This window comes from Vipera ursinii (assembly GCF_947247035.1).
Source record: "Vipera ursinii genome assembly, chromosome: 2".
NCBI lineage: Eukaryota > Metazoa > Chordata > Lepidosauria > Squamata > Viperidae > Vipera > Vipera ursinii.
In genome coordinates, this window is record NC_139513.1 from 93687200 (window position 1) to 93759288 (window position 72089).

Genomic DNA, 72089 nt, shown 5'->3' on the forward strand with positions numbered 1-72089 from the left:
GCACACATGTACACGCATGTGCACACATTTTTTGCGGCTCCCAGTTTTTCCTTTTGTGAGGGAACCGGTTCCGAGTGGCTCTTTCACTGTTTCAGGTTGCTGACCCCTGTTCTAGACCAACCCCCTTGCCCAAGCAGGAGACCCTACCATTTTGAACAAATTGCTGTCCGATCTCTTCTTAAAAACCTCCAGTGATGGAGGCTGACAATGATTTGATAGCTACTGTGATGTAATGATTATGTGCTGGACTGCATTATGTCAGTTTCTCTCATCACAGCAGTGCTTCTTTAACTGAATTCATTGAAGTATTTCGCCTGTGGTTCTTTAGATACAGATCTGTTATTTCCCATACTAAAACAAAATTGCAAGATTTGCACATTACGGAAAGCACTAATTTCTTGCAGGAGAAGACATTTGAGAAGGAAAAGCCCAATTTCACTTTTTAGGAGCAACTTCTTTCACTATCTCACAGGTGTGTATGTATGCATGTACTGCATGTGTGTGTGAATGATTTGGTGTGGTGCTTCACTTTCTATATGGAATTTCTGTAACACAATTTTAAAAAAATCTAAACGTTTAGCAGTAAATATGCCTATAATTTGTCTTCAGCCTTAAGCTCATTGATAATAGAATATTGTCATAATATTGTCATAATCAGATGTTTAAGATGCCCTGGGGGCAAGAGGATGGAACAAGAGGCATTCTTTCCTAAAAACACATAATTTCCTCAAAAAGACCACACTTCCATACCTCCACTAAGAATTAGTTCAACTTTTATATCATGTTTGGATTGATCCTACAGACCTTAAACTCCTCCTGGGTTAACTTTCATTAAACATTATTAATAGTCTTCAACTTCAGCTGGTGAGTTAACATAACCAGGTCTCCCCTAAGGCAGGGGTATCAAACTTGCCATGTCACATGATGTGTCATGACATATTGTGACTTTTTTCCCATTGCCGGAGCTGGGTGGGCGCAGTTTTGGCATGACACATCTGGCCCATGAGCCGGCAGTTTGATACCCCTCTCAATGAGAAGTCTTAGGACTAATCCATGTTTTGTTTATTTCTATTTGGGAGTTTGCTAAAAGTTTTATTTTACCACTTTGTTCTCTGTCCTATATACCTTCATGTTGAGCTCAGCAACCATTATACAATTACAACACTGTTTGAATCCCAACTGCTGAGCAAGCATTTGTTCTACGGTACCTGCTGCTCTTTACATTTCTAAAATAATAATAATAATGTCCTGACAAGGACTTGTTACTATAGCTTCGTAAACAAAACCTCTATACTGCAAGTTAAAGTTAAATCTCTAAGTGTGCATATATTCATAATTTATAATAGGTTAAGGTAGTCCCATGATAGGTATTATTTAATACATATATTAGACTCTTTTGCATTTGTACTCTTCAATCTGTTATGGAATTTTGTCTATGAATTCGAGGATTTATATATTTATATCCCACATTATGAAAGGTAAATTCTAGCTCTCTGTTAGACAGGCCTATAGCTGTCAGACAGCTATAGATTAACCTTCATTCATATCTGACGCTAAATTTGTTTTAATCATGGTTTGTTTAGAAAGATTATTAGAATTTAAAAAGTAATCATAAGATTTGGTAAATCTTAATATGTTTTCTTTCCTGCTTTCTTCTGCATCTCTGAGGATTGGCTTTTGGATTTGACCAGACATGTCAAACACAAGGCCCGGTGGTCAGATCCGGCCCGCGAAGTGGTTTCATGCGGCCCGTGAAGCCATCCTGGAAACAATGAGGGAACGGCCCCCACTGCCTTGGCCCTGGCCCAGAGAACCTCCTTCTGCCAGAGACCCTCAGATCTGTCCCACTCCTGCCCAGGCCCCCATAGGCACCCTTGATGCGAACGATGTAGAGCTGGCCACGCCCACCCAGTAGGCCATATGCACTCTAGCCACACCCACCCAGTAGGCCAAGCCCACCCTGGCCATACCCATCTGGCCCCCTGAGGGCAACCGCAATGCTGATGTGGTCCTCAATGAAATTGAGTTTGACACCCCTGCTCTAGACACTTAGAGAAATACAACAGGAATTAATTTCTGCTTGTGGTGGCACAGAATGTGCAAGATCAATTTGACATGATTGACTTTAAACAAGCTTGGGATAAGCACATGTCCATCACCCAACAAAAAATTAAAAAGTATATATAAATAAAATATAAAAAGAATAATTAAAGATAACAAATAAATTATAAAGAAAACAAAAAAACAAACTCAAAGGGCAGACTCCCTGGGCCACTGGGCCTTTTTTTCAGCCATCATGTTTCTATGACCAAATCATGAGTCAGTTGTATTATCCATCATGACTGTGAAGGAAGAATAGGGGACGATTGGAAAATAGTTATGTGGGTTCTTCTTAACTGCATTTTATTTAACTGAAATGAAATGGCTTTAATATTTCACACTGGATTTTGTTGGGGACAAGGCTAATTTTTGAATAAGCACAAAATTTCAATTTAATACTCCTGCACACTTCTTAGATCTGCACCTTTATAGTTGCAAAATGATCTCAATATGCCATTAACACACAATACTTCAGTTCATACCCATTGTTCCAAGAAAGCATGTGGCTCTCCAGAGCCTTGGGTTCACCACCCAGAACTTCCAAGAATACAGTGGCGTAGCGTGGGGGGTGCAGGAGGGGCCGGCCGCACCGGGCGCAACATCTGGGGGGGGCGCGCTCGACGGCGCCGGGATCCGGCAGGGCGGAGGCACCGGAGCCCCAGCCGGGAAGGGCCTGATGCCCCACAGCGCGCCACACACACACACACACACACAAACACACAACCACACAGCGTGACTCCTCCTTCGGGCCGCTCCGCCTTCGCTCCGGCGCTGGACGGAAGCCTTCTCTCCCTCCTCCCCCCCCCGCAAAGGAGAAGGCGGCTCCTGAGCGTGCACAGAGCGCGGCCCTCCTGCAAGCCCGGGGCTAAGTCAGCACCCAGCCTGGTCCGCTGACTTTGAATGACTGAAACTTTTGCTGGCAGGATGCTAAACCAACAGGTAAAGCTCAATTCCCTTACGTCAGACTGACTGGCTTTCAGGTAACAACTGCAGCCGCCGCACCTGCGGCGGCTTGCTGCTGCTGCTCCTCCTCCTCCTCCTGCTGTATTGACTCTCTGCGGCCACTCGGTTCCCCCTGCAGGAGGCGATCGGGACCGCCGCCCCCCCGACACACGTCGCCAGCAGCGAGTTTCCAGCCAGGCCAGCGAATCTTTGGGGTGAGGTGCCAAAGAGAAGGAGGCGGCTTGGCTTGGATAAGCAGCGTCTGGGCAGAAAATAGGTCGGGCACCGCAGCAAGTATGAATTCCTGGGGTTCAGCCTAAGCAGGCAAAGCTGCAGGGTGGGTTGGTTGGCTTTTCTGGCTTTGGAATAACCTTGGGAAGCTGAGGCATTGTAAGTTGGAAGTCATTGTTTGTCGCCTAACATGTTGGGTCAACCCCACGCCACATGCTAAGCCATAAACCGTGGTTGGTATCCAGGGTTTAGGACAAGATGGAGAAAACTAGCCAATTGTGGGATCATAAATCTTGATGAAGCCCATCATCGCTCCATGTGATGTATGCACTCAATCTACAAACGTAGTCCAAGCCTATTCACATCTGTTGTAAGGTCATTCTCTCGTGGGGTTTATCCTGACGTCCACTAAGAGTGGAACAAACATGCCCCATTAACCATTTTCAACGCCATGTCCTCTCTTTGTCTCACCCTAAATCACAGCTGAGGCACCTTAAAGTTGCCTTGTTTCAGTTTTAAACTAGCATTTTCCCTCTTCTCCAGAGACCCTTTTTTGCCTTGAACCTAACTCAGGGGTAGGCAACCTTGGCTCTTTTATGACTCATGGACTTCAACTCCCAGAATTCCTGAGCTAGTGGAAGAGACTCGAGTGCTAAAATCCACAGGTTAGGGGGTGCAAATTACTTGCCTTGCCCCGGGTGCTGACAACCCACGCTACGCCACTGCAAGAATAATCAGTTTGTAATATTTAATCTGACAGGACAGAAAATATTAACTAATGAACTGGAGAGTCCTCATATTAACTATTTAATCTTATCCCATTTAAATGTAAATTAAATTATAGTTTTCAGCTTTGCTCACCCACTACTGTTTCAAGGATTCCTCCTTATAGCTGTAAAAAGTTGTTCATTCTTGCATTACATCAACATAAGTGTAGAGCTTTGCTGTAACAGCCCTCAACACTAATATATATTTAGGATCCACAAGCCCAGGGAGATTTAGTTGAGATGACATACGAAATAAATGAGGAAAATGATTGTACTGCAGGAGCATAATTGTCATATAATGAGTTATTTTGGGTTTCCCCACCTCTAATTTTTCTGACATACCATGGTTTACTGTCATTAGAAATAGCACTGAGCAAACACACTCCCTTCTATGTTTCTAAGAATGCAGATGTCATCTATCTACATATTTGTAGTAACAACCCAGTAGTTGCTCTTGAAGTTTTGACGTGATCACCACAGAATGGTTGGGAATATGTTCCATTTCTATGCTAACTCTTTGTAGATTCCCATCTGTGACTCTATGAATATTTGATGCCAGGGGCCATTCTACAAACCCACATTACTGATAACTTTTGCCCAGGAGCCAAAGCATGATGATCAGCCATCACAGCAAGTTAAAAAGAACTCATTCATTAGTAACATCAAAGGATATTTTTGTGTAAGAACACACACAAAATAATTTTCATTAATTTTGTAGCTAGACAATTAACCAAAGTTCTCTGGTTAGGTTACTCACTTCCTTAAAAATGCTGCAAAATATAACTTAAAGTAGCTAAATGTTTCTGTCCTATAAATATATCGCTTTATTATCACAATCTTTCTTGCTTTCTTTTATACTCCCCTTATTTAGCTGTTCTGATAAATAAAATAATTAAATAAATGAAAATAAATAAAATAGCTTTTGCACAGAAGTCAAGTGGGCAACTTACCTACAGTAGATTAAACAAAAGAAATGGTAATTTAGAAAAACACAATATTTTAAACTGTTGTACAATGAATAACATCATCTATGGTGCTGACTTTCATAGACTTTTGTTGGTGTGCTTATACTAACCACTTCCAGTTATTCACACATTGGCAAGCATACAGATATACAGATACATATGCAGAGATATTTCCCAGTTCCTAACATTCTGTCTTACCACGCTATGACCAAGAAACAGAATAGAGCCAATAAAGGGAAATATTAAGCCAGAGAGAGATGAATTTCAGTTCTAAATGGCTATCAGTGAATGGTGAATGACAGAATAAATGGACTATAATCAGAAATAAACACTTTTACAAGAAAAATGTATTACATCACACAGTGCACACAGCAGGACAAAACAAGCTTTTATTTGTTCCATTCCCATGGCATTTTGAAATACATGGGGGTTTTTTCTCTCTTGAATAGAGCAATGAAATTGTGATAAATTTTAAAAAGCTGCCAACTCCAACATTGGGTCAATTGATTGTTATTGCTAATGAAGTCAGTATACAGAACATCAGTCTTTAAATTAAGTAGTAAGAATGTCATGCCCACCATCATTATGCTATTGCTGAACAGTCTCTCCTCCTAGTCTTGTGAAGCATTCAGTCCAATAATAAGAATGGTAAAGTTATGAACATATACAGATGTCCTACTAGGTATATTCAACAGGCTTGATTTTCAATTAACACAAACATAGGATTGGTGTGTGCAGTATACATTATACGTGTCTTGCCAACTGCAAGTGGAGAACATTTAGAGAACATGAATATTTTGGGGGAAACCAGTGCTGAAAGAGATTTCTAAGCTAAAAACCACTGGAGACAATGCAGTTCATAATGCAATTTCCTTCCTGTTTTAATCAATTGATTGGCACACCAGCTTCCTGTTTTAATCAATTGATTGGCACACCATCTGGAAGAAAATAAAAATTTAGAACTAAATTGCTCAGTTCAGAATTTTTTTAGAAATATCTGTTGTAATTGCCTACAAAAAACCAAAGAGTTATGAGTCCACTTAATAAAAACTTTTTAGCTTGGTTAAGCAGTGGCAGCCATTTGCTGTTGTGACATTCAGCCAGAGGAGGAGGAGAGAGAGAGAGAGAGAGAGAGAGAGAGAGAGAGAGAGAGAGAGAGAGAGAGAGAGAGAGAGAGAGAGAGAGAGAGAATATCATAGGTCCTTGTGATTAGCAAGTTCAGTTTCCTTAGTACTAATTATCTGCTTAATGGAAAATGAGAGAGAGGTTATTATATGTTATTCGGGTACTAGTCCAGACACAACTGTTATTCTTCCCAAGGACCAGATAAGTCCCCAAAAAACTAGACTGACTGAAATTTGGTCTTATTATGCCATTAATTTGTAATAAAATACGGTAGTTCAAAGCCCAGATCTAGAATTGAAGAGCAAGTTTAACTACTGGGTTGCATTGTTACACTGATGAAGTATGTGCCTTCATAGGAAAAAAAGCTAAAGCTGATGAAGGGGATCTCCTAGTGGCCAAAATGAAGAATGAAAATAAATGAAAACAAAACCAGTAAATAAAAAAATTATAAGTTGTAATTTTTATTCATATTGGCTCTGGGATTCAATTCTTTTAAAATTAACTTGACTACCTCCGATGGTGAGTTATTTACTAGAATTTGCTGTACATACATTTTAAGATTTACTCATTATTGGAAGATTGTTGATGATGATAACCTTTATTGTCATTTTTTTACTGTGGGCACAACAGCATCAAAAATGAAATTTAGTTGCCCGCTCTCAGAGTTAACACATACATGACACACACCTAAAACATACTATATACAACATATGTATAGACCCATGCCACTACATATACATAACAAATAAATATTAAACACTGTCCATCGTGAATATATAACAGAAGGAGGAAGCCTGAGAGTTCACAAGGTTAATGCTGTATGGAATGAAACTATGGCTGAATCTGGATGTTCTGCTATGGATACCACGAAGCCTCCTCCCAGAAGGTAACAAGGAAAACAGGTTGTGAAGAGGATGTTTAATGTCCCAGGTAATCTTACGGACCCTGCTCAAGCAACGCTTCTGTGCTATGTCCTGGATGGGAGGGAGGGAACTGTCAATGAACTTTTTGGCCATCCTCATCTCTCTGCACTGCCTTCCTGTCTGAAGCAGTGATGCTTCCAAACCAGACTGTGATGCTGTATGACAATACATTCTTTACCTACCAGCTGTTACAGAAGAACTCCAACATGATAATGCTCTACAGAGGTGTAGCTAGGCTTATAATCTTGGTCACCACTGCCCCGACTTCTTGACCCAAAGAGCAATTTATTCCAGAAAATGTAGCAGAGCCAAGGAAGTGCTAGGAATTAAAGGGATGGTTTCAGAGGGTGTGAGTTTGTGTTTATGTAGTAAAATTATAGTGTTTACTTCAGTCATAGAGAAATGTATTCCTTGGAATTGTTGCTTATTGGAACAATAAATTAAAAAAAAACAGCTGGGAAAAAGTAAGTATAACTGGCATATGACAGAAAGAGGACTGGATTTGGGATAATTTTGGGGGGATGGAACAAACATGCTGAAAACAAGGAAAACATTTAAGTAGGACTAGACAAATGCCTAAATTAGATGTATGCTTGTTCTGTTTGTGTTAAGACCATCATTATTAATGATTCTGTGCTATCAATTTGGTATGACTCCTAGTGGCCAGATAAGTACATTTACTTCAGGATGATCTGTCCCCTACCCGTTCTTCAGATCTTCCAAGAATGCACCCACAATCTCTGTAATTAAGTCCATCCACCTTGCTGATATCATCCTCTTTTCTTTCCTTCCATCTTTCAGCATCATGGACTTCTATATCATTTCATAATGTGCTCAAAGTATTATAATTTGAGCCTGGTCATGTGTACCTTAAGTAATAACCCAGAATTAATTTGTTTAATGAACCTGATTGAAGAGTTCCAAATTTTCCAAATGCAATAATAGGGGGAAAAATTAACTGGCAAGAGAAAATATACAGAAAAAGTTATTCTGGCCAAAGAAAGTTTCAAAATACTGATTAAAAATTGTCAAATATCTGCAGTTTGCCATATTCAGTTTTATTTTGAACCTGAAATCAGCTACATGTAATCACAAAGTATGCATTCAAATCTGCGAAGATATTTTGTTTAAAATTTTATTTTAACAGGACTGACCTTGAATAACAGATGGGAATTCATTTTTATGCCTTTATTATAATAAATAATGAACTTGTTTATATTGTTATGTGAGTCAGTTTAGTGTAGTGGTTAAGGCATCCGACTAGAAACCAAGGGACCTTGAGTTCTAATTCTAACTTTCACCCAAAGCCAGTTGGCTGACCTTGGGCTAGTCACTTTATTTCACCCCTAGGAAAGAAGCAATGGCAAACCACTTCAGAAGAACCTCGCTAAGAAAACATCAGGGGCAAATCCAGGCAGTTTCCAAAAATTAGACACAAATGAATGGGGAAAAAAATTACATGATTTGCTTGAAGAATCATGACAGACACAAGTTTTTTAGAAATGATCCTGGTTAGCAATGAAACAATCAAGAAAGAGGAAGAAAATTTTCTACAGGATATTCTAACAAAAGTGGGTGGGGGTCCCCCCTCCCCATTCTAACATGAAAAGGCAGCTTTTCTTGACTTCTGGAAACTAGATGGATGAACCCAGTATAGTTTCCTTAACTTTTTCTTTTTTTTTAATTGAAAAGTTTTACAGTACATTTTTAAATACAAAACCCCTCCCCTCCCCTCTCCCCAACTCTCCCCTCCCCTCCCCCCTCCCTGACTTCCCCCCCTCCCCGACTTCCCAGAGCTAAATACAGGGTATAAAAATACAAACATAATCTAAAATATGCAAACAATAAAATATTAAATTCTATCGCACTTTAACTCTTAATAAAATAACTACAAGCTAGTTATACATCATATAAATCCACTACTTATTCAAATGCTAAGTGAAACTTTTTAGTCCCATATTTATTCTGGATATAATCCATCCAATCCATTTTTCATTTGTTAGGTTTCCTCTTTTTTAAGATTAAGGATTGTTTTGTTATAAAAAAAATAATTTTGCCAATTTTCCACTTTGTTTCCTGGCATGGGTAGAAGTGCTACGAACAGCTTAAGGCGACAGTGCGGAAAACCCCCATATATAGTTTTTGAAAGTTAAATAACCCGCACTATATTTGCCTTCAACAAAGCTGCAGAAACAGCGATTCCTGCTATTTCCAAATCACTTCCCCAAAGGCTCTCTTGCACTATAAAGAGCAGCGGCTTGAAACAATATACTGAATCCGTCCGACATAAACACGCGCTTAAATCAAAAATTCCCTCTCAATTCTGCCACCGCCTCTTCTGCAAAAGTGATTCCGCTAGTGCTGATTGGATCCCGCAGCTCAAACGTCTCTTCCCACGTGCCTATTCAATTGGAAGATGATTTGGTATTATGCCGATACAGCAGCTGCCCTTTAAAAATGTGTAAAACTCGCCTTTTATCAGAAGCTTAAGATTTGTGGGACACAAAGGCTACTTAAGTCGCTTTTTTTCCCTTTCTCCGAAGGCATAACGGAAATCCATGGCAAAACCCAAGGTTATCCAGCTATTAAGTCACTGGGTTGGTCAAGACAGCAGGCTCTTCATATCTCTAAACGAGCTCATTAATGAGACATAGTTTTAAATAATTTGAAATGAATAAAAGTCCACTAGAAACAGCTGAAATTGCAGTTTAAACACGTGCAGAAATCTAACCTTTTTTTTTAAAAAAACGACGTTAATACGAAGCCTGACAAAGACGGATGCCTTCTTTAGATTTTTCTGTCCCCGAATTTTCTCTTTAAACGCCGCAAATTGGCAGCCGTCACTCAGAACTTGTAGAGTGAATCTGACAGGCTGCCTCGAAATAGGAATTAGCAATACGGTAGCACATTTAAAAATAAATCATAATTGATTCACATAAAGCAAGACCTCAAAAGGTACTAGATTGGCCTACACTATAATCTCGGACGTACGATTTTACAATATATTTCTTCATTTTCTATCTCTGCGATTTCCGTATAGCAGCACTACATTTACTTTCAAGGCCCGTTCCGGGTTACAGATCACGTGACCCAACCCGACCGGTCCAGAAGAGGGCGCCCACTACGGCGCTACCTGACGGTCTAGGCACAAAAATGGCCAGTCATCGCGCGCTTTCCGCCTCTCATTCAAAATCGGCGGCGACCACCTCCAATCGGAGGTTAAGCTGAGCCCTTTCGTTCTATGATTGACGTTTCCAGCAGCCACTAGCATACAGATGGGGCCTGGCAGCCATGGGCGTGGACAAAGCCAGAGTCTGCTGGTGATGGCGGAACGAGGCGGCGGCGGCGGCGGTACCAGTGGTCCTGGTCCTAGCGGTGCTGGCGGGGGCGAAGGAGATGCAAGTGCAGCGGAACGGTACAACAATGAAATCAGGTAAGGAGGGGAGTCTTCCGCTTGAATCGCTTCGCTCGGAACACCGGGAGGAGATAGCGGTCGCCGGCAGCACGAGGCCTTTGCGAGCGCGTGCGCGCCTGCGCGCTGGCGCGCGCCTGCGCACACCGCACGCCGAAAGCTCGAGCGTTCTTCGGCTCCACTCTCCTCAGTGGTTCGACCCCTCCCCCTTCGGCGCGAGGCGGAAGCGGCCGTTCAGCTACTCTCTTTCCCTCCCCTCCCCCCCGCCATCCCTCCCGCCCCTCTTCAGTCTTCGCTTCGTCTCCGGTGAGATTTCCCCCGCTTTGCTCTCTCAGGCGAAAGTGGGTGTCGTTGGGGGTGGCCATTTCTGTCTCGAACGGCTGTCCGCGCCTGGTTTTTTCGGGGAAGAGAGAGACGCTGCGGGGACGGCGAGCCTTTTCTCTCCTCAGGGCTGGTTCCCCGTGGTGGTGGTGGTCTTTTGTGGAGGCTTTTGAGGGAGGGGGTGGTTGCTTCTGGGCGCTGGGACCTTACTCAACAAGCGCGCGCGCGTGTGTGTGTGAGAGAGAGAGAGAGAGATCTCGTCCTCTCTGGGTTCAATCCCGAAGCCTTGGCACGTGCTCCGCGAGCGTCAGAAAGGTTGGTGGGCTCAGCCCCAGAAGTCTGAGGGAGCGCTGGACGCAAAGTTTCCCGAAGTCTTGGGGCGCCTCAGACTGGATCCGGGGTCATTCAGCAGGAGGCAGCGAGACGTTGGTATGGATACACGAAGACTAATACATATGGCGAGGTGATCGGGGTTTTGTCGGTCGAACATGTTCCCAACCCTCCGTCTGAGGACGTTTCCCAGACTAATGCTACAGTATTATTTCTCCAACCCGTCAAATAGCTAAAGCCCATTTTCCTCAATTTATAAAATGCGATCTAGGTCAGCGTTTCCCAACCTTAGGAACTTGAAGATGCGTGGACTTCAACTCCCAGAATTCCCCAGCCAGCTATGCTGGCTGGGGAATTCTGGGAGTTGAAGTCCACGCATCTTCAAGTTCCTAAGGTTGGGAAACACTGATCTAGGTTACTGGTGTTTGTGGATGCTTACGTTTTGTTTCGTCTTGTGGTTCGCATGGCGAAAAGCTGCAGCTTCTCAACATGTGACTGCGGAGCGAAATAGTGTCTGTGATCCAGTATAATAGGGTGCTTTGATAAGGTAACTGTCGGGATTTCTATTAGAAAATATTACTCAACATCCCTTTATTAGAATGAATGTACTATTTCCGTTAGAAAATATTAAATTATCCATACATTAAATGGTCTTCAGAAGACTTAGGGGTATGCTATGAAACTAACCATGGAAGATGTTTGAATCCAGTTATTGTTGGATTGTAATTAAAATCCTTTGCATTTTCAAGATGAAATTGAGGGTGCTCAACATATAGGACTATAATCGTAGGGTACTTAGTGTATGCGGCAAAAAAGGCTATCCAGAGTTTACCAGGGTACTCTTATGATAAGGGACTTGTCCCTCTTCCAAAAAATCACCCATAATTTTATTAAAAGTATAGTTACATCTTAATTCCTGTGATGTCTTTCCTACAATGCAGGTGATTCTTTTTTTTTTTTCTAGTGAGAATAGCATTAGACAATTCAACAAATCATGTGACTTATAACAGCCATTTTGGCCACTATTCGAGATACCTTTGTTACTGACATGAACAGCTACCATTTTAAATAGTGTCCATGGAGATGTAATCATGATGGAGAGCACTGAAAAAAGTACATCATGATGGGAAAATGAAAAAGAGTGAAAAGAACAAATATAGCTGGAATTGTCCCTTTTATGATTACTTTAGTCTTATCAGTCTGTCTGGTGACTAGAAGTCAGTTTATATAAAAATAACCCAATGTTTTGAACCTGGATAACAAGGTAACTGTGGTTAAGGTATATTACTCAACAGCCAATCTTAGTAAAAAGTTTGCCCAAGTTTTTAGTTTAAAAAATTATTCTCAGAATAGTCTGGTATAAAATCTTACATGACTGCAGCCTTAGGTTTTATAGTAGTAGACTGCAATTACCCAGGTTTCTATATAGTACTTGGGATTAGTAAACGACAGTATTCTTACAGGTAGTCCTTAACTTACTGTTTGGAGCAGAATTTCCATCATAGTTTGTTGCAGTTGTGAGTCAAGTTGGATCCAATTTTACGACAATTTTTACAGGGTCATTAAGCAAATCCCCATAGTTAAACCTCATGCCTGGATCATGGTCACATGACCATGGGGTGGTGAGACAGTCATACATGCAAGTCATAAAAGTGAGAAACTCACTTTTCCAAGGACATCATAATTTAGAACAGTTGTTAAATGAACAATTGTAAGACAAGGACTAACTGTACTAAACATTACAATCTAGAAAAAAAATCTAGGCTATGCAAGGAAGCCAGCAGTGGTTATGTCCAGTGAACAGTGGAGATTTTGGTGGAGAAAGGTAATGGAAAGGTTTTATTTTGTGAAAGCACTGTATTCTTTGGGAATCACACTGTCTTTTCGGAGCCTGAAGAGGTTTTTCTAAATGCCTATTATGAACTAAACTGAAAATATATGTATACATAGGAAAGAATAAAAGACACATCTTCTGTTGAATCTCTTATCATGTTGTCTCTGATTGATTTAGAGGAAGTTGTAGAACACACTTGCTACACTGGTAATCTCCAGTTTGTATAAAATTACCTGCATGACAAAGGGGAAAAATTAGCTCTTTATATAAGTTTTGGTTCAGGAGTTAAACTTATATTTTCAAAGAGTTCATGTCATTTAATGTTTACCTTTTATGATTTTAGATGCATTTACTCTTTGGAAGAGCTAAACCCAATCAGATTTCAGGGTGATTACATTTACTGTAAACATATTGTACTTATCTGTAAGCAAATAATTAAAAAATACTTCATAAAGAGATCTAATGAGACATGAGGATGACAGATGGAAGGGTTAGGTCAGCATTGCTGATATTTTAAAAATGCCACAAACCAGATGTGCTATTTTCTATTTTTATTTACTTTTTCTAGCTGTAATTTATGGGCTTGAAGTTTAAATGGGTAGAGGCCATCTGATAGCTGGGTGCAGGCTATCACATTGGCTTCACCAATATTAAAAGCATAATAAAATGTTTACACATGTTCATCTTTCATGTCTTGTCAAATTATGAATTTACTATTAACAGTACCATTCTTAAGCATCTGAATTTGGGCAGAGTCCCAAATTAGAAGGCATTAAATATTATGTGTCTTTGTTGTTCACCACCTTTATAACCTTTGTTTTTTTCAATTTTGAATCATGCCAACATTGGTATAGCACTGACATTAAATGGTGGACAAAATTGTTTTCCTGAGAGCGTCCTAATAACGCTTGCTAGTTACAAAGGTGAACAGTTTTTCTATATATATTTATTAAAGTATCTTTGTAGAGGGCTAAGTTGCACAGTGGGTTTAGTATACTGTACTCAAATTCTGCTCTACTAACAAGTGAAAATAATGTAGATGTTCTCATACAGCTATGTTTTGCACACCCATTCATGTTATGATACTGTTGGGTGTCTTAGGTGTTATGAGAATTGATTTGGAAATCATATATATCTGTAAGAAGGGTGTGAGATTGTTGTCATGTCAGATACTTTGCCATTGGGAGGGAAACTTGCATAGTGTCTTTTCGTTCTAAGTAATTCCTGCCTATCTACTGGTTCATAGTAATTTAAATGGTGAAAACAAAGCCTCCCCATAAGTTTGGACTCTCAGTTTTATTCATGAGAATGTCTGTGAATATATTTTGTTGCATGCATAACAGCGGTGCTTTTTGATGATGAACAAACTCTTGTTCTTTTGGTTTTGCTCACAGAATGGCTCAACAGCAAGCATTAAGATTTCGTGGTCCAGCTCCTCCACCAAACACTGTTATGAGAGGCCCACCACCGCTTATGCGTCCTCCACCACCTTTTGGTATGATGAGAGGTCCACCTCCACCACCTCGGCCTCCTTTTGGACGTCCTCCATTTGATCCTAATATGCCTCCAATGCCACCACCTGGAGGAATTCCTCCTCCTATGGGACCTCCACATTTACAGGTAAAAGGCTTAAAGGTTTTATTGGTTGATTCTTTGTAAATTTCTGTCTACTGAAAAATCATTGTAGTAGATTTACAATGAAAAGCTTTTCTGAACTGCAGACTTGGTTCTTACTGAGTTCCAATTTTGTCCTGCTATTTGTAACTTTTTTCATTAAACTTTGAGGATATGTTAAAAGATTTCAAGTTGTTCCCTGTTGAAATAGAAAACATAAGATGTTGGCTGTTCCCACTGTTTTTTATTTCAGCTAGCTACCTGACAAAGCAAATTAACATGGTAATGATAGTCTTTCCAGTGTACTGAACCAATTTATTTGATTGTTTTTTAAGTGTCCAATCTGTAGCAGTAAATAATGCTGAGAAAAACATTTGAAATAAAATAGAAGACTTCAGATGCTTATTTGCTTCAGATGCTTATCAGATATTTTGCTGAAAGAAAATGCCTAAGAGTAAACTACAAACATTTCTGACCTCACTGAGAAATTATCCCTTGGAGTGCAATCTATACTTTTACAAACCCTGTATTAGACTATTTAAGTGAATTCTGGGCTTAACTAGGACTATATATCTAGATGATTTAGTTGGTACATAATGGAACATTAGATTGCTAAACTATATATAAACTCTGTGTGTGTGTGTGTGTGTGTAAATTACAAAACAAAAAATAAGACTGCCATACATCAAAAAGTCTCAGAAATCACCAACAGACTAGTATAACCACATAGAATCAGCATAGCACACAAGCCAACTAAAGCCCTTCAAAACATCCTAAAGTAAACTAAAAGACCCAGCAGCCCCAGAAGAAGAAAAAAAACAGGAGTCATCTACAACATACAATGTAATGATTGCAACAGCCAATATGTAGGACAAACAGGCCGAAGACCAGCAGAACACATCCATCAACACCAACCAGCAATCATAACACAGATGAAAACTGATTTCACAACATATGGAGAAGTTTAATTATAGTTTCAACTGGAAAACTGATCATCCTAGAATCTAGATCAAGCCAATTCTTAAAATGCTAGGGATTTCCTAGATAAATTAGCCATCAATAGACAACATAAATATAAACAATATCTACATACTATGCAGAAGAGACATGTCAAAAAGGCAGGGGGGAGACAAAAAAAACCTCCCCACCAGCAATCAAATGAACATAGATTACCTCCAAGATTAACATCAGACTAACAATCAAATAATAACCCAGTCAAGGATTTGCCAAACAAGTCAAAACAGCCCAACCAAAGAAGCTCTAAGACCACCTCCACCAACATTGAGAAGGCAAGCCACTAGAATATATTGAGAGCAAACCCCATTCCTTAGTAGCACTAATGATGTTACCTAGTTGGGGTAATGAAACATCTGCAAGAAAAGAACCAAGCTCAGAGAACACCAAGGGACCATTCAAGTAAATTATATTTTGAAATATTGGTTGTCGTTAATTCTGTTCAAGATTTTGTTTGGCTTTTTAATTTGAAATTTCCCCAGTTATTAAGATCCTCAAGACAGGCTTGCTTGTTTAGGATTCTCCCTGCAACAAAAACATATTGGCTGTCAGGGCCCACTTCAAAACCTCATCCCAAGAAAGTAGAAATCGTGGAAGCAGTTTCTTCCAAAAGGGATCTTTTATTAGGAGAGGTTGATAGCAGGCATACTAGTCCGGGTCTGAGGATTTCCAATGCAGACCAATAGGTTAAAGTGTCCCAAGCAAAACCCCACCCCATAGTTCATCCGGTCGGTTCAAATGGGCCAATCCTCAGGTGTTAAGTCCTTTGTGGGAATAGGAAGATAGCATCAGGCCGTATCTCCGGCCTTTTGTACTTTCTCTTGGGAGTGCAAAGATAAACCAGTTGCTGGAGGTTGCATTCCTTTCTTCCTCCCCTCTTTGCTAGCTGACATCAAGGGAGGAGAAAGTTCACAGAGAAATAATGCAGGAAAGCAAAGTGTTACATTGTAGCAATAGAGGAAGTCCCCCTCCCCTCCGGGAGTATGACAGACCCCAGGAAGGGAAGAGAGTGAGATTTGGGTCAGGATGAAAGGGTTGGGAAGGGGTACCCTGCACCTATGGGTTCTGACATTGGCACATAAAAAAAGCATATCTGACTACTAACTTCTGAAATTCCCTCTGTTTAGAACTAGAATTGGGCTCTACTCTGTAAATGTTTTGAATATGTCTGAACCTGACTTCAAATGTGTCTAGTTATGTATTGTAGTTTAGTATTTCAAATTATGTCTTTTTTTTCATTCATTTAGCTCTCTGCCTACTTTAGTTTGTTTTCTTTGTCTCTGACAGGGGCATCTAACATGATTTGTTTTCAACTGTTCATACCCTATTTTCATTATTCCACTTTCAAATTCTTCCAACAGTTCTAGGTTTTTACTTTTTCCCCCAGCCTTGTCTCCTTTTGAGTTTTCTAGTTCTATTGGTGTCTCTAGTACAAAGATTCCCAACCAGGGGTGCGAGGCAATATTCCAGGGGGTGCAAAATCTTGGATTTTCAAAATTATAGTGTTTATGCATAATTCATTGCCATTATTTTGAACTTTTGTAAGGGGTGCGGGGTATAGAAAAGGTTGGGAACCGCTGCTCTAGTATCTTTATGGTGTATCTTTTAGCTATAATGAGCCCTGATGTTTTTCTCATATTCTTCATTATTGGCTTTTATTTCTCATTTTTCCACACTAGAATTTTAATCCAGAGTCCTTTAAAAGCTGTCAACTAGTGGAATTTGTTGCCTGATGAAGTGGCATGTTGTCCCATCACTGTAGGGATTCAGTTACCTAGCCAAACCATTTTAGCAGATCCTCTACCAAGCAAGTGCCAGCTTTTTCTAATCCCTCAAATTATTGTTTAACTGCCGGTTTTCACCTTGCCTTTTTATTTAATTTATATATCATGTAATCCTTGACCTACAACCATAGTGGAGCCTACCCATTACAGTTGCATATTGTGTGGGTCTTTAAGTAAGGTTGTTTTGCTCAACAACCTCACTCTTTGCTGTCCCTAATATTGTAAAGTGGAATGGGGTGCCTAAGATATAAGGTAGGCCCTGGGAGGCCTAGAGCAGGCACAGGACCACCTGCTCTGTACTTTTAAACGCTTTCCCCATCACCCGAGACACCCTGTGCTCTGTTTCCTGCCCCTCAGGATCCCCACTGCCCTTGGGCTACTTCTTCCCCCAACACCAGTTCCCTACTGGTCTTGCCCCTGCACCAGGTCCCTGCAGGGTTTGGGCCTCCTCCCCATGACTCATCTGGAGGTCTGGAATTCATGTTAGGAGGGCAGGCCACTTCATCTTTCAGCATGCAGGGGAGGGTGTTGTGCATCCACATGCTGGAAGTGGTTGTCATTTCAATATGGCCACAATTCCTTCTGGCAGTGATGAAATTGCGGCTGCTTCCAGGATGCAGCTGCACAGCACAGCAATGAAATAGTCCTCTGAAGCTTTTCACAGTGCTGCACAGACCATGTTAAGGACCCAGAAAAGATTGTTTTGTTGCTGGGCCATATGGACGCAACCCTAGGAGTGGCAGTCATTTTCTGAGCAACTACACTTCTATGCAATTGCTTGGGAAATGACAGCTGCTTTTTGGATTGCACCACATGATCCAGCAATCAAGCAGCTTGCTATGCTTCCCTAACCCAAGCTCTAGAGATCTTTAGAAAGATAAGTGTGGAGGAGATGGTTGGACCTGGGAAGAAGTGGGAGTGGGAAGAATGCCCAACGTTTGCGGGACATGTGGGGGGGCGCTATAGCATCCCTGTGATCAGTCCTAAGTGTGAATGAGCATAGTGTGCTGTGAGGATCATAAATTCAGGACCAGGTCATAAGTAGCTTTTGAAGGTCTGCCATAACTTCAAATGGTGGTTAAGCAACTGGTCATAAGTCAAGGACTTCCTGTGCTAACTAGGTCTTCATTCAAGAGTGTGCATTTAAGTAAAGAATGTGCTTTTAAGGCCTGTCACCTGAGCCTTTCTTTGATTCACTCTTATTGGCTCATCAGCTGTTTGGTTTTAATGAAATGTTCTTTTCCATGCCAGCTAGAGGTATAGGAGGCCAATTTTCCAGGCAGACTGGTCCTCCACTACTCTCACAATAGCAGAACTGTTCCCTCTGAACTTTTACAGTGTTTATATTGTATGATATCAGTGAGCTTAATCAGTGCCAGAGAAATTACAGTAATTTTGTGGCATTTAACACGTGCACAGAGTATCTGGATTATTGGAAAATAATTTCTAGAAAAGTTCAAAGATTATATCAAGATCTTGCAGTTATGGGATTTCTTTAACGAAGAGGCTTGCCAGACATCCACATTGGTTTGATGTGATGAAGATCTTATACATTTCCCAAAATTTTAGTTCTGTGTCTTTTTTAGTTCTGTGTTAAGTGGTTGCAATTAACTTTTTCTTGATGTCTTCTAATTTTATTCATTAGTGTAATTTATCTACCACCTGAATCTTGACAGTCTCTAAATAGTTTACAGAATGTATTCAAATGTGAATAAAGTAAATTTAAATTTTAATAAAATACTTGTACTTTAACCTGTCTCCTGGGGATTTTGAGTCCAAGGTGGCTCAGGAGTTCATGGCCATTATGTCAATTATGGACTTGTACCAAGTAATTGAGGGCCTGATGCATAGCAGGGATTGCATGCTGGAGTTGGTTTTTATTTTGTAACATGATCTAATGTTGGAGAGCATTGCCACCAATCTGTTGCTATGAACAGATCAGTCTCTGATTGTCCTCTGGTTTGCTGGCATCACCACCTCCATAGGGAGGTGTTAAACCTGCCTCAGGCTACTAAAGGATCCTGTTCAGTTCCAATGGGACTTTGGGATTTTCTCTGAGAATCTGCTAGGCAGCTTACCTGATGACTAGGTGGGTGATGAGGTAGGTGATGAGACTTTGGACTGGATTGCTCCTATGCGGCTTCCTTCTGTGTGCAGATCCAGAGGTGCACCTTAATTTTCTTTGTTTCTCGGGGAAATAAAGCACCAGAAGACATGTTTAGAGCACTCTTGTAGAAGACAAAGAATGAATCTGTCTGAACACAGATAACAGCCCACATTTCGGCTTACAGTACTTTATGATGATAAGGACTGCAAAATGCTGGTACTTCACCTTTTTTGTGTCTGGCAGTAACCACCTTGCAGTCCTGGTTAGGATAACCTATTGCCTGCTGGAAAGCAATGGGTCCTAGGAATATCTATAGGACCACATTCATGCTATTTGACCAGTTGTTCAGAGTTCGAAAATATAGTTGTAAGATTAATTATGCTTTATTCAGCATTCAATTCCAATGAGTTGAATAAATTTCACACATTGAATTGCTATTACTTTGTATTTGTTACTAATATAACTATATAACAGGTGTTTTAGTTATATAACAATTGTTGTGTTTGTTTTGGGAACTGCACTGCACTGTTTTCCTGTAATAGGAAACACATTTTTCTGTTCTGTGCTACTTTATCCCTCTTCCACTGATCACCTTGTTTCTTTTACATGAACTACATGTTTAACACTTCTGTAGGAAATAAACTTTCTTTATTATGAAGGTACTGGATTAGTGTTTGATGTATTACTATTATTTCTATTTATAGAGACCACCTTTTATGCCTCCTCCTATGCCACCCCCTCCTGGTATGATGTTTCCTCCAGGGATGCCACCAGTGTCTGCTCCTGGAACACCAACTATGCCACCTAATGAAGAGATATGGGTAGAAAACAAAACTCCAGATGGAAAGGTCAGCGTTATATCTGTTAACAATTACAATAGTAATTGTTATGTCAACAAATGAAATGGAAAACAGTTTTTTTGCATAGCCTAAACCAGGGCTTTTCAACCAGTGGTACGGGTACCACCTGTGGTGCATTGGCACCTGGCAGGTGGTACGCAACCATCCTAGAAAAGTGGTAGCAGGGGAAGGGAATGAGCTGAACTGGTGGCAGCACCGCACAAGCCTGAGCAAGAGATGGCTGGAGCTGCAGGGCTGTCAGGGCTCAGCGGAAGTGCCAGGATCAGTGCCAGGCTCCAGCTGGAGTTCAGCGCTGATCCTGGCGCTTCGAAGCCCAGAAGTGCCGATCAGCTGGAATGTTGCAGCATCTCCAGGGTCTTGTGATTTACATTCAGATGCTTGGCAACTGATTCATATTTATGATGGTCACAATGTCCCAGGGTCATGTGAAGTGACCAAAACCTGCTGCAGATGGGGGGGGGAATAAAAACCAAACACCCCGCCCCCGCTGCCAATCCTCAACAGAAATGCTCACAACAATGAAAACCTCGGACAGGAGGAAGAGCACCGCCGGGCGGGCAGGCACGTTTCTTGCTCGGCTGTGGCTTGGGGGGCACTTTTTTCAGTGCCATTGTAACTTCAAACAGTCACTAAGCAAACTGTTGTAAGTCGAGGACTACTGTACTTCATCACTTTTTTCCTTTTTTTTTTTATCATCAAGTTTTTGACACCTTGCTAGGCGACTGGTGGTACTCTGATGTTGCCTTATCCTAAAAGTGGTACAATGGGTGAAAAGGTTGAAAAGCCCTGGCCTAAACAATTCCAATCAATACATACTGTTGGAGTGTTTTATATTCTGTACGTTTGAGAACAGTCATAACTGAAAACTGTTGCTCAAAAATGTTGATTGGCGCGGGTAATCAGTTTTATTAAAATTGGCCAATTGGCATATTTAAATGTTTTAAATCACATTTTAAATTCTCACAAGAAACAATGGAAAGAGAAGGTAAAAACAGATTTTTTTGTTTTATTTTTTATTATTAAATTTATTTGCCACCCATCTTGCCACAGGCCGACTCTTGGAGGCTTACGACAGTAGAACATAAAATTTTATAGGTATAGAAAAGTACACACACACACACAGGTAAATATAATGCAAATATAACAATAGTAAAACAATAACACAAAAATAATGAAAATATAGTAATGTAATTTAAAAAATGGCTAGGGAGGGGAAGACGGATCTGCTATTAATAACATCTTCCAGTGTGGTATTTCCCCTATTGGATCACCAGACCAACCAGCAGAGCCAGATCTTCAAGCTCTTATGGAGGACAAGAGGATGGAGACAGACCTCATCCTGGGGGGCAGGATATTATGTGCTGCCTACACTAATCGCCATAATTTTAGCTTAAAGCTAAATTAAATACTAAAATGGCTAGATAGTATAGGATGAATGGAAAATTATGTGGAATAACAAAGATGTAATTTTCTCCTAGGTTTATTATTATAATGCACGGACACGTGAGTCAGCATGGACTAAACCTGATGGAGTGAAAGTTATCCAACAGTCTGAATTAACCCCAATTTTAGCTGCTCAAGCTCAGGCGCAGGCACAGGCTGTAGGTGCCTCAACACCTACTACTAGTAGTCCTGCATCAGCAGTATCTCCATCTACGGCATCAAGTAGCTTGTCTTCTACTACATCTACCACTACAACAGCAACTTCGGTTTCACAAACAGTTTCCAGTGAGTAAAATTTGCAAAAACAAACAAAAGAGCGGGTTGGGGAAGTTTATGAACTTTGGAAATAATTTATTATGTAGTTTGTTGTATCAATATAATTTTGTAGGTCTTTGTGACCCCCATGTATATGCCTTTGGTACACATTATCAGTACTTAAGTGGAACATTGTTTAGCATATCTATATTGATGATTTGTGTTGTAAACAATCTAGCCTTTTTGAGGGGTACTTTTATAAATGAGTCAGGTTATTTAAGTTGTGCACCTGTCCTATGTGCTTATTGTTGCATCATCATAGTGTTTATGGTCATTTGTATCATATTCAAAATAATTTCATTGTTTTAACAGGAAAAAAACCTCTTTAAAAAGGAATTTTTATTTATTTTTTTATTTTTTTAATTTCTTCAAGGTTTTTCTCAACTTTGTTTACTTTTTTGATACAGATACTAAAATCTGAGATAATAGAAGTAAAAAAATCTTCACATGCATTTGCTGCCTTAAACATGTAATTGATGAAATTCTTTCCTCAAGGCAGAATTCTAGAACAATTTCCCTTTGTCTATTACAGCTAATGTCATTAGTAGAGAAGAAATGTGTGACAGTAATCTCTAGGCTTGCACTGTGCTTTGAATCTGATCTTTAGAAACTACTGCAATATGTGAATGTAGCACTGATTTTAACACCTTGTAAACACTGGGCATGCTCCTAGGAAAAGCAGAACTGCTTTAAGGTGTTGAAAACAGTACGACATTTGTACTTATGTTTTGAGGCACATTTTGAAACACCATACCTTCCAATTTCTTAACTGAATTGCTAATGCAATGTACACTTTTGTTCAAGAGGAAAAACCCTGCATACTTACTTGCTTCAAAGGTCTTCATATTTCACAGAAATATTTGACTTCTGTTGGCATTTCTTATTAAGGGAACAGCTGGTGACAGTTCTAATCTGTTAAACTATATGTATGTATGCATATACAGTTGGAAAGTGTAAGAACAACCACAACACTTAATAATATAAAACACATCATTTTCTGTCCCAAAATAGCCACAGCTAATTGTTTCCAAAGCACTGTTAGCTTGCAAAATAGAGAACAACTAAAATTCTTTATTCTTCCATATGTTTAGTCCCTACGGCTCTTCAAATGTATTTCTTTCTTCTTTCTCTTCCTTTTCCTTCTCCTGAGTTTGATGACTCTGCAGCACTCCAAACTCATGGCAGTTCAAGGAAGAATGGTTTGAGCTTGTGAGAATGCTGAATTTTGTGGTATATTAACCATATTCAGCTTATATCATAAATGCCTGATTGATCTTATATTATGAATATATAGCAGTGATTCATAAGAAATTTGACATAAAGTTTCTAAATCTCTAGATGTCTATGTATTAACGTGAAGTGATCAAGTGTGGTTTTATGTCTTTGTACTTGTCTGTATATATACATATACACATCTCTCTCCAGACTTGCCATCTGTGTAACAAGCATTTAAACCAAGGAAGAGAGAGGAAAAAATCATTTCATGTACATATTTATTTAGTATACTCTTTTTCCATTTGTCTTTAAAGTATAAATACTTGGCAGTACAGAAAGATTTGTAGAAAGTGGCATTTCTTATGCAACAGTTTATATTTGACTCTGAAAGCAATGAGAATGTTACTTTTTTAAAATGACAAAAATGATCTAAAAAATGAAATACTTCCAGTTTGGGGAGGCATTGAATTTCTGAATTACAAAATGTGTGTTTCCCCTTTTAAATAAATAACTCGTAAATTAATCCAAATTGCTGCTTTTCCTAATTTCATTCAATATGATTTATTTTAGTTTCTTAAGTTCAATACAGTATCAAAATATACCAACGTATCAAATGTAGCATTAATTTTTAGTGCCAGCTGGAGGTGCTATAGGATTCTAAAACTTGTAATGTTTCAATTCAAGCTTGAAAGATTAGACATTATACTCCTGTAGTGCTTTCCTTTTGGTTTGAAAGTTTTGATTTGTATTTCCTATTTTCAAATAGTCTAAGCAACAGGGAAATTATCACTTTGGTATATATTTATATTATTACATCCATTTTTTAAGTGACTAGATGTTTGTTTTACTTAAGTAAATCAACATAAAATACGTATAAACAAAAATATTTTGGCATTTGCTATGAAGGTTTGTTAGGCTAATTACATAGAAAATGTGGAGGTGAAATATAACTGTTATTTGAAAAAAAAAGTTATATTCAGAAGTATAGCTCACATGCTTTTGAGATTGAGTATATGGATATAAGGTGTCTTTATTCCTTGAAGCAGATATACCTTTGAAAGAATAGAGCAACTTAAGGATGTTAGTTCTAACTTTTAAACCTGTTAGCAAGTTTTTATTCTAATGAAAAAAGTGTGTAAAGTCTTAAGCAGCCTCTTTGCAAATTGTTTATATATTTATAAATATACCCAGCTTTGCAAGGAAGTCTTGGTGAACCCTATAAAATATACAATTTGTACTATATGATCCAGGGTTTCAGATGTTTGTTTTCTTTATCAGCACCTACAACACAAGACCAGACCCCCAGCTCAGCTGTTTCAGTTGCCACTCCTTCAGTCAGTGTTTCAACCTCTGCTCCTTCTGCTACACCTGTGCAGACTGTACCCCAGCCAGTCCCACAGACGCTGCCTCCTGCAGTTCCTCATGCAGTTCCTCAGCCAACAGCAGCAATACCTGCTTTTCCACCAGTAATGGTACCTCCATTTCGTGTTCCCCTTCCTGGCATGCCTATTCCACTTCCAGGTAAATTGGGAAACAATGACTGTCTTATTAGCCACATGTCCGTGTTGTCAATTTGTTTGCACTCATGTGTCCACTGTGTATGCAATTTGCCTGAATCCTCTTCATTTAAAATTTATTGTTAAAATTTGGAATTTTTAGCTAGACTAATTAAAACACCCTCTCCCAGCTCTCAATATCGATTTTGATTAGAATGAAGCCACATTTTTTTTGCTTGAACACACTACACCTTGTGTTTTAAAATACATTTATTTCAACTAATATCTGGAAGAAATTCACCTTGTCTGTGATACTTAAGTTGCAATCCTTTAGAACTTAGTTTTTGAATAAGTGGTCTTAAATTTGATAAATAATGCTTTCAGGCAGCCAAGCATAGAATTGTGACATAAGAATGAGATATATGGATAGAAGAAAATCTTCATGTTAAACAAAACTGTGTATTCAGAGTTTTAAGCTAACTAATCACCTATAAAAGTTCATTAAATTGTCAGAAATGAGTTTAAACTATACTTAGTATTTATTATTTAGAGCAGGGGTCCCCAACCCCCGGTCTGTGGACCGGTACCAGGCCGTGGCATGCCAGCAACCAGTCCGCACAAACAAGCAAAGCCCCATCTGCAGAATGCAGGCAGCACACAAAACCACACTCCCTCCAGTCCGCAGAAAAACCTTTGAGCTCATATATTATCTGATCATAACTTTCAATAGCCCCAGTCATCATGATGAATAATGAAGGATGCTGAGAATCGTAGTTCAGCATTATGTACTAGGCCCTTTATGTATACACATACTTGATAAATATTAAGTTGATAAATTATAAAATTTTAAAATAGTTTAAGCATTAAGAGTTATTTTGCTTACTGGTAATTATCAGGTGAAACATATGATTAAAAACAAGGACCACAATATATGATAGCATGTGTAGTTGGCTCCTATTCTATCCTTTTTACTCCTTTGTAAAGCTGATTTGGCCAAGAAAATTCACAATTATGGACAGATATTTAGATATATACACAATATACTGTAGTCTCTATTAGATCATTAGCATTTTCAATTACATATTGGCCATTAATATTTTTGTAATACTTTATTGCAAATATCAAAATGATTTATAATTAATTAAAATACAAAATATAAACAGATTAAAATAGTATAAAATAACTCATTCAGTTAAAAACTGAGAGAAAGAATAAGGAAATTAAAAGCCATTTATATAAGGTTTGGGAAAGAGATATAGACTTTAATTCTGCATCTCAAATTATAGCCGTAAGTTCCTCATGAATTTCAGGAAAGAGAGCTTTTCAAAGTAGAACATAATCTTATCTTAACTTTCACTTTATCAGTCCATATTTCCATTTTAAATGATACAACGTATACTTTGTATTCTCAAAATGAAATCAAGCTTGCTTAAAAGGAGATGTGCAAGTGATAGCCATGTTAATTGATTAAATCTTTTCTTAATAAACATTATGTTTCTTTACTCAAATCCTTGTTTCTTCACTCCTTCCTTTTCTTGAATATGGGTACAGGCTAGAAAGCTATTGTTGATTAAGTGCATGCAAGCTACTAGCTATGGCTTCTGCATTTTGACAAGCCAAGATTTAAAAGTCCAGTTATAAATTCATGTCCTGGCTCTTTTGGAAACTATCAGATGTAGTTTCCTTGTTTGAATCTAATGCAAAGACTTTGGCTTGCTTACTCTTTCTTGGCTTGTTTACCCTTCCCAAGTAGTAACCCAATCATAGAAATATATTTGAAAATGGATTTCATTACAGATTTGGCTCTTTTATGAAAATGGTCGCTAATGTTGCAACCATTCTCAGTTGCCTGGAAGCACTTTTTAGAATAGATACATATACAATGCCAGTTTCATACTTTGACACTATCAGTGTTATGGTGAAACATAAGATCACATTTCAGAAACGCTGGTGGTTTGCGGGTCTGTGCTTCTTGCCAAAATGTTTGAATTTGTAGTGGAAACCTGGCCTCTTTATAACATACAAAGTAATATTCTAGTAGCTATTTTGTAAAGTAGTATTCTCTAAAATATCAGCATAAATGATAATTTATCAATACATTTTATTATGAATATTAATATTTAGATTTATTTTCTGCCTTTCCTCCAGGAGTTCAGGATAGTTTACCAAGAAATCCCATTTTATTTTATCCTTAAGCTTGAAATGTTTCCAGAATATTCAGAATAGCAGTTTTGTATCTGAAGCAGGATAGTTTTCAGTTTCATCTGTTAAAATAATGTAAAATAAAAAAAGTTTTTGCACAGGTGTTCATGCCACCATGGTATATTTTTTTCAATCTCTGTGTTACTTAGAAGTCCTGTCAGGTTGGAATTCTATTTCACTGAGGGGGAAAATACAGGGTTGGAGCATAATTGAAAAATGTTTTTTTTTACATTTTGCTAATAAATAAGATCAGTAATAAAGCAATTAAGAAGAGATGTCCCAGTTTAGACTTTTTGTAATCCTAAAAGCTTCTTTGCTGTCACAAGAACTGGAAGTTTTATTTTTTTAATCACGTAATTAAGGGAAACACATATTTGATCTGTTGAATAATTAAATAAACACTATTTTGCCTTTTGAATCAGTATAGACTCCTGGAGACTGCCTGGATTAGTTCCTGCAATTGGCAAGATTTTGCAAGTGGTTTGCTCTTGCCTCCTTAGGACTGAGAATCAGAAGGACTAGCCCAGGGGTAGGCAACCTCGGTTCTTTTATGACTCATGGACTTCAACTCCCAGAATTCCTGAGTCAGCTCAGGAATTCTGGGAGTTGAAGTCCATGAGTCATAAAAGAGCCGAGGTTGCCTACCCCTGGACTAGCCGAAGATTGCTTAGCTGGCTTTGTTTTCTAAGATAGAATTAGAATTCACTGTCTCCTGGTTTCTAGTCTGGTGCCTTAACTACTACATCAAAGTGGCTCTCTCTTGTGTAATTACAGCAGTGCAGATTTGCAAAATCAGTGTGGCACTGTTTACACTAGTATTTATAAATGTGATTGCTCTTTATTTAAACATTTATTGTAAAAGGTAGCTATAGATTTATATGTCAAAGTTGACAAAATTACTGTTTTCTTCAGAAATCTTTTATGGATTCTTCCATACATATTTTTTATAATAACTTTAGGCACAATTGTGTATGTGGGTGCAATTTCCTCTAAATGAAAAGAGGCTTGTTCTTAAAGTATATAGGAATGCCTTATTTTCATAGTTGTTCAAAACAACTTAGCATACAATCAAAACCTTTACAGTTTTGCTTTATACAGAAATAAAGGCTCTGCATCTTACTAGAGAAAAATACCCCAAATATGCTTTTTCAAAAGATAACTGGACTTTCTGTGTTTTTCCTTGAAGACATTTGTTTCTCATCCAAGAAGCTTCTTCACTTCTTCAGTGAACTGAAGAAGCTTCTTGGATGAGAAATGTAATGTCTTCAAGGAAAAACAAAGTCCTGTTGCCTTTTGAAAAAGCACCTTAGGGACAACCATGACCTGAATTACTGAGAATCTCCATAGACAGAAAAAATAGCAGGTTCTGGATCAATTCAATTCAATGATACTTCAACATTTTTGTGTTGGACACTTGTGGAAAAGCATTTAGTTTTATTTCTGTGTATGTGCTTGAACTGAAAATTAATTACATATTTGGTAACTAAATAATAGATGGGAGTGAAAATATTAAAAAAAGATTCAGAAAGTTCCAAATTTTTCATATTGTGTTAGGATATTGTATATATTATATACAATAATAAAATACCTCTGTTGCAGTTATCTTTAAATAATCTCTTGTGTGGAAACTCATTTTGCATATTATTTCCTCCCTTCTCTGCTCATTATTGGATGCCTAATGTTATGTGATCTGAAAATCAGTTTTTTAAATATAAAATACTAACAATTTTGTTCCTTTCAACAAATATGCTTAATCAGATCTTTTTAAAGTTATCTTTACTATACAATAATTAGCAGGAGCTCCCATGTTTTGGGGAGCTTATTTGAAATTTTTTTTTCACCTCAAAATTTTTGAATTTTGAGGTGAAAAAAATTATGAGACAGAGGTAATGTAGGCTGCTAATGAGCCATCAACTCAGCTTTTCTATTTCTTTATTTTGCCCTGTTTATCTTACCACTTTTTATCTCAGTTTATTTCCTTGCTTTCAATCTGATCTTTTTTCCCCTTTCCAAACTGATACTTCTTGACCTTCTAATTACATTCTGACTTCTCACCAGCAGCTTTCTGTTCTTGTTAAATATAAAGCAGTCCAGTAAGCACTTATAAGAGCCCTATTGAGCACAGTGGGACTTATTTCAAAGTAAACACACAGAGAATTGATTTATATAAGCTGTTTTTAACCTAAGTACTTGATAAAAGTATGTAAATAGAGCAGAATAAGTATGACTTATTCTCATAGCATTGCTTTGTAAGGGGGCGAAGAAGCGTGTCTTCATTGAATTTAAACCCCTGGGTCATTGTTTTTTTGTTTTTGTTTTTTAGAAAGGACTGGTGTCTTCCAAGTCCTCTTACTCATTATAAAGCAAGATTATTGTAAAACAAGTAATTTTCTGGCATGACTTTAATAAAATACTATCACAAAACTGACTTTAAATCTTCCTACTTATTTCTTGTTGCCATTGGAAAAAAAATGGCATGCTAAATTTCTAGCAGGAAATTGATACTCTCAGATTCCCAGTGGTAGCTGACATACAGTGGCAGCTTTCCAACATGCTTGCTTATCCATTTTACAGGTGTAGCAATGATGCAAATAGTCAGCTGCCCGTATGTAAAGACAGTCGCTACCACCAAGACCGGTAATTTTTTAAAAACATCTTAGTCTGTTTTGTCTGTAAGTTGGCATGGTAGTGAATGTTGTTGTTTTACCTTTTATTTGCTTTTTCCCCAAATAACTGGATTTTTATCTTTATTTTCAAAATATACTTGTAAGTACAGATTTCACATGTAGCCAGCAAGAAACTCTCCCAATTAACTGAAATTATTAGTTTAATTATTGTAGTATGGATTTTCTGCAAGTTAAAATTACTCATGTGAATCTCTTCCATGTCCATGTTTGTTTTTTATTTTATTTTATTTTATTTTTTATGGGGATACAGTGCTTGGTTTTCCCTCTCCTGCCATTTGTACAGTGACCAAATCTTGTTTGCATGTTAGTGTGTTTGTGTTTGTGTGTATATATATGTCTGATTTTAAATCAATATTATGAAGGTTGTTCTACATACCTATATTTCATTAAAAATAAATAGCACTGTCACTGAAAACTACATTTATGTGGCACTAAGGCTGTTATTTTTGTTAACATGAAAATAATATTTTACACTAATGTACTTAAAAGAAAAACTTAATTGGCAACACAGTTATAAAGAAACCTTAATATTATGCTTTGAATTAAGTTATCACTATTTAACCCAGCAGCTATCTAAAATTGTATTAAGCATTCCAAAACTGTTCTAAGAAAAAATTAGGTCTAGAAATAAAACACTATAAACTTAATCTTCAACAGAAATATTTTTCCTCTTAAAAATTTCTATAAAGAGGCAGTCTGTTGGAACATTTCCAGTATTCGGGTTGCCAAGACATAGAAAAATACTGATTCCTATAAATGGTTACTGCCATTGGTAGGAAATGGAACTCATAAGTGTCTCTTCTTTTTCGTGGTGCTTTCATATATAAAACTTGGTAGATTACATATTTTAACTAGAAAGAAAAAGCACTAAAAGTGATTATTTATTGATATTCACTGTGCAGTGGTTGGCTTTTTTAACTTTACTACTCTTAGTTATGTTGAAAGTGTTACTTTTCAAGAACAGTAAATTATTTTTACTTAATGCTAAGAACTAATGTAAACATTAGAAAAGCTTTTAAACATGAATAATACAACGTCACATGGTATGTCGAATGCTGACTAAAGTTTGTGTTAGAAGTAGGTGGTTATGAAATCAAGGGATGATAGTGATTAGAATTTGCTGGAAGCACACTTTATTGTTTAGAAGAAATATATGCACTACTATTAATATCGGCTCAGTTTTCGGTTGCTTTATATATTGATTTTAGCTTGGTGGTTTTAATTCACAGAGTTACTTTTCATCAGTGTTTACCTTTTTATTGCTCCTTATGTAGGTGTCTTGCCAGGAATGGCTCCTCCTATTGTACCTATGATCCATCCTCAGGTTGCTATTGCCGCTTCACCTGCTGCATTGGCTGGAGCAACAGCAGTCTCTGAATGGACAGAGTACAAAACAGCAGACGGGAAGACATACTACTATAATAATAGGACCTTAGAATCAACATGGGAGAAGCCTCAAGAACTAAAAGAGAAAGGTACAATGTTTACTTTTGTTTGGATACATATTGTAAGTTAGTTCAGAAAATTAAGAGAACCTCAGTTTAATAGACTCTGAGATGCCTATCTATTAAAACTAAGTGTACGATAAGTGGTTTCAAGACCAAAAATACACTTGTAAAAAGAAAACCTTATCGATAACCTTCTGGGAAGAGATGGGGGCGGGGGAGTTTACTGGTTTACAGTTAACATTTTGGATGTGTGAGAGGTTTGAAGAAAATGTGCAATGTGTCTTGGAAGACTCTGACTTCTTTGTTGAAGCACTCTAAGCTTCACTGATGTTAACAATTTCATTCTGTTCACAAAATTGACAAAGCTAACATAATATTTGAGCAATTCTTCATTGCAGGCAGTTTCCTGTACTAGATCATTCATTTTCTTGGCCTAATTTCAGATTTTTTTTTACTACTATCCCTCTATTCCTTGAAATTCAGTTTTTGTCTCATAAATCCAAAATCTACTGATTCAAAGTGGATAAAATCAACATATAGTATAGTTGACTAATGTATTTGTACCTTTCTGCAGAAATTCAGATAAGACATTGCCAAAAAATATTGGTGCCACTCACTATTTCTCAAAGCATCTCAATTTGCCATGAAAAAAATGTATCTGACACAAGTAAATGACACCTATTATTTATTCTGCAGTCCATAGAGCAAACACTTTGTTTTTAATGTATGACAGAGCTACAAAACTTAGTATGTCTTATTGGGTAGTGTAATGATTGCAGTAACTGAATGATTTGCGAAGGAGGAACTGAACAAAACATTAACATGGAGCGGGAAAGAGACATCACAATTGAAGAGTCAATAAAGAGTTTGGCCAATATTAAGTAGAAGTGTTTACCTAATTTGATGTTTTAATACATTGCAATGCTAATAAAAGCTGTTTTCAGAATGTTCTGGGTGATTTTGTTAATGCATTTGTTTTATCAATTAGAACAAGTAAATTAACTTTTCAAGTTGTGTTTGTGTATTCCTTCCTTATATTCCCAAGAAATGTTTTTGCTATACTAATATTTCTTTTAGTGCTATTTGATGTATAAGTTTATTTTTCATCAGTAAATTTTCCTTATAGAACTGTATAGTAAATGTATGTATACATTCCTAATAGACTTACTTTGATCATTCCTATATATATTAATTGTTCATATTTGAATATTATTTTTAATGTATATTTACAGTCATTGCAAATAGCCCATTATTTAGAATCATTGCCTTTGCAATTTGAAACTGAATGAGTTGGCTGAAGGGATTAAATTTGGTCCTGGAAATAGTAACCTGTCTTTCCTGTGATTATCTTGAGTTCTGTATTGATATTGTGCATGTAACAACTGATTTTGATTATTTTATTCAGAAAATGAATTTGAACGTTTAGTAATGAAAAATAAAGGACATCCAGCAGGTGGAAAGTAAATAAATTATATATTTTTCTTAGAAAAAGTGGAAGAAAAGATGAAAGATAGCATTAAAGAACCTGTTGAAGATCCTTTGCCTATGGAAACAGAAGAGGAAGAACCCAAAATTGAACCCCTCAAGGAGCTTATAAAGGAGGTAAAAGCACTGATACACCTAAAGTCTAATTTGATATTTGTTTATTCTTTTAATAAAGTAAAATCAAGAGGAAGAATAAAATAATACCATCTTGAAATAACTTATTGAACTTATTTGCCATTTTCTTATATAGTTTCTAACTGCATAGTTTTTATATTTTATGTTATTTAGAAGTATTGTTCAATATTACAGATTATAGGAAGAAACAAAGAACAGTGTTGGGATTTGTTCCAAAACATTTCAAAATTGCAGATATTGGGAATATATTTTAAAATGCAAATTCAGTACTTTATATATTGAAAACTTGCCAATTATATTTTGAAATGTATAAATAAAGTGTATATTGGAAATACAGAATTTAAATTTTATGAGATTTAAGTCCCAAAGTTGCTTTTTCAAGAGGCAACTGGACTTTCTTGCTTTTCTTTCTTTGAAAACCTTTTGCTTTTCATGCAAGAAGCCTCTTCAGCTCTGACTGGATGGTGGGGAAAGGAAGGATTTATATTCCTTGAAGTCGGCTGTCTGTAGGGAATATAAATCCTTCTATACTCAGTCAGAGCTGAAGAAGCTTCTTGGATGAGAAGCAAAACGTCTTCAAAGAAAACAGGAAAATCCAGTTGCTTCTTGAAAAAGCACCTTTGGAACAACCATGATCTGGATGACTGAGAATCTCCATAGACACATGAAATTAAAATCTTTGGTAGGTTTATTGCTGAGGTTTTAATAAACAGTGGGTTGATTTAAGTGGATACTTAAAAGGTAGTTTTAAGAAACCTTAAATGGGATTTAGAAATTCCTGCGGATCATGTGAGAAGAGGTCAGCCTTTACTGATTTTCCTCATCAGTTCTTATCACCATTTGGTGCTTTCAGAAATATTCTTCAAAACTTCTCACCAGAAGAGTGGTAAATTAATGATGATTGCTCCCCTATCTGTAGAAACATGGGCACTGGATTGGAAACCTTCCAGATGTAGGGGAAATTGTATCATTTATTGAAAGAAGGTTTAGCTATGACTCACTGTTCTAAAAATGTGCTTAATTTTTATATAATCTCAGTATGAATTAACTAATTTAGAAAATGGTTGTATTTGTGAAAATATTTTTGTTATTGCACACATATCAGATCCAATCTTTTTTATTTGTGCCTTCATTAAATCCTACACATGCTACATTTATGTAGTTATTAGTATGGGACCATGGACTGAATTCTATGCAAGGTATGGTATTTGTATAGACACAAAATGTATATTATAATGATAATGTTAAATATTAGGACTTTAGGGGTCTCTTCCTAAAACAACAAACTGATACCTTCTGTTTGAGTGGCAGTCCTGAGTGCTTCTTGCATCTTGAAACTACCATCTTAATTTCTTGTTTCACTGCAATCCCATATTTCTCCAGTTGAAAAAGTTAAAAATATATAATGAAGATGCAGCCTTTAATACAATGTCCTTTGGTAGAGATAAAGGGAAGCTTTTAGTTTCACAGATTACATATTGAGGCTGGTGGGAGAAATGTTTCCCATCTCTACAGTAAGAAAACAGTTATTGTTCTTTCTATTCAATCTTAATATTCCTCACCAGGAGCCCAAAGAAGAAGAAATGACGGAAGAAGAAAAAGCTGCTCAAAAAGCAAAACCTGTTGCTACTACACCTATACCTGGTACTCCCTGGTATGTAGCCTTTGTTCTCAAATCAACAGATTGATGGTGTGGAGAAGGCAGTGACCAACCACTTTTATTTTGTTGGAAAGGAAATGGTCAAGTGCACAAAGTTTCCAGGAGTTGAACTCAACTTCAAGGAGATTTTACTTATTATTAGGAAAAACTTACTTAAGATTACTCTACATAGCCTATAAAAGTGAAAAGCATTTTCTTGCTTGTTAACTTTAATATAAAATTAAATATTATTTTAATCCTGCAATAATTATATAATATACTCTATATATTTTTTCTAGGTGTGTGGTGTGGACAGGTGATGAACGGGTTTTCTTTTATAACCCTACCACTAGACTATCAATGTGGGATCGACCAGATGATTTAATAGGAAGAGCAGATGTGGATAAAATTATTCAGGAACCTCCCCATAAAAAAGGATTGGATGAAGGAAAGAAACTAAGTAAGACTCACTTATTTGCTCAATTTTAAGTACTAATAGGTTACTTTTTTAAAATTGCATTTGATATAAAGGGATATAATATAAACAAGACTAGAAATAGTTGCGATTGGTCTGCAGTTTTGGGAACTAAATAAGATTATTTGTTTAGTACCTGTAAACTAGTTCTGTGCCCTTTCTGGTTCCTTCAGGTAGCCAGACTTAGTATGAGCAGCTTGATTCAGGAAATTGCTAAAGCTTCTCTGAGGGAAAGAGTAACATATATTTAAATAGTTTATATTAACAACCGTCCTACTCAGTACCCTTTGCTCAATCTTCAGTTATCCATTTTTGGGGAAGTCTGTTTAGAAAGAAGTGATTCATCTACAAAGGCTCCTAAAAGTAACAGATTATTGGAATCTGTCAGCTCAAGCAGCAGCTATATCGGGTTTGTTTGCCCAGATTTTGCTGGTGAGCTGTTTACTAACCTACAGTAATTCTCGAGTTGATCCCATATTTGCTCTGTTGTTAACACTACATGGAATAGAGTGGAGAATTATCTACATGAGATAATTCAGAAATTACAACTGGTTCAAAGTAGTGGGGTAAAAACCCCTTCATTCCAGAATAACACTAATTTTGAAGTTGCTATATTGGTTATACATTGCCCAGAGTCTTAAGATTGGGAGAAATCACAAATATAATAAATGCAGAGCCAAATCAGCCACATTTGATAAAGTGTATAACTACTGAGAATGCCTTTTCCCAAACTTTCACATGAGGCATTTAAGATGCAAGAGAGAGCATCTTATTCAGAAGATTTCAACATCTGAGTAGGTTCATGCAAGAGACGATGACTGGAAATCATAATCTACCGAAGAAATTATAGTCTGGCTATTGTATTTGTAAGACCCTTCTAAAGTGTCTTCAAAATCAGCCTATGTAGATTATTGTATTAGGAGCAGACCTAGTTAGCACTGGGTGACTAAAAGAGGTCCGGGCCAGTCCAAAAAAGTGATACTTATATTTAGAAGTAAAACCAAAAGTATTTCTAAAGCAGGCATGTCAAACTCGCGATGTCACGTGACGTCGCGTGATGTATCGGAACTTTTTCCCATTGCCGAAAGTGGGATGGGCGCGGTTTCTCCATGACACTCCGGCCCACGGGCCGGCAGTTTGACACCCCTGTTCTAAAGGATAAACCCAATTCTTCCGTGAATGCTGCATAAGGCTGCAGAGCTCTCATTAGGAAGTATAGCTAGTCATTTCGCTGCAGGGCAGTATGGTGTGTCCACCATTTTCCGAGTTGCCATAGTTCAATGGTCTGCTTGGAAAATGGAGGCCTTCCGGAAAGCCCAGCAATTAAGCAGCTTGCTATGCTTGCCTAACCCGACCTCTGGAGATCTTCAAAAAGTAAGAGAGAAGGAGAATATGGGTCCTGGTGGGGTGGAAAACATGCCCATGGGGACCTAGTGGGAGAGATTCAGACATACAAGCAAAAGACCACAGGGGTGCTGCAGCAATAACTTCAGGACCAGGTTGTAAGTAGCTTTTGGAGGATCTGCTATAATTTCAAACGGCCACTAAGCAACTGGTTGTAAGGTGAGGATTACATGTATTAATTAGCCTGTTACTAATTAATTCTTTATTTCCTGAAATTCATGACTTCTACAGTATTTTCACTGAGGTTCTTTGATGGTATCCTGTAAAATAGTTCTGTATCATTCAAGTGATAATTTAGTTCAAAGGTAGTATCAATTAATCCTTTCATCAATTTGAATCGTTCTTGGAAAGAATAATAGCTTCTGGAAGTTATTTTACATACTTTTAAAAAAAATTATGTAAATTTTTAAACTTAAGCTATATGTTGTTGAAGAAATATATTGAATTTTAAGATGCTGCCAGAATAGAATAGTATTCTGTCTTTTAATTATAATATGTGATATATTTAATTTATAATAATTATAATATGGGATATAGAGAGACAGTTTGATCAAATAATTAAGACATCAGGCTAGAAATCAGGAGACTTAGTGCTGGTTCCATTTTAGGCATGAAAGCTAGTTGGTTGACTGGGCTAGTCACTGTCTCAGCCCACAACATCAGGCTTAAGTGACAAGTTGGTCTGTCAATTTCTATCGCACCCAATGGATCAACACCCAGTTGATCTTTAAAAAAAGCAAATCAGCACTTGTGGGAAAATGGTAGGAAGAAAGTGTTCTTTAAACTTTTTATGTAGACATTAATCAGGCATAACTAATACATTTGAATGATGGTCTACGGAGTAAAAATAGGTATTTCTTTTTCAGTGAAAGATGAGCATGAAATGTTAGAAGAAGCCAATGATGATGAGCCTATTAAAACAAAGAAGCGGAAGTAAGTTTCTATATGAAAGGAAGAATGCACATGATCAACCATAAAGCTAAGTTAACTGTTTCTTATTTCTGAGCTCAGAATGAAGAGAGTTGTCTGAGTGTAAAGAACAGATAATTGAATTGTAATATTGGTTCAAACTGAGTTTTGATGAAATTCGTGTCATACAACTTTGATAAATAAATGAATAGAATCCTACTATATGTTTTTATTTTATAGGAAAGAGGATAACAAAGACATGGATTCGGAAAAAGAGGCTGCCATGGAGGCAGAAATTAAAGCTGCTCGAGAAAGAGCCATTGTCCCGCTTGAGGCTCGAATGAAACAGTTCAAAGACATGCTTCTGGAAAGAGGGGTCAGAAACAATTCTCATATTAAATTTATGTCAATTTTTCAAAGTATTTTCATTGTTTATGCAATCACTGATGACCATTTCCTAAATTAATGTGATACATAAATTGTCATATGCTCTAATATAAAATAGTGAAAAAGCTTAGGGTTCAATCTTTCCTCTTTATTGTTGAGAAAACAATTGTTCTACAGTTAGAGAGTACTAAAAGAAATATAATCTGGATTCTTTTCAGTCAGGATTTAGACCTGAGTGTGAAATCAAAGCAACATTAGTCACTCTTTTTTATGACTTTTAATGGGACTAGAAGGGAGAAAGTGTGACTATCCTGGTCCTGTTACAATGATCGATTGGTTATAATTATGTTAATTTGAATTTTGTTTTAATCTTACATTAATATTGCTGTACTAAGGTAATTATTTAATGTCTTTCTTATTCATATCTATCTCTACCATTGTTGTCAAAGCATTTAGTACTGCTTGATTAATGAATAGTGCTTGCAGTTAGGGAATAAATAAAAAATCATTTTTTTAAAGATCTACATTCACTTTGATTAAGCAACTGAGCATATTTGTAAGGAAACTTCTGGTTTTGCTGCACTTTCTATGAAATGTCAGAGTATAATTTATTAAGCTTTCAGAATCTTCCCTTTTACATGCTACACGGTTGATTATATGCATAGTACTTCAATTTATGGGGAGAAAGTGGAATTTCTGATCATTCTGCAGAGTCCTAAGAAAGCAAAGAAAATAAGAACAGAACTTCAAGGCTTTCTTTTGATATAGCAGTTTTTAAATGTCACACAGTAGTGGTCATTTTAATGAGTAATTAGATATGTGTTAGTTCTTTGTAATTATGTAGAAGTTTTCAGAGCCAATTAGTGTGGAAATTTGCCCTGCTGACTTCCTGCAGTTCATCATCTATTAGTGATGAAACTGCTGTAAAGATTTCAGTTATAGCTTCTTTCTAATAGAAGCCCTGTAGATTTCAAGCAAAATTGCACAAATTGTATCTATTTGCCTGAGTTTAATTGCCTGCAAAATCATTACTTTCCCCACTTTATTTCTTAAAGGTTTCTGCTTTTTCTACATGGGAAAAAGAGCTACACAAAATTGTTTTTGATCCCCGGTACCTCCTTCTTAACCCCAAGGAAAGGAAACAGGTAAAAGAAAAGGTCTTTTAAATAAATTATGTATTATATTTGTATAATAAAATACAAAAACAGTATTTTTAAAGGTTGAAATGTTTGAAAAATTTTCAGGCTCTTTACAACACATTTTTTTTAATTCTTTCTTCTTCAATTGGACTTCTTTCATTAATATCTGGAAGGTTTTAAATGACCGAAATTTAAATTACATAGAGGAAGGAGGAAAATCTATTAAGTAAAACAGTATTTTCTATTGAGAAATAGAAGCTTCATTCTTAAGCAAATTATATATGTACTGCTTTGAAGAAATACTTATTTCAGATAAATTGCACCAAACTAATACCTATAGAAATAAATCACAACACCAAACAAAAAAGATGCCACACACACACACACTTTTAAAGTTATAAACGTTTGCATCTTTTTTTGTTTCGTGTTTTTGTTTGATTTATTTCTATAGGTATTAGTTTGGTACAATTTATCTGAAATAAATAATTTTGTTTGTAACTATTCAAAGCAGAAAATACACACACACACACGCACACTTTAAAAGTTATTAGAGGTACCTTGGATTCAAGGTGGTTTCATGCCATCTTCCATGCCAAATCATCTATTCTATCTTAGATGTAACTTCATCTTACCCAAACTATTCATTACTCTAATAATAATACAATAATATCTCTTAGGGCTGTGCAAAGCTAGAAAAATAGATGCTTCACAAGTGCATTAACCCAAAAGGAGCATCTCAAAGTATCAAAGCTGCTGTGCCCTTCGCAGAAAGTAAACAACTGTTTTGAAGGTTCTTCAGAGCATATTCTTTTCACTGACAGGTCCAGTGGGATGTTGTCTTTGCAGAAATAACTATAGACAGTATTTGAAGCAATTGTGCAAGCTTGCTAAGGATGCCTGGTATTTATTTTGAATAAATGTATTCAATTACAATTACTTATTGCATTATAGAAGAAATTGCTTCTGTCCAATTTTTAAATTGTCTGCTTCCATGTTGGTCTCCAGCGCTGTAGCTGTTTAAGTCTGTTACTTTCTGTTACTATAATTTCTAGCATTAAAGAATAGCAGTAAAACTGAGTTGGTGTAAAAGTTGCTATTGAAAGATACTCATTTCAATGAGTTTGAGATTCACTGCACTGTCCCTTTATATTCTTTGGTATTTTGTGTCACATCATCACAAGTAGATAATCCTAATCTTTGTTTTTTTTTTCTCTTGCAACAATGCTCCAAATTATATTTGCTATTTATTCAGGTATTTGATCAGTATGTAAAAACCAGGGCAGAAGAAGAACGCAAAGAAAAGAAAAATAAAATAATGCAGGCCAAAGAAGATTTCAAGAAAATGATGGAAGAAGCGAAGATTAATCCTAGGTAAGTGTCCTCTCCCGCCCCTCCCTCCCTTTTATCAGATATCCAGTTTTAATTGTAACCTGAACTCTTAATACATGTTGACTATTTCAGAAAATGGAGGAATCCAGACTATTTTATGCGGATGAATTTACTAACTCTAGTAAACCCATATGTGTAATACTATAATATTTCCTAATTTTAGCTAACCATTGACAATCCTAATATAGAAAATATATAATGTAATGGAAGATTTCCCCCCTTTTTCAGTATTAATACTGAATACCTTATAGGAACTGCTAGTGATACCTCACAGTATTTGTTTAAAAATCGATTTGACCTACTTCAACAAACTACATTCCTGGATCCTTTTGCCATCCCATTGTCAACAAAGGGAAAGACTTACATGGTCATTCAGTTACTTGGCTATAGTCTTTTACAGTTAATGTCCAAGTGGGTTTCTTGGGTATAGTCTTTTACTGTTAATGTCCATGTGCAAGTCATTGTACACAGGATACCTTTAATACATTGTTAGACTGTATGTAATTATTACTTTCTTACAGAACTGTTCAATTTTATTTTACCTAAACTAGTTAGGAATTAGTTTGCATTAACTCTCAGTTCTGTGCTGTCTACTGGCTTATTTTCAGTTGTTGTGTTTATTTTGCTTGAATTGACTTACTATCCACAAAGATCTCTTTCATTACGCTTCTGATCCTTAATAAAGTTAATTGGGATTAAGCTCCACTGACACAGATGAACTGAATCTTGAATAAATAAGCATATTTTTACATTGAAGTTTTGGAATACAATAAAATTGTAAAAAAAATTTATAGTTTAATATTTGGAATAGCTGTAATATTAAATTTGAATACAGTTGTTTTAGTATAGTTGTCCTTTTTCATAATTTAATCTCAGTAATTCCAAATTGCCTTTTATATTTCAAAGGATGTAGAAATCATAAAATTAGCTCTGATTTGTCCTTTTGTGAATAAAAAGCCTTCTTTCCTTGATGGGATGGCCTAAATCAAAGAGGGGTTGCTGCTGGAAAGAGGAAAAATAAGGAAATATTAACTTCTTCCAGTAGGAGAATTTCACTGCAAGTAGTCTGCATCAAATCTATTACTATATACTTATTATTTGGTTTTGATCATCAGTAAATAAGCAAGATAACTTCTGCATGTCGTCATTAGCTTTTTTATCCCTTTTAGTTCAAGGTAACAATGATGTCCCTTTGGACATTTGCATTCCTTGAAAGTCGTGTCTATATTTTCTATACTTACAAATTTATGCCCAGACTTGTTTTTGCAGGTCATTTTCTTTAGCATTGGCTTAAGTTCACTTCTAAATAATAGAATAAGCTACCAAATTCTTCTCTTGTTTTAATTTACCCTACAGCAACAGTAGGCGGGATTTCCCAAGTCTAATTATTTCCATGCTGTGATGAAAACATTCATAGGATTATAATGTCTCACGTAATCTTGGGGTCAGATTAGCATCAGATCTTGGAAAAAGCACAATAATGGGTTTTTTTTTAAGGTAAGTGGCAGTATTATGTCTACTGCACGTCTGAAATTTGGAATCTGGCCCTGAAGGTGAGAATATCTTGTAGTAAAACTACAAGAAGAAAAAGTGTGAAGCTTGGCAGATACTGCTATTAATTTCACACCTGGTACAATTGGATGGCAAATGAGTACGGTTAATTTTTTAATTCATAGCCTTGAATTTCAGGACCGGTGAATAAGGAATTTCCATTCAACAAGGACTGTGCAGTTGCTGGAAATTTTATTCTACATGTATACTCTTTATAAATCAAAAATCTGCAAGGCTGCCCTGAAGGGAAGATAATTATGTAATAGTGTTTAGCACACACTTTGTAGCAGAATACAAAGGTGTGTTTAGAATACATTTTCCAGTTAAGAAAGCTCTGCCAAATCAGTACACTTACCATTTTTTACAGAACTACTTTTAGTGAATTTGCAGCCAAGCATGCTAAAGATTCACGTTTCAAAGCAATTGAAAAAATGAAAGACCGAGAGGCCTTGTTTAATGAATTTATCACAGCAGCAAGAAAGAAGGAAAAAGAAGATTCGAAGACCAGAGGAGAGAAGGTAAGATTTTCATATGAAGACCATAAAAGCAGTATGAATGAGAGGCAGAGGGACTCATGTTAGACTTCCAGGCTCCCATTGCTGGAAGTCCCATTCCCACTATTTTCCTCTGCCTTTTGGCCAGATAATTTTGTATGTAAGAAGATCATCATTTTCTAGAAGATTTTTGCCCCCTTCTTCCAAAATCTAGAACGTAGTTTTAAATTGCTGGAAAACTCTAATCAAACCATTGCTAACCAAATCTTTAGTTCTGTGGATAAGATTCTGAGACCACCTTGTGGGCAGATTTTAAATGGCATTCTGTCTAAATGATAATATTTTATTGTTGCTAGGTTTTTCGAAATCTTCAGCTAAGTATGTCTTAGTTTGGCTAGTTATCAAAATTAAAGGTCACCTATCAAAAATTAATGAATTCCAAATGTCATTTGTCTGCACTGTCACTTCAAGAGACAAAGTGCATATCACTGGGGAAGGCAGTTGCATGAATGTTTTCAACAGTATTAACATTAAAATGTGTAGAAGCTTTCCCAGCTAACTTGAGTGAAGGAAGGAAAAACATCTCTAACCTAAACTGTAATTGAAATTAATATAAGTTCTTGTTAATAAAAAGATGTGATATATCATGCAAAAGCTGTCATTCATAAACATTTTGTAAATTAAAATGACCCATATTCTGTTTTCAACTTTTTTAAAAAATAAGATAATTTTCTTATAGATCTTAAATAAATTTCATAGTAGTTGTTATTCATTCCCTTTATTTGCTGCTATTACTGTAATTGTTATTCCTGCTGTGCCTATTGTTCAGAAGTGTTCTATCCATTGTACTGCAGTTCACTCTTATAAAGTGGATATGTAAGTACTGTTGTTAACATATTGCAAGTAAGGAACTCAGGATAAGAATGACTAACTTAAGGCTTCTTGGTTTAATTTATGGGAGATAAGAGATTCAAATGGAAAATTTCCTGATGCATTGCTGTTCTTATCCATATACCCACTTATCTAGGAATTGAACTTAGTCACGATTTACTTTATATATATAGTATCAGTGTCCCCTCAGTGGATTCTCTCTTCCTCTTGCACTCCCCTCACTCTGATTTGAAAAGTTGGGGAGCCCAGCCCGCTCGTGTATGGATAGAAAACATAGAGACCTTCAGGTGGGTGGAAAACAGGAATGCCCAGTTATAAGTCCTTTGACTAATGCTAGATGTAGAAATTAGTTTTCATACATCAGTCATCAGCTGTCTAGAAGTGAATATGTGAAGTCTGAAACTTCAACATAAACTACTGTTTGTTTTATTCTATAGTTATGGTTGAAAAATTATTGTTTGCATTTTAGCCATGATCATCAATAAATTCTTTAATATTGCATGAAGAACATCAGTAATATTTTGTGTTAAATATTGCATTTATCTTTGTATTTGAAACTAATTATTTCTTTTCTCCCAAAACCTCTTGTAACCATTTTATGTATTCTGTTTTGTAACAAGTGGATAGATTTTACAGTTTTGTGCTGTGCGGCCTGTCAATCAGTTCAGTCTGACAGCTGTCAATCACTGACACGCAAAGTATTATGGGATTCCCTAGTGAGGAAAGAATTGGTATCTCTGTGTGGTGACTTTAGCCTCCCGCAGTTCCGGTACTTTACATTTTTTTCAGTTTATTTCCTTGTGAAGTGATGAGAGTTATACCCAGAATGTGTAAACTGCCAAAAAAAAGTCCTTCTAAATACACACAGTATTTTCTGCCTTGCTTTTCTTATTTTACAAAGAATAGCTAAATGTTAACAAGAAATGTGCCCCACAATGTTGTGAAGCTTTCTCAGCCAGTTTATCAGAAAAGAGTTTTATTGCATGATTTCTCCATAAATCCTTTCAAGTAAGGATTGGAAATAGCACACTTTGATTAATTGCTTATCAATATTTTCCAATTTTGTTTCCTAGAGAATCTTCATATTAAAGAAAATAATTAAGAGTGATAGAAAGAAAATAGCCTATGATGCAGTCAGATTTTTATGTTGAAATAGACTGAGGATGTTCCATTGAAAGCTTCTGTTCCTTAACCATAGGATTTGGATAATATGAAAGAAGACCTGCATGTTGCTTATGTGGAGGGAGGGGGCAGCAATGAAGTGCTCACCACATATCCTAGAAACATCTTAGTCTTTCCAACAAACATTAGGATTTAAAGTGGTGAAAGCCTCTTAATTGTTATACCCACACACAAGTATGCTATCTTCCCAAAATATGTGATCTTTACTCTTATTTAAAGTACCTCAGAGGAGTAGCGGATTAATACCTGTCTAAACAATCCCATAGCCCATCCTTTTGATTTGAAACACTTTGCTTCTCTTTCCCAAGCGGGGAAGTGTGTATCTGTGATTTCTGCTTTGCTCTTCCTTTAATCTTAAAGTTGAACAGCTTTTGAATAACATCTCCACAAAACTAAAAATTTTGTGAGTTCTCAACAATGATACTAAATTAAAATATTAGTTGTCAGAATTGATTTCCTTTATTAGATATGAGTAGCTGCTTTTGATCCTTTTGCTCCCTCTTTTGGGGTGGTTGCCATAAAAATAACATACGCTGGCTTTCAGGATAAGAGATGAGAGCTTCAGTTTCTATTGAAACAGGAATACACATTGGGTGAATGATGGACAAGATTTATGTGTAGTTGTAATATTCCGAGTCTTTCTAAAATGATCTCCCAATTTTATTTTGACTTGACTACCGAGATAGTATATTAAACTCAAGAACTGATATAAAAAGTAGTAAGAGAAGTAGCATTTATTCATTAGTGTGCCTGTTCAATTATCCTTATTTTAAAGATAGGACTGAACTATAATTCTCTTGCATCTGGCTTAGAAAGCTTTATATTTCAATACTACTTATGTGTTTAAGTTCATCTTTGAAGTAATAGATATTGTGTTGGATCCAGAGAGAGAAAAGTGGAACTTTGCTAATACAAGAGTTTCCTGGTCTCTCCCTCCCACTATAGCACTGTGTGCTCTATCTTAAAAGCTCAGTCTGAGGATCAAGGGATCCTTTCCAATTCTGTGTGATAGACTCCCAATGCTATAGTAGGAGAGTGAAATCAAGAACAGTAAATAAGGTTGCCTGTCATGAATGAAAAAGCAAGATATCTCTGGACCCAAGTCACATTTAAAAAAAATAAGGCTGTTGTAAATTTTCTTAATTGTATTATATACTTCTGCAATTGATGGACGATTACCAAATTGCTGTATACATTATTTTCTTCTTTAATTTGATTTTCTACTGCAAAAAATTCACTGATGTACTTATATGTGAGGATACTATGCTAATAACCAAATGTCAATATTGAGGAATATCAGCAGAATATTAGTATTATGCCCTTTATGTAGACATTATAACTAATGATAAAAGGAATCACATATGCAAGTTTCTAATTGACCAGTAAAGGTGCATCAAGCAGTAATAATAAGCACACAAGATTTGGTTTTCTTAATGCACCTTTTTCCAGCTTTGTACCTCTGAATGTACTGGACTACAGTTTCAGCATTCCTAGTCAGCATGGTTGAGAAAATAGAAGTTAAAGCCCAGTAAATCTAAAGGACGCTACAGTGAGGAAAGTTATTATAACGCATTAAAAGTAGAGTTTACCATTATCATTATATCCCTGTATAATGCTGGATGTGTGGGAAACTTAGAAATGAACAATCTAGTTCATTGGATGTAGAAGCTAGGATAAAAACTTTTCTCTCTTGTACCAAAAAATGTGGGAATGTTCTGAAAGATGACCATCGCTAATTAACAAGATAAAAAGTTCCATGGATCATATTTTATTACATGTGAATAAGCCATTCATGTGATTTAGCAACTGTACTATATAAGTTGCACTGCACTAAAAAAAGAATTCATTGCTCTACTGCAGTTAAAATTCCTGCACACATAACTCATTGATTTAGATACATTATAATACAAAACTGAGTTGATGGATGTATCACAAACATCCATTATGTGTCTTGTGTATGTACGCGTGTGTTTATAGATCGAGAGATACATATATACATACACACATATACAGACCCCAAGATTTTGCAAGAACCTCTGTTAAAGAAAATCCTTGGAATTCTTAAAGAGTATGGGATAGGAAAGAAGAAAGCCTACATTTGTTTGCAAAATAATTATTTTATGAAACACATCAGAATAGGCTGAATTTTGCTATGTATCTACTGATTTCTAGTTATTTACCAACTAAAGAATTTACCCATATTTTCTTTGAAAATTATGGCAACCATATTAAAGCAAATCCATGATTAATCTATCAAATTCTAATAAAAGGGAAATATACCTATGTTCTTTGTTTTAATTTAATCTTCAATCAGATAGCAGCATATTGTCTTATTAACTTAAGTGAAATTTAATTGTAGCCTTTGAATAGATTTTTAAACTAAATCTCCAGCTTCTATTATCCCTAATGTCCACGAAAGATTAATTTATTCATTTTATTGCACTTCTGCATATGTTGATGCTTTACTCCTAAACCAGAAACTCGGTGAATGCAATATTTAAAAATGTACTAATAAACCAAGGGTATATATCCCATCATCTATTGCTTCTGTGAAATAATGATAACAGTAACTGGTATTCAGAAGTACAGTTTGCACATGGATGTATTCTAGGAACTCAGTACAAGTTCAAGGCAGCATTCCGTGTCTTTCCTTAAAGAGGAAAAATGCACAATAATACTTAACTATGAATTTTCATTACATGATTTATTTATATCAGCCTTCCCCAATATATGCACCTTCTAGATTAGTCCAGTTATTTTTTTATACAAAATACAGTTACCCAAATTATAGTTAAACTCTTGCAATTCTCAGCAGTGACTAGAAAATTGAGAGTTCCAACTCCACCTATCCAAATCATAATCAGATTGCGGAAAGTTGCTGTATGCATTCATTCCTATCATGCACATATATGGCCTATTTTAGAAATTCTATAGATTGGCCTATCTTCACAGCCTGGTTTGGTTGTGCACTTATGGTACCACTGCTAAAACAGAATAGTAGAGTATAACAGCATAGTATAAACTTGTCAAGACATCTTCTATTGTTGAAGCAGTTCTCTGACATACATGTAAACATAGTCACTACTACTGTTCCTTAAAACTCTAATGACAGTACTCAGCTTCTAATTAATTTTTCACTGCGGTAAGTCTGTTGCTTTATTATTTTGGAATATTTGGAAAGCAAAGTGACTTTATTTTTCTCTCCTTTTTCTTTTGTCTTTTGTTTAAAATCATAGATTAAAGTGGACTTCTTTGAACTGTTATCTAATCACCACTTGGACAGTCAGTCTCGCTGGAGTAAAGTGAAGGACAAAGTAGAGACTGACCCTCGCTACAAAGCTGTGGATAGCTCTTCGCAAAGGGAGGATCTTTTTAAACAGTATATTGAAAAAATAGCCAAAGTATGTGTGACAGTGACAACACTGTTTTCATTTTCTTAGTATTTCATTCTCGGATCAATTGGTATAAAATTTGAAGTACTGTTTTGTGGAATGCTGTTTTTAAAATTCAGTTGATTAGTGGTAAGCATTGTTTGTATTCTCAGACTAGTGTTTTTATCTTATTTTTGCTAGAATGATAATCTCAAGTGAAAGAATGTATTTTGAAAGGGTAAAACAATAATTAGGAACACTTGTGGGCATATATAGAGAAAGATCTTTGCCCAAATCTCATATAGTGACCCAAGGATTTATTTATGTGCTAATACTTTCTTAAAAAAAGGGTTTTGAGTTAAGTCCTGAAATTTGCAATTTATATTTTGAATAGCCAGTGCAATAAATTCTGCAAGGTTACAATCATTATAAAATACGTCATTGTAATACTTGAAGCAATGCCAAAATAATTTAAACAGAAAAGAAATAAAGAGTTCTAGCATTTCTCCAATTTGGAAATCCCTGCTTCTTCAAACTATTATTTATTTCTGATACTAAGGTATATCATTTGTTAAACTATGTATACTTTAGTTCTCTTATATAATCTTCTTTTAGATCATTTCATGATTTGAAGTGTGAGTAGGCAATATGTTCAGTTGGGATTGAGAATGCTTTTTTCTTTATCTTCCAATCATCAAACCTTTTTTCATATATTTGTTTTGATTTTGATGAAGTGACGCTTTACATATGCCAGCTTTAGGAATATATTGCAGCTATATGACAGTATTTTCTACTTAGCTCAGCCTGAACTAAAACCCTAGTACTTTTTTACATGTATTAGACAATTTATAATTATTTAGCTATTATGGTGGATTAAATGGTTCCTTAGTCGTAGATTTCGGATTCTCAAAATGCTCGATTGTACCAGATGCAGTTTTTTTAACACATTTCTCTATATAGCTTATGTAACTAATATAATATGTAGACACCTATGCATAGTTTGATGTATTATAATATGAATTAATGAGTATTTGATATATTTGAATCAATTTAGTATATTAATATTAGGGTTTTTTCTATTTTTCTATTTTTATTTTTATTTATTTTTTTGGTATATTTTCTTTTTTTAAAGTCAGAAAAAGACTAGAAGATGCAACACAAATATTGTAATTCTGTCATTGTGGTTCATACTTTAAGTATATTGGGTTTTTCCCCTTGAATTTACTTTTGTTAGTACTTTTAATTATTAGGCTAATATAAATGCAGTATATGTGCTTTGGATTGCATTTCAGAATGTAGACACTGAAAAAGAAAAAGAACTGGAAAGACAAGCACGAATTGAGGCAAGCTTGCGTGAACGAGAGAGAGAAGTTCAAAAAGCTCGTTCAGAGCAGACAAAAGAGATTGATAGAGAACGAGAACAGCACAAACGAGAAGAGGCTATCCAGAATTTCAAAGCACTCTTATCTGATATGGTGAGGATTCTTTGTCTTAAAATTGGTTGTATAATTCTAACTGAAAGTAATTTTTGAAGTGCTGGCAACACTGGTATGAACATGGATTCCTGAATCGCATAGCCTAGGGGGGAAAATCTAGATTGGCTGTTGCTTTAGTATATACTGTGTTCCCCCCAAAATAAGATCCAGTTTTATTTTCTTTTGAGCTCCGAAATAAGCACTAGGGCTTATTTTTGGGAAATGTCTTACTTAATAGGTGGTAAGCATGTGGGGGCGGCATGTGGCCTGCACATGGGGTGGCGATGGGCCACCCTCAAAACATGGTGGCGGACCAACTACGATAAAGGTACCATATGACAGTTCAGGCGGGGGCCTGCCCTTCCCTTACCAGGTCAGCCCCTGCAGCCCTGGGATGGCCGTGCTGGGTGGCGGGAAGGGCACCATGGCAAGGTGGCTAGGCTGACGCTCCTCCAGACGGAGTGGGTGGAATCTTTGCCCCAGGGATGCTGGGGGCCCGCTTTCCTGGCCAGGCCCACCCAAGAGGAGAGTGGGGAGGCGGCAGCCCAGGGCCAAAGCTTCAGGTGGAGTGGCGGAGGGTCCAAGAGGGAGAGTGCTGAAGTGAGTGGGCATTCTGCCATCAGCCCCCATGCTGGCTGCCCCTTTTCCGCCAGAGCCGGAATGCTGCCACCTTTACTGTAAGTGCCGGTAAATGCCGGCCTTCCCTCTGGCGGGCCTGGGCAGCTGCAGGAGAGCAACAGGCTCATTTCAGCAACTGGCACCCTTAGGGGGTTTGCCTGGCACCTGCTTTCTAGCTCTGTTGCTTTTCTCTGCCGCCGCAGAGCTAGAGAGCTTGCAAGCAAAGAAATGCTTGGGGGAAGCGAGGGCATCTGGGTGGTGGCACATGGGGGGCAGGAGCAGCCCCACGCTCTTCAGGCCCTGGTGAGCACTGCATCTCTTGTGCCAGCTGTGTCGGGCTGCTATCCCCGGGGGATTCTGCTGTCCCTGCTGCTGTTGGGCTGTGCCTTGGCCACCCCACACTACTGCTTCCCAAGCCACCCAACGTGCATCAAAATCCTGCATGAGCCTAGCATGCTGCCAGTATTTCCCGGTAACACTAAGCACCCAGACCAAGCTGGTACCAGCGAGGCTGTCGTGAGGGGATTCTGCTGTTGCTTTGTTGCTGGGCTGGGCTACGCCCCATCACAGCTCCCACGCTCCACCTTCACCACAGGCTTAAAGGAGTCAGGTGCTGCCTCAAAGCTCCGAGGGGGGAGCAGCGGCTGAGTGCTCTGTCCTTGCGGGGGGGGGGAATTCTGCTGTTGCTGTTGACAGAGACTGGAAGCTTTGCTTGAAAATGGGATGGTTGGAAACAAAGCGAATCCCTCTGTTTCCAACTGCCTCATTGTCAAGCAGGCAAGGCTTCCAGTCTCCCTCTGGGCAAGAAGTGTCTGGATGCCTATGGTATGCCCAAACACTTTTCACCCGGACATAGAAATGACGGAGAATGGAAGCTTTATCTGCTTAAAAATGTGGTGGTTGGAAACGGAGCGAATCCCTCCATTACTAACTGCCCCATTTTTGTGCAGACAAAATTTCCAATCTCTGTCATTTCTCCGAAAAGTGCGCAGATCACCTGCCTCCCTGCTGTATTTATCTGTGCTGCTCCACAGGGTTGCTGGGCTACAGCTGCTGCCGGACACAGTCAGCCCCTGCGCACTCACTGCTGCTTGTGCTGGCCATTCCCATCCCCTGTGCTTATTTTCATGTAGGGCTTATATTAGGCCCACCCATTAAAAAATCAACCTTGGGCTTATTTTGGGGGTAGGTCTTATTTTTGGGGTAGTATCAGCACTTTTCAGTGTATAGTAATAAAATATTTGTTTTCCTCTACCAGGTACGATCTTCAGATGTATCATGGTCCGATACAAGGAGGACACTTCGGAAAGATCATCGTTGGGAATCTGGCTCCCTTCTGGAAAGAGAAGAGAAGGAAAAACTTTTTAATGAACACATTGAGGCACTTACAAAGAAGAAAAAAGAACATTTCCGGCAACTTCTAGATGAAACTTCATCAGTAAGGCTAATACGTTTTATATTTTCTCCGGACTTTAATGTCATAATTTTGTGGTTCCTTAGCTCAATTTATATTTATATCTTAATTATGTTATTCTTCAGAGAAATTAGTGTCTTCCAATTCACCATTATTTTAAGATTCGCAAAATCTGGAAACAATTGCTGAAAGATTAGAACAAGCCTATACTGCACTTCTACTTCTAGACCTAAACCATAGGAAAAAGATAGTTGAGGGATTTGTGTAAACATTTTTTTGTTCCCTTTTAGTGTTTTAAGGGCTGGAGATCTCAGGAATATATGAACCAATCACTGGCAAGAGAGGGAATAGATTTGATCCTGTATGTATCGCTATACTTAAAACAACTTACCAATAGGTGCAGTGGCATATACTAATATAAATAGTACCAAGGTAAATGCCTCACATTTTATTTATTTTAAATACTGTTAATGAATTATCTCAGATTATCATCCTTTTAAAAAGGTTTGGACGGTAAAATAAAATTCAGCTCAATATGCAGTAATTACCAGATGCATGGATCTGTGAGCTTCATTAGTACCTCTGAAATTCCTTCCTGAATGAAACAGAACCATCTATGCTTTTCCATCAATGAAGGAGTGAGGAGAGATAGAAATGAAACATTGGGTAATAAAACAGGCAGCACCTCTGTGTGTGTGTAAAAGCCATGCAGTGGAAGCTGGCCTCGCATAACAGATAGGGAGTTCTCATATCTTGCACTATTTGAATATTCTATTATTGTGTGATCATAATTGGGTCCTTTTCAGTGACCAAGAGTGTGCTAGTTCAGACTCAAATCTAAAAGGACTTGGAAATAGTGTAGCGCCTGTTTGTAATTCTTTAAAGGAGGCATGCCTTTTCCTGGGATTGTATGACAGGTTTGTGATTGCGGGTAGGTGGGGGATGCAGTGTTTTAAATTGCAGATGATGGCCCTTTACACTGAAAATTTAGATACTTCATTTCATTCACTAAGCCTGCAATTTTTCTGTTTTTTCTTTCAAAGATTACCTTAACATCAACATGGAAAGAAGTAAAGAAGATAATTAAAGAAGATCCAAGGTGCATTAAATTCTCTTCCAGTGACAGAGTAAGAAACTTGTACTGGTTTGTCCTGGCTTTTTGTCTTAGAATTTAAAGAAAATATAACAACCTCCTCTTTATATGTTCTTTCCTCAAGAAGAAAATATAACATCTGACAGAAATTTCTAGTGATTATTTCTATTTCTTTAAATGCAGAAAAAGCAAAGGGAGTTTGAAGAATATATCAGAGACAAATATATTACAGCCAAAGCTGATTTCAGAACACTCTTGAAAGAGACCAAATTTATAACATACAGGTATGCTATAAGATGCAGTACACAAATGGTTTTATTCATTCTGCATTGTTTTTATCTTAAATGACTAATATGGGATTATACTTACTTAATATTGTAGATTTGGGAAACCGGACTTTTGGTTTTTGTTCTCTTTTCCAAAAATTATAGATGCACCAGATTATGAGATAGGTACTACCTTGATAGTATTCAACATTGATATTTCTGAAAATTGAATTGAATTGAATATCTTATTCGACACAAGGAAATTGTGTTGTGTGTATATATATATACATAAAAACATAAAAAATTAGGAATATGTCTGTGTATATGTATTCCTAAATTTGTGTGTGTGTGTTCCTGAAGAGCAATCTTATGACATCATGGTATGGCAGTACATGGTCATTTTATCAAGAGAAATTGTATACCTGAATTGACAGAATTTTAAATCTTATTTTCCCTTCCTCTTGCTTTCATCCACGTTTAAGAGATCAACAATTCGAAAAATCAACCTAATGCTGCCTATTATTAATGAGATTAATTTGATCCTAAAAATTAACCTAGACTACTACCAGGTTATGGGAATATGTTTCCTATAGGTGGTGTTTGGTTACAATGTGACAAATGTTTTCTTTACATTTTACAGCTTAAATGAGTGCTCATTTTAAACCTTCTTATAGTTCTCAAAACCAAAGCCTCGCCCTGTATATAGAGCATAGGCAATGACAGGGCATTTTGTTTAAACGGTCCTGCCCTCTTTTAACACTTTGCTTCTCTTCAAGCCTGAAGAGGCAATATTTTAGGTGAGAGGATAAGCCTAAACCTTTGTCAGCAAGATAATTTTTTTTAATCCTCATGCTATTATTTTTATAAATAACTCAAGGCAGTGAACATACCCAGTATTCTTTCCCCCTGCTCTTTTCCCCACAACAACCACCCTGTGTGATGAGCTGGGCTGATCCAAAGTCGCCCAGTTGGCTTTCATGCCTAAGGTGGGACTAGAACACAAGAGTTTCCTGGTTTCTAGCCTGGTGCCATAACCAAACTGGCTCTATTTAGGTGGGTGGAATTGTTAACTGGATGCTTGTCCACGAGTATTATTATCCAAATTCTAGTTGATTTATGTAACATCCAGTCATTTGATAATGATAATCTTTATGCTTAATTGCAGATCCAAAAAGTTAATCCAGGAATCTGACCAACACCTGAAAGATATAGAAAAGATATTACAGAATGACAAACGTTATCTGGTGCTAGACTGTGTGCCAGAGGAAAGACGAAAACTCATCATATCCTATGTTGATGACTTAGACCGCAGAGGTCCCCCTCCACCTCCTACAGCTTCAGAACCTACAAGGCGAACAACAAAATAATTAAAAAATATTCTTGAGCAGAAGATTAAATCAAGAAAATTGCATGAGCCATCTGTGAGATCTAATCATATACATTACCATGAACCTATTGCAAAACCATCCAGGAAGCAACATTTATGAACATTAAGCAGTCTCTGTACAGAGAGAATATTTGCATTATTTATGCTTTTTCTCTTTGTTGCATGACTGATAAATATTCTAACCATGCAACTGTTTCCAGTGATTTTTCAATCCTAGAACAATGCAGTATCTATGTACAAGGCTTGGATATTGGTAGCATTTGGAAGTGTTCTTCCTGTCAGTGTTACATGTCAAAGCCATAGGAAGATGGATATATGACCTGAAGTTGAGAACTGTAAAAAATACCCCACATGTCCTACCGGGAGAGCCAGAGTCATGCACTCTGAGGATTAATCTATTGAGTGCAGAAGACCATAGTGAGATAATGCCCTTTGGTGAACCTGAAAAGATAGGGCCTAACCTTTTACTCATGTGTGACTTTTCGTGCATAAATCAGGATTAACTTCATTAATGTCTGATACAGCATGAGAGGAAAATAAAAGTGCAGTGAGCAAATTATATAAACGATCATTTGACCTAGTTAGCAAGCCTGCCTTGATTCCCTGCTCTCCCAAATCCCCTTGGTTAGGCACAATCAAATGGCTTTGCCTGGTAGTTTGGTAATGCTTTGCTCTAAAATGAAAATACAAAGGGGGGGGAAATTGCCAGGACAGCATGGTTGTACAAAAACATTTTTATTTACTATTAAAAATGTCTCTTATCTGCTTTGGATTAGAATATAGATTTTTTTCCTGGATATTTCTTGTAAACTATGTTTCTGTTTTGAATGTTAAACTTGTGTTTCTATAGTTTAATTTTGAAATGTTGGGATTGTTCAGTTTATGTATTTGAACGACAATAAACCAACCCTTTTTATATATGCATTGTACATATTAGTAATTGCGTGTTACATTCTAAAGATATATAATCATCTGAAATTCCATTAAAAATGGAGGAAATCAGTTATATTTGAAACTGCTGTGTATATACTCATTTTTGCTTTACAGATCATGTGATCCTTATATTAATACTAATTGTATAGCTGTAAAGCTTTCTATTTAATTTTGTCTGAACATTTTAAAATAGTTTATGAATGCTTGAGACCTCTTTTTTATGCGCGTATGTGTGCTGAGTTGGCAGTGTGTAATCCTTTGGACTTAGCTAGCCATCCTCATGACTTTTGGTACAAATAACCAATATTCTCATCTTTCTAACCAGAATGAACTTTGGAAAGATGCTACTTGGTTTTTTTCAGTTCCTCCTGAATAATAGGAAATTTTAGTTTGCAGATTTTCTTCAATTTTTTTGCCCTCCATACAGTTCCACATTACTTCAGAAAATAATTTATGAAATTATCCACATATTTATTTGATGGTGGGTATCATTCAGTAAAATCACCCTCAATTTTTTTGTTTTGTTTTAGTTTGTTTTTTTTTGCTTTGCTTTCTCCTCTTCACCCCATCTTGATTCTGAATTTGTATCTGAGATCAGTAATAAATTGGATGTCAGAAGATTGAAATTCAATACGAACCATAAATTCTCTCTATTGTTGAAGAGTCCCACATGTTTTGAGTGATACTTCATCTCTCTAAAAGGAATCTGGTAAGCATGCCAAAGTTGTTTGTGGACAGTGTCTTTATTCCAGGATATTTAGATTGTATTTTTGGTTAGACTTATGTTTACTCAGGTTTCTAAAGATGGTAATAGCTAGTTTACAAACTGGGACTATATTTGAAAAATGCTTGATATAAAACAGCATCTAAAGTTCCAATAGGAACTCATTTGTTGGTGAATAGAACTGTTTTGTTTTGTTACCAGCTTCACTAATTCAGTGTTCAAAGTGCTAATTCTAACTTGGTGCCTGGACAAAGGAAGAAATTCACGTAGTCCAAAATTGTAATTTAATTTAACCACATGTCTTGAATTTGAAATAAATCAGAATATATTTATATTGTGAATTTTACAGTTAGAACACCACTTAATTTGCAATGCATCAACAATTTCTGATTCTTAATGAGCTGTTAATCCTGGCAATAACATTGTTTTTCACTTATTCTATAATACACTACCTCAACATGGTGTATGTGTGTGTGTAGAGCTATGGATATTGTTCAGTTTAGATGCTTCTCAATGCAAATTTATACTCATAAAATTTTAAAAATGTGTACCGTATAACCTGGAAATAAACCAAGAATTTAGGTGCCAAAATCACAAAAATTTTGTTCAGCTTATCTGCAAGTGCACTTGTCCTTAGTATGCACAGTACTACTCAAGGCTAAGCAAACCCTCAAATTTTTAACCATTTTTAATATGTGCGTATTTGCACATATTTCAAAGTGTAACACAAGCATATGGTAGCTATTCAAATTTAGCATCTTGGATTACAAAGGCTGCACAATTAATAACCAATACAGATAAATCAGAATATTAAGAGCTTGGGGGGGAGGTTTTGTCCAAAATGAAATAAATGTGCATACACACCTACCTGTGCGTCTCGAAGTTATCTTAATTGGCATATTGTTCAATCCAGTTGTTTTCTTTCACATGAGACAAAAATGGCACAGGAGTCAAGAGCTGTTTTATCTGCAATGTCATGGAAGGTGCCAAAGTGCATTTTTTCCAGTGCTCTGTGTGTGTGTGTGTGTGTGTGGGCACATTCTTACCAAACCTTTTATCTAGTTAAAAGCTTTAGTGGCAAATGCACTACTGCTAGTGCCACATGCACACTAACAAGCTGCTAGCTCTAACAGTAGTTCAATAACTGATGGAGCATAGGACATGCTGCTTTTGCATGCTATAGACTACTGCCTTTTCTCACAATTTTTAGTACTGATGTAGATAAACACTGGATAATCATAAAAATGGGCAAAGATGCCACCCTCCACGCATTCAGACAGTTTACCATGAGCCAAGAGAGCGAGTGATCTTTAAACTGCTGATGGGAGTTGGTGTCTTTAGCAACAGCCTGCTTTTCATTATTTTCCAAATTATTAAACATACACAACTCAAGAGTTCGTAATTTTTTGGGATTCCATTAAACAATTTAGAAAATAAAAGTAGAATATTAATTTTGCTGTATGTGTTTATATGACTCCACAGTTATATATTGTGTGCGTGTTGTTGGACATCATAATAAGAAATTAGTTTCCACACAAAGGCTTACTAAGTCACAAATAGACATATCACAGCTTGTCACATCTGAATAATAACCAGTATCATCAATTAACTTGTTTCACAAGCAGTAAGATGAAAATGCCAACAGTATACAATCAATATACTGATGCAGCTTTGAAAAAACTTCTAAATTGCATAATGTGAAATCCTTGTCTATTTGATAAGAGTAAAATACAAGTTAATAGAATACTGCCAGCTACAAACCTCATGTTACTAAATTATCTTAATGCTGCACATAGGAATTGACTTCTTGGAACACTAAAATATAAATTCAGTTCAATTACTGAGGTACAGCCAGTGGTGGGAGTCGGTTTGCACCACTTTGGCAGAACCGGTAGCTAATTTTTTGTTGCCCAGCCCCAGAATGGACTTCTGGAAGCATCATCCACACAAAGAACCAGTTGTTCAAATATTTGAATCCCACCACTGGGTACAGCAATAAAAAAAAACTACCAATTGGAAAGGTGATCAGTTAATATAATTTTATCCATTTTTTCAGCATATTTAATATACATTTTCTGTAGTACTGATAAGAAAATCTATAATGAATATTGTCATTACTGCAAATCAAATTATACCTCTTCCTTTGTAATTTTTTGTTCAAATGTTTAAGCATATTCATGAATCCCTTTGTTTTATAATTAGATCACATAGAGCCAGCTTGTAAGCAATGCTACTTTGCAAGTTTAACCAATTTAAAAAAACAAAATTCTGAAATTAAATTAGCATCAGAAGTGCAATGAAATTTTAAAATGATAAATAATAAATGATGCAATCTTAAGCAGCAGAGTAATAAGAATGACTGCTGCATCAGTGCATCACACAATAATTGAAGACAAATGTGAAGACAATGAAGACACATTAAAAGACAAAACTTAAGTACAGTAATGAAAATAACTGTTCTACAAGCTACAACTGCCAGTTCAACATCACCTAAGTAATAGAATTCTAGTGTTGCAGTCAGATTTAAGCATGTTAGAATAAGATACATTGATAGATTTTTAAAGTTAGTCTTATTCAAGGAACATCCCATGATTTCAGTGGATCTACCCTAAACATGACTATGTCTGAATCCAACTTTGTTAAATTTGGTTTCCAGCTTCCTAATTGCACTTTGGTTGATCACAACCTGGTATCTCTCGTCCTTCATGTTCCCAAGGAACAGGATCATTGTCTTGGGCATCAGGAATAGCTTCCCTGTCATGCCAAAATTGCTCAACATCTGGGAAAACAGGCATCTCCTTTATTTCCAAGTCTTCTGAGGTAGCTGGGACAGGAGGTGGCTCTTCCTCTTGATTAGGAGTCATTGCCTCTGGTGAAGGAGTATTGCTCGGGGTTCCCTCCAAGTTATCAACTGCTGTTTCTGCCAGATCTTCTGTAGTAGGTAAAGGCTTTTTCAGTGTAAACCATTTCCATAAACCTTTAAAACCCTCTCTGAATTCTTCAGACATGAGTACAAAGATAACAGGATTTGCTGAAGAGATGGCAAACATCAAAACCTGGGTAGTGGCCACGAAACCTTGTGGAGGAGCAGGTCCATCCTTCTTCTGGTGCCAGAGCCAGAACCAAGATATCCAATCAGGAAACCACATCACAGCAGAAATAATGGTAACGCTCAGAAGCATCATCGTCAAACACCTGGATCGTATCTGATTCCTTAGGTTTTGAGTCTTGGTCCCCCTCTTCTGGCATCTCCCGTACGCTCTCCAGAAATAAAAGAAAGCAAAGGTGAGAGGGGCACAAAATACCAGGAAGGGATACAATTTGACAAAGGCTGACATAAACTCATGAGCTTGGGCTGGAATGATCACAATGCACAAAGATGAGCCTCTCTCTGGCTCCCAGAGGCTGTTGAAGAACCACAAAGGTAGTGTGATTCCCAAGGCGACCAGCCAAATAACCATCAGCACTGCACAGATGGCGTGCCATTTAATATTCACTTGTTTTGCCGGATTATTTGCGTACATGAAGCATGTCTTGGCGACCACAGCAATAGTTAGACTCTTCACTGTCATGCAAGCTTGTTGGAACCAGTCAGAGGTTTTGCAAAGAAACCAGCCCAAGTACCAGACTCCTTGAGAATAAGCCGCAGCCCTGAAGGGCAAGACAAAAAGAACGAGAAGCAGATCTGCCAGGCTGAGGTTGAAGATCAAAGAATGGATCACCGAAGGCTTCCCTTTCTTTGTATTGTACACTAAGATTCCAATTACACACACATTCCCTGCAAAGCCAGCGAGGCAAATTACCCCCAAGAAAGCTGGGATGATCAACTTCCATTCCTTGGAGTCCTGGGGTTGGTAGCCCCCCGCATAATGAAGAGGTTCAGCCAGAGAGCTGTTCATGATGTTGAAAGTGTTGGTGGTTCTTGATGTGCCTCTTCTTGTTTTGCTCTCCCTCTTTTGTTCAACTTCTGTGGCTAAGACAAATTGTATATAATACAGAACCTCTGCGAGGTGTCTCGGTTTGCTACATATGGATCTTAACTGAGCTTCTCATTGCTATATAACTGCTACAAGCTTTGACTGACAGTCTCCCAGTGGGTGGGAGCACAAAGCCAGCTGCTTATTAGCCAGTCTGACAACCAGTACAGCCACCGCATGGAGTAATTAAAACCATTCTTCCACAAACGGTGTACAATTCAGAATTACAGTGCTTGATTTCCATCCTTGAAAAAAAACATCATTTGGAAATCTACTCTAGATAATTATTGAAGCAAGCAGCAAAGCTCAGAAGATCTGTACTTTTGGTGATATTCTGAATTAGGGGCACGCTTAAAGCAACTGTGCACAAGTACAACACATACAGAGAAACAGCCCAGCTCTTTTCCATTGCTACATGTGCAAACCATTCAGCTTTACAGCTTTGAGGACCCAGATTGTTGGGGGCAATTAAGCTGACTTTGTAATAATGCCGCTTGGGAGGGGTGTGAAAGCCCTAATAAGCAGGCATATACATAGAATGAAGGCTACTGCTAAGCTTGTAAGCCGCCCTGAGTCTTCAGAGAAGGGCGGGATATAAATGGAATTTTAAAAAAATTGCCTTAGCATTTGAAACTTTATTGTACAAAATCTGTTTAACAACAATTTTTTGTTCTGCATTTCACGTTGAGGTATGTTTTCCTCCATCTTTGGCGGGAATTTGACACGTATATTTTAATTGCAGTACTTGCTGCTGCTCGTTAAAAAATTGTGTCGAGTGAAGAAAAAGAATTGAAGAATAGGGATAATTATAACAGGATGGACAGTGATACAGTCAGATGCTAGAGGTGGCTGGCTGAAATGTCTAATTTCTAGCTGGAGTTCTGTTTTGAGATTTTAAAGAATGTTAAGAAAGAAATGTCTATGGAGATTCTCAGTCATCCAGGTCATGGTTGTCCCAAAGATGCTTTTTCAAGAGGCAAAGTCGAAGAAGCTTTATGGATGGGAAGTGAAATGTCTTCAAAGAAAAACAAGAAACTCCAGTTGCCTCTTGAAAAAGCACCTTTGGGTTAAGAGAGAAACACTGCAGAAGTCTTGCAAACTAAAATATGTTGACATTTTTACAATGCTTTACAAAAAGTGATATAATTAATTATGAAGATCTAATTAATAATGATAAGACTGTTGTAACTTTGATGTCCATATCCTGAAAAATAAGACTATGAGGCTTACCTAAAGTGAGTTTCATGTGATGAAATTTTAGATGAGATTCTACAGTTTGCTCTTCTTAGCTGTACTACTATTTCATCATTCTCTGGGACAAAAAAGCCTTCCAGGATCTAGACATCAACTCTGGAGCCCTTTGAAGAAATTCATTTTCAACAGTTTGTGACTTCTTTGTTTGCTTGTTTCTATAACACAATATTAATTTGTAATTCTATTAGGCAAAAGCCTTGTTCAGTTATCCATTTCAAAAAGAGCAAAACTCCCAACATGATCATCAGTGATTTTGTCCACCGTGATGTCATTTAAAGAGAAACGTGAGTCAACGGGTAAATTACAGGTATGAATGAATGAACCTTTATTGTCAAAGTACAACCATGTATACATTGAGATTGGCTGAGCTTCCCTTCGTGCCCCCACCACCACAACTCACAGTGGCAACAGTAGTGAAACAGTAGTGAAACCTGTACTGCAATGTATATTGGCTCTTCTAATTAGGAATATGCAGAAGCCACTACCTACACACTTGGATGCATGAAGACTTCACAATCAATATCCACATGGTACACAGGCAGATGCCTGCTTATAAACAATGTTACAAGGACATCATCAGAGGAAACAAACGCTTCCCCTGGCCACTCATCTCTTGGGCATTGTTGTTGTTAGCTGCGAAGTCGTATCCGACCCATCGCAACCCTATGGACAACATTCCTCCAGGCCTTCCTGTCCTCTACCATCTTCTGGAGTCCATTTAAGCTCACACCTACTGCTTCAGTGACTCCATCCAGCCACCTCATTCTCTGTCGTCCCATTCTTCTCTTGCCCTCAATGTTTCCCAGCATTAGGCTCTTCTCATTAGGTGTCTTGGGCATTACCAGGTTGCATAATACTTGAATGTGGTTAGACTTAAGATGGAAAATACAAGAGGTATGAAGAACAAAGAGCAACTGCTTTTCTCAAGATTTCATCTGTATTCTGTATCGGGAAAGATTTATAAGTGACAGCCATTTACCTCACTTCTTTCCTTCTCTCCTAAACCAGGGCTTTTCAACCTTTTCACCCATTGTACCACTTTTAGGATATGGCAACATCCGAGTACCACCAGTCGCCTAGCAAGGTGTCAAAAACTTGATGACCCAAAAAAAAAAAAGGAAAAAAGTGATGAAGTACAGGTAGTCCTCGACTTACAACAGTTCACTTAGTGACTATTCGAAGTTACAATGGCACTGAAAAAAGTCCCCCCCCAAGCCAGGGCTTTTCAACCTTTTCACAGATTGTACCACTGTTAGGACATGACAATATTTGAGTACCACTAGTGCTTAGCAAGGTGTCAAAAACTTGATGACTAAAAAAAAGGGGGGGGATTTTGGGTTTCACTGATTAGATTCATTTGTTGTTATAGAAATGGCTAGTTTATAATATTATGGAAAAGTAAACAGTTGAGGTTCAATGTTAATGCTTCCTTATACTGCAACAGAGGAACTCTGTTCTTTTTCCCTTCTCCCCCTCACTTTTCCCCCCTTTTCCTCCCCACTGTGTCCTACTGTTTGCTTTTGTATTTTTGTATTTTATTCTATAATCCAGGGGTGTCAAACTGCCGGCCCGCAGGCCGGATGCGTCATGAAGAAACCGCGCCCACCCCATTGCCGGCAATGGCAAAAAAGCTCCGATATTTTATTTTATTTATTTATTAATGGGATTTATATCCCGCCCTATCTCCCGAGGGACTCAGGGCAGCTAACAACAACAAAACTTAAAGGTCTCTGTACAGTAAATTAAAAATAAAAATTTGAAATAAATTAAAATAAATTAAAGAATAGGGTTAGAATTGTAAACATAGTTAAAATCCCTGTCAGTCTAGGTCAGCCAGGTGGAAAAGGAGTGTTTTGAGGCTGCGGCGAAAGGACTGGAGATCTTGGGCCATCCGAAGCTCAGGGGGGAGCTGGTTCCACAGGGCTGGCGCTCCCACAGAGAAGGCTCTTCCCCTGGGGGTCGCCAGCCGACATTGTTTAGCCAATGGTACCCTGAGGAGGCCTTCTCTGTGTGAGCGTACTGGGCGATGGGAATTCGTTCCCGGCAGCAGATGGTCCTGCAAGTATCCCGGGCCTAAGCCATGTAGGGCTTTAAAGGTAAGAACCAGCACCTTATAAATCTCACCCGGAGGGCAACCGGTAGCCAATGCAGCTCACGAAGGAAGGGTGTAATATGGGAGTATCGGGGTGCTCCCATCACTACCCGTGCAGCTGCACTCTGCACCAGTTGAAGCCTCCGGGTGGTCTTCAAGGGCAGCCCTATGTAGAGAGCATTACAGTAGTCTATACGGGAGGTAACGAGTGCGTGGGTGACTGTACGTAGGGCATCTCGGTCGAGAAAGGGGCACAACTGGTGTACCAGGCGAATCTGGGCAAATGCCCCCCTAGCCCCCCTAGATATGTCACGCAAGGTCACGTGACGTCGTGAGTTTGACATGTCTGTTATAATCTAATAAACTGTTACAAACTGTAGAAAAAAAGAAAAAAAGTACCAGTTTTAATTTCTTTGGTGGCTGTTCCTTTGCTGAATCACTGTCCCTTTGCACTAACAAATGTATGATGAATTTACCCATGTTTACTAATATGCACCACTACCCGCTAGTTCAGGGGTCTTCAAACTTGGCACTTTTAAGACTTGTGAACTTCAACACCCAGAATTCCTCAGCCCTCATGGCTGGTTGAGGAATTCTGGGAGTTGAAGTCCACAGGTCTTAAAGTTTCTAAGTTTGTAGACTCCTGAGCTAGCTGGTTGGGCCTTCTGAGCTCTTCCACACTATAGTAAGAATGCATTCTCCCCACCCCAAAATCCCTTCCCTGCACCCTTAAAGACCACAGGAATCAAGTGCAAAGCAAGAAAACAAAGAAACACAAACTCTGTTTTTTTTCTCTTTAAGCTGCCTCAGGCGTGTCACAAGTCACAATGTTGCAACTACGATAGAAAGGCTCTGGCAATTGCAAAAAGCTTTAGCTTTAAATTAAGCCAGTTAACCATCAAAGAAAACTTTCTAAAAGCCACAGACAGACTCAATGAAAGGGAGTAAAACTAATTACATTTGTTTAAAGGGATTAAACCTTTCCTGTTGTCTTTTTTCCCCTTCCCCCACCCAAACCATGTTCTTTTATAGCCTCTCCTCTCTACCCTCCCACCTCTTTTTCTTCAGTTCACCTCCAGCTCTGAGCTGCTTCTGGAAGCGCCAATCAGCTGGAGCCAATCAGCTGGACCCTTGCCAGCTCCTGGGGCTTCTGCTGAGCCCAGACAGTCCTGCAGCTGCAGCTGCCTCTCCCTCTCCCTCAGGCTTGGCTTGCTTATGCTCATTCCCCTCCCCTGCTACACTTGGCTAGCAATCACGTACTACCTGCCATGTGGCAAAGTACCACAAGTGGTACGCGTACCACCGTTTGAAAAGCCCTGGCCTAAAGCAGGGGTCTCCAAACTTGGCCACTTTAAGACTTGTGGACTTCAACTCCCAGAATTCCTCAGCCAGCCATACTGAAGTCCACAAGTCTTAAAGCCACCAAGTTTGAAGACCCCTGGTCTAAAGTAACATTTCCAGCATCCACCCAAATATTCCATGTAACAGGTTTTTAAAATCATTTTTAAGAGCTCAATTACCCCGTGAAAACGCAATTTTCCAGAAATAGGATATAACAATTTTCAAACTGATACTATATAATATTAACAAGTAATGTATCTGAACTGTTGGATCCCAAACAGACCATTTAGTTGAAGTTGCTCTACATGAATATTCCAAAAGGCAGCAGGAAGCGGAATTTATACTACATAAACGCATCCAAAATTTAGTATTAGTCAAAAGATATCTACAGTGGCAAGATTTGGGAAACCAAAACTTTCATCTATAACAAAGGATTAATCGTTTTCAAAGATACCTTCAGAATTGAAGAACCCCATAGAAACCAAGCTTTTGAAAATATCATCTAGATATGTATGTAGTAAGCAAAATAGAAAGTGACCTGGGAATTACATTCATCTTGAGATCATTGATCTTACTCCAAATTGTATGGCTTATATTCTCCTATCCATAAATATCAAGGAAGATTCTTATTCCCATTTAATATAAATATGAGAAATATCATATTGGAAATGATCATCTCTCTGGGGTCCCATTTCTTTTATATTCAATATTTCAAAAGCTCCAGATTAATCTATTTTTTTAAAGCATAGACCATCTTCAAGCACTGTCTGAAGCCATGGTTTGTTTAATCATGGGTGAAGCAGGGATTTACACAGTGCAGTAAGACAAAGAGAAATACATTGATCAAAACACATTGATCACAATGTGCAACCAGTCAGTCAACAGCACCATTCTCTCCAAAGGGTAGGAAGATGTATTAAGAACAGAACAGAACAGAATAGAGCTGGAAGGGATCTTGGAGGTCTTCTAGTCCAGCCCCCTGCTCGAGCAGGAGAACCTATACCATTTCAGACAGGTGGCTGTCCAGTCTCTTCTTAAAATCCTCCAAAGATGGAGCGCCCACGATTTCTGGAGGCAAGCTGTTCCACTGGTTAATTGTCCTCACTGTTAGAAAGTTTCTCCTTAACTCCTGTGCTTAGAGTCTTATTCAAGAACAGATCTCTCTAGTGCTGTGAAATTTGGTCTTCTGAAGAGCTCTGGGTAATGGAACAGATTAGGTATGAAAGGAAAAACAGCTACAGCCCAACTGGTATGAGTCCATCTGAACCAACTGGTAAGAATCCAACTGGACCAGCACTGATGATGTTACCTAGTTTGAGTAATGAAATGCTTGCAAGAAAACAAGCAACCTCAGAGAGCACCAAGGACCCCTGAATTGGACCTTTGTTACATCATTTAGACATCCAAAGCAGCTTCCTCGTCTTTTGATTTGTCAGATTAGAAAGTAAATAAGTAAATACTACCAACTTTACCGGTAGTTGCCACACCAGCAACTTATCTTACTATCCAAGGATGGCTTAGCTGGTGGTTGTTAACTTAGCTACTAGTTATTTGCAAATTGATAATCTGACATTTAGATTACTGAAATGTACTGTATGTAAGACTATCATGTCCAGAAGCTGCAACTGGAGTGGAATACAACAAAGAGGACACCTGGCTACACCCCTATTATATTGTTTACCAATCAGCTTACTAAATTACTTGCAATCATTATTCTTTCATCACTGATCACTATGATCCTTCAAAAAAAGTCTACCTTATGCTACAATTTCTCTATGATGAAACCTGCTTTCTCTTTCTCAGTAACCACAAGGGTCCACAATTACATCTTTTAGGCACTGCCTGCAGACAGATCTCTCTTCTACATGAATATTACACATGAATTTGCCTCTTTTTCTTCTCTTTTTCACCCATCATTCAAGACTTGTCCTTATATTAATTGTTTTTAATGTATTGTAATTTAATCGTGCAAAATCATTTTGAAACGTATATTTTCATATTATGCCCAAGTAAGGAAGACTTGTGAATTCCTTGTCTATGGAGATTCTCAGTCATCTGAGAATCAGATGAGGTCATAGTTATTCCAAAGGTGCTTTTACATGAGGCAACTGGACTTTCTTGTTTTTCTTTGAAGATATTTTGCTTCTCATCTAAGAAGCTCCTTCAGCTCTGGAGGATCTTTGGGATTGTGAACTATTTGTTTTGTTGCAATTACTTATAGCCATTTTGGCCTTTATTTCCAATGAAAAAATGACTTGAGACACTAGATGGCATTGCTTCTTCACAGATTTCTGAAGTAGGAATGAAGTCAGACTGAGAATGAACGACCATCTAAGCTCTTGAGTAATTCCGATACCAAGGTCAATTTCCAAAAAATCTTATGTGTATTTTTAATCTTGCCCAGCTCTTTTAAAATGTCCTTTATCATAATAAGTAAATGCTCTGTACTATCCAGGTTTACTGTTTCTATCAATCTAGATTGACTAGGGGGGCCTTCGCTCAGGTTCGCCTGGTGTGTCAGTTGCGGCCCTATCTAGACCGGGATGCCTTGCGCACAGTCACTCATGCACTCGTGACCTCCCGTTTGGACTACTGCAATGCTCTCTACATGGGGCTGCCCTTGAGGACTACTCAGAGGCTCCAGCTGGTGCAGAATGCAGCCGCGCGAGTGGTGGTGGGAGTTTCCCGATACTCCCATGTAACACCTCTACTCCATGAGCTGCATTGGCTTCCAGTTGTCCTCCGGGTAAGATTCAAGGTGCTGGGTATGACCTATAAAGCCCTAAATGGCATGGGTCCGGGTTACTTACGGGAACATCTGCTGCCGGCATCAACTTCCCTTCGTCCAGTGTGCTCCCACAGAGAGGGCCTCCTTAGGGTGCTGTCGGTGAAAGAGTGTCGACTGGCGGCCCCCAGGGGGAGGGCATTCTCTGTGGGCACGCCAGACCTGTGGAACCATTTACCGGTGGAGCTCTGGACGGCTCCCGACCTTCGCTCCTTCCGACGTGACCTAAAAACATATTTATTTGAACAAGCTGGCCTGGTCTGATGGGTTTAGGGGTATTTTAACGTTTTGTAATTTATTAAATTGGGCTATTGTATTTAATATTTTTTAATTTTTATATATTGTATTTTATTGTATTGCCCTGTACACCGCCCTGAGTCCTTCGGGAGAAGGGCGGTATAAAAATTAAATAAAATAAATAAATAAATAAAAATAAATCCATTGTTTGTAAATTTAAAATCATGAGCTGAGTATAAATAGATAATTAAATACATAATTAAATTATGATTTGTGAGTTAGATAATAATCATGATTATTCACTGGTGAGGAAAATAAGGTATAACAATAGTTGTAGAGTGTTTGTATGTTGGGGGAGGATGTTTTAAAATAAACACATCATGTCATTATTTGAAATGAAATATAACAAACACAGACATTTGGCAATGATGAATGTAGAATGTTTACTGAAAGGCATATTAATTTTGTCCAAATTTCCCTAATAACACCAGACCAAGAATATATTACAGATGTTATACACCCCTTTTAATTTTAGGAATCAAGGAACATAACCCATGGTTCAATTTTCAGCATTTAAATATGAGAGACTATTCTTAAGATGGAACCTACAATGCAAGTGTTCTGTAGTGTGTGAAATAGCCATGGATTATTTTTTTAGTCCTAAATTTAATTACATCAGACTTATAGATTGTGTTCCCTTGCAAAGTTATTAATGACATTTTTCAGGACTAACAGTCTAATCCATACTGAGATTGAGGTTGTACCAAAAAAGTCTCTTGTAAAATTTTCTGCCCAGCTTTGCATTTGGAAATTACCAATTAATATTAGGCGTTGTTTAGTGGCAGCTAAACCTGTTATAAATAATTCAAAAATACTGATCAAAATATTCCTTTCACTTATGATAGTATTTTAACTTGTCTAACATAAGAGGAAGTAAAGAGTAGTATGTGTGAGCAAATTGCTACAACTTAACAGAAACTTCTCATATTTTGTCTCAGATTTGACTCATTGTCTTGATTATTCTCCTTTTTCTGGCCCAGTGGAAGAAAAAGAGAGTGTCAATAAGGAAGAATACCAACCCTGATTTCCCCCCCGCCCCCCAGGATTTGCTAGTGCAGTCATTGACAATAATGATAGCAATGAGATTCCCACCTTCACAGAAGTGATAGAGGCATCCAAATTAAATAGTCATATTGGTTGGCCCTGATTCTGTCTATATACAAAGGAGAATTTTCCATGCTTCCTTTCCATTCTTTTTCACCTTTTGGGTTAAAAGAGATGTGTTTAAAATTCTTTTGTTTGGGTCAAGTCCTCACTCAGGGACAAAGCCTCCTCTACAGGTATAGGTTATGTGCATTCCCAAGAAATTATCTGAGTCTTTCTTAGCATTATTCACATTTGACTATGTCAGGGGTAGGCAACCTTGGCTCTTTTATGACTCGTGGACTTCAACTTCCAGAATTCCTGAGCCAGCTATGAATTCTGGAAGTTGAAGTCCACGAGTCATAAAAGAGCCAAGGTTGCCTATCCCTGGTCTATGTCTATGTCTATGTCTAGATCTAGATCTAAGTCTAGGTCTAGGTCTACTTCCTTCTCTCTCTTTATATCTATCTATCTATCTATCTATCTATCTATCTATCTATCTATCTATCTATCTATCTATCTATCTTCTTTCTCTATATCTATAGCTGTAGCTATATCATCTCTCTGTCTCTATGTCTCCATGCACTGTAAAAAAAAACAACCTCTGAACAGTTGTCTACTTTCCCATTACTAGGGTAACTTTCTACACAGTAAAAAGCCTACTTCATCAAGGTTATATCTTACAGAATAGTTGCAAACCTACCCTTCTTGTCTAGACGTTCCAATAGTCTCCTCCTTCTCTCTTGCTTTTTCTTCACATTACTCCTCATTACCGATTTTATTACTTAGCTACAAACATATTGTTACCCTGCTGAATCTACCACTTCTACATTTTTGGACAGAACTTTAAAAGATAACCTTCAAAGCAGCTCCACTAAATAAATCCACTAAATAAATAAATCAACTGGATGCAAAGGTACCTCTGCAAGAAAAGGGTTCCAACATGTGGTAAGAGAACCCCACCTAATGTGGAGGGAAGTGATGGCTGCAAAGGGGAGAAGAGTAGGCCTTCTTTGGATAGTTGGCTGGATAAATATGTTGGTACAAAGCAAAAATAAAAAGCTACATCTGTCTTCATGTTTCTGATGGCCAGAAGCTAACTAACTGATGGAACAGCAATTCTTCCCACCGCAGCCAAAACCTGGCTTTTGGCCCCAAGCCTTGGCAAAATGCCAACTCTCTAGTAGCTCAAAGTAACCCTGCCGAGCCTGGAAAGACATTTCTTACGCTTGACTTCTTACCACCCTGCAGGAGTTCATGCATTTTTTATCCCTGTCTTTAAAAATATGGCTAGCATGTTCATTAAATGAATAAGTTTATTATTAATTTTAATTTATCTTGTTTATTGAGACCAGCTGTTCATTAACATTTATTTATCTGCTGATTTTGCAGCTAAACCAATTATGCAAAAGATCCCTGTGCATCATGCCCGGAAAGACTTTGTGGGTTTTGACTGCACAGTCCATTAGTAGGAATAAAACAATTGGGTGGAATGTCATCAGGCCTTTGAGCTCTCTGTTACGCCAAGGGTGTCTTTGTGGCATGTAGATACAGGAGAACATCAAGAATCAGGAAAGCAATGGTCTCATGTCTTTAACTCAAAAGGATTAGGACTGCACTTCCTCCAAATATTTAATATTACATGATATTCATAAAAGGAAGTATGGCATCACCTCCATATTTACTTGTTGAAGTTCATCCTTCTTTCCCAGTAGCTAGAAAAGTACTGTTTACAATCTCCACTCAGACTTGTGTAAATGTTGAAACCAAGTCCACGTATTTTTCCAGGCAAAAATAAAGAAATAATTTGCTAAGATATTCTTCTGGAGTTGACCTTGGAACTCCTTTACTTACATGGAATAATTTCCCTCCAATCTGCAAACCCTCATCCGTGCTGACCCCCTTAAGCAGCAAAGGTGATCCTATGAAGCTGAGCTATGGTGGTGCAGTGGTTAGAATGCAGTATTGCAGGCTGCATTCAGCTCACTGCCAGGAGTTCGATCCTGACTAGCTCGAGGTTGACTTGGCCTTCCAGCCTCCTGGATTCGCGGCTCACTTTTGAAGACCACATAGGAGCCGTGACCAGGGGGGCTTTTGCCCAGGTTCGCCTGGTGCGCCAGTTGCGACCCTACCTGGACTGAGATTGATAAAACTGAGGTTGATAAAACGAGGACCCAGATTCTTGGGGGCAATATGCAAATAATGCTGATATTGTAAACTGCCTAGAGAGTGCTGTAAAACACTATAAGCCAGTATATTTATAGCTTAATGAAGAGAAGGACGAGGGGTGACATGTTAGCAGTGTTCCAATATCTCAGGGGCTGCCACAAAGAAGAGGGAGTCAAGCTATTCTCCAAAGCACCTGAAGGCAGGACAAGAAGCAATGGATGAAAACTAATCAAGGAAAGAAGCAATCTAGAACTAAGGAGAATTTTAGTGACAGTTAGAACAATTAACCAGTGGAACAACCTGCCTCCAGAAGCTGTGAATGCTCCAACACTCGAAGTTTTAAAGAAGAGACTGGACAACCATTTGTCTGAAATGGTATAGGGCAGGGGTAGGCAACCTTGGCTCTTTTCTGACTCGTGGACTTCAACACTCAGAATTCCTGACCACCTATGCTGGCTCAAGACGTCCATGAGTCATAAAAGAGCCAAGGTTGCCTACCCCTGGTATAGGGTTTCCTGCCTGAGCAGGGGGTTGAACTAGATGACCTCCAAGATCCCTTCCAACTTTATTACTGTTGTTGTTGTTGTTGTTGTTGTTATTATTATTATTATTATTATTATTATTATTATTATTATTATTATTATTATTATCTAAGTGCTATTTCTAAGTGTCCCTGCTCCTGTTGATGTCCCTCTCTGGTTTACTGAGCCCACACACAATGATCAGGCAGTCTGCCCCAGGACACTTAAAAAATGAGTCCCCTCCAAAAAATAATTCTGCTGGGGTTTTTTTTCTAACATGATTCAATTTAGAAGACTTCATGGATTCATGAAGTCAATTTTTTATGAGTTAATATTATCATTGAGACCATATTTATTTTTAATGCTTTAGGAGTAGCTGCAATGAAAATCAGTATAATAATACTTTTAATAAATAAGTTTCTCAAACAATTAGCAATAGCAAATAAATGAAAAAAGGACAAGTCCATGCATTAGCAAGCCAATTCCTTGAAACATTGTCAAGAAATGCGAAAAAAGGAGTGTGTCCAAACATATCTATGGAAATAATTAATATCCAGCAGAAAACACAGTCTCTGGAGAAAACAGGAAAACAAACTTGCCAGTTTTTCTTCCTGTTGCATCCCCTACAACCCCTTCTAACCCCTTCTTCTAGCCTAAATTGATCTCCATTTACAGATGGCTTGGATCCAAACCTCCATGCTTAAAACAAGGGCAAGGCTCTCTCTGCACTTAGGAAAGTGAACGTACGGACTGGATAATGCTAATCATTACTTAGCTACTTAGAAAACATGTGAGCTTCTAAGGCAACTTTTTAAAAATCTGGAATATGCAGACACAAAGTGGCTGGGGGGCAGAATTGGTTATTTTTAATAAATTAGGAGAGGATTAGGTGGTGCATTTACCTTACATCCTTGCCTGACATTAATACATAACCGAGTTTAATTTGTCTAATAAGGTTGTGTTTTCACAATGTTAATATTATATTACCTTAACAAACAAATGGATTCCTTTACATTTTAAAAATAATAATCTGTGCTGACTGCTTCAAACTGGGAAAATAAAATCATTTACGGA

At 37.5% G+C, this 72089-nt stretch overlaps 2 protein-coding genes across 7 annotated transcripts; one reads left to right on the forward strand and one right to left on the reverse strand.

Moving 5' to 3' along the window:
* Window positions 1–10362: 10362 nt before the first annotated feature.
* On the forward strand, window positions 10363–54757 carry TCERG1 (transcription elongation regulator 1). 6 transcript variants are annotated; one of them, XM_083352711.1, is made up of 21 exons: window positions 10363–10486; window positions 14345–14570; window positions 20174–20317; window positions 21808–22057; window positions 24581–24823; window positions 29575–29637; window positions 30962–31162; window positions 32622–32737; window positions 34321–34409; window positions 34694–34854; window positions 37140–37206; window positions 37423–37558; window positions 38625–38714; window positions 39961–40079; window positions 42016–42166; window positions 47452–47616; window positions 48879–49061; window positions 50938–51117; window positions 52137–52220; window positions 52370–52470; window positions 53618–54757. In XM_083352711.1, the coding sequence occupies exons 1-21, from the start codon at window positions 10377–10379 to the stop codon at window positions 53817–53819; spliced, it is 3081 nt and encodes a 1026-aa protein (XP_083208837.1). In that variant the 5' UTR covers window positions 10363–10376; the 3' UTR covers window positions 53820–54757. The 6 variants fall into 6 exon arrangements, with proteins under 6 accessions (XP_083208837.1, XP_083208841.1, XP_083208838.1 ...); XM_083352715.1 differs by having other exon boundaries at window positions 52137–52192; XM_083352713.1 differs by lacking the exon at window positions 10363–10486 and adding an exon at window positions 10959–11215.
* Window positions 54758–58156: 3399 nt separating this feature from the next.
* GPR151 (G protein-coupled receptor 151) lies at window positions 58157–59395 on the reverse strand (the record flags this gene model as incomplete). The annotated part of the gene is made up of 1 exon (XM_083351106.1): window positions 58157–59395. The coding sequence occupies one exon, from the start codon at window positions 59393–59395 to the stop codon at window positions 58157–58159; it is 1239 nt and encodes a 412-aa protein (XP_083207232.1).
* Window positions 59396–72089: the final 12694 nt, after the last annotated feature.

What these genes read in the sequence shown, in the direction of transcription:
- TCERG1 (XM_083352711.1), top strand. Translation starts at nt 10,377, where the DNA reads ATGGCGGAACGAGGCGGCGGCGGCGGCGGTACCAGTGGTCCTGGTCCT. An exon ending in GGATGAAGGAAAGAAACTAA is followed by an intron (nt 34,855 to 37,139) that starts GTAAGACTCACT and finishes TTTCTTTTTCAG; the next exon opens with TGAAAGATGAGCATGAAATG. An exon ending in AAGCACTCTTATCTGATATG is followed by an intron (nt 49,062 to 50,937) that starts GTGAGGATTCTT and finishes TTCCTCTACCAG; the next exon opens with GTACGATCTTCAGATGTATC.